Consider the following 72089-nt stretch of genomic DNA (forward strand, 5'->3'; position numbering starts at 1 on the left):
GTGAGTATGATAACTGCATTACTAATAGGCCTACATTTTGCTTCCTTGAGTACTTAAATTTATCTTTTCCACTTTGATAATGCTAAGGCTCAGTCTTCCTGGTCTCTGTTCAAATATTAATTGATTCTTTCTTCCTGCTTGCTTCAGTTTGCTTCCATGACCTTTACTGCCTGACAGAGTTCACGTGATTATCAGCCCTGTCATCTAGAATACAGGCTTTGTGAGTGCAAGGAATGTGTGTTTCTGCTATGTCCCAACTTTGCAGAGTACTTGCTACATTGTATGTGGTCAGTTAAATATGTGCTTGTTTAAAAAAGACCCTGTATTTAATCATGGATGTACACAAGTGTTTTCAATTTACCCAATGACTCAGATCATTCAGTAGCTGCTATGATTTAGGACGCAGGTTCTTTAGCATACACCAAGTGAGAGAGAGGGCAGCGGTGGTGCAGAAAGAGACTAGGAGAAATGGTAGTTGATGAAGGAAGAGATTGTGCGAATCCTCTAGGAAGGTTGAGGAGACTAGTTTTTACAAAGCAATTTGAACAACTATAATGAATAAATGCAATGAAACCAATATAAAATACTTCTCATCAATTTAAAAAGACACATTTACAAAATCAAGGAAAACTGTGTTTTCTTAACATGGAAAGTAGATATCTTAGGTTAATATCCCATTTCGTCCTCATGGAGAGATGTCATGAATATGGCTGCGAAGACGCATGGCTCCTCAGTATTGTTCTGAAAGCTGAGAACAGTGTAGTAAAGGCAGACACCCTGACACACCACTGCCGGGGGCTTTGTAGAGGAATCCTCATTCCCGTCAGTCAGCTCCAGCTTAATCTAGGGGTCAGGTTTTCATATTTGCTCCTACCTTCATCTTGTAGGTGCCCAAGTTCCCTAACTCCTTTGTCTGGTGGGCTTATGCGTGCTCAGAGCTGCGGTGAAAGCTTCTGGGGCCTTCAGTCTGTTTCCAGAACCTCTGAATGATCCTTTTCCCTCTTTCCATTCTTCAGTCTGTTTCCAGAACCTCAGAATGATCGTTTTCCCTCTTTCCATTCTTCCCTATTTTTCAAAGGTTCTTGTAAAGGTAATGTACAGCAGGGTCATGAGTAAGGTACATTTCTTTTTGAGCAGTGTTAGCCCTCCCTCAGTTCCCCTGCTTTCCTGCCCTCGACTCCCCTCTGCCCCTCCTCTATTTTGACTTCCCATTCTCTCTTATTCCCTTCCCTACCTTCCTCCCTCCTACCTTTTCTGCCTTAGGTCACCATCTAGTTTAGTTCCACCTTTTGAGGGTAAAAAGAAAAAAACAAAACTCTTGCCTATAGGAATCAGTTGGGCAAATCAGGGCTAAGCAGTTGTTTTTGATTGTATATTCTTTAGTGAATATGAATGGAAGATGGAAAAATGGCCTACTGACTACAAGCAAGGAAGGGGATGAGAAAAACAGAAAACAAGTGTGAAGACCTACCCTGCCTCACCGCCAGGACTGTATCATAGTACAAAAAGGTTTTAACAAGCATTCAGGGAATATTAGCTACTCTTGAGAAATTCATCATTCCACTACCATTTCTAGTGATTATTATCTCTCTGTCACTCAACTTTGAGTATAATTAAATTTTTAAATGTATCTAGTTTGAGCTTAGAGCTAGCTACCTTTTGCTTACTGTTGGACACAGTGATTCACTGTTAACACATAGGCTGCTAATCTCTTACATATGATTGGAAGACACAATGTTAGCTAAGAAACAGTATCTGTGTACTACAAGTTTAAGAAGGAAAGCGGTATGTGAATCTGTAGGAGTACAGCATTTTTAGGCCTAGAGAAGTGACTGTCTAGTGCTAGGGAGACAGCAGGCCTAGGGAAATGATCAGTTCTCCAGGTTAGCTGGAGGAGAACTTGCACACAGAACACCAGATGTGACGTTGAGGAGGGGTCGCTGGCAAGGCCTTGAACGACCAGATGCCCATGAACATCAGGGTGCTTGAATTTATTTTACAGGAAATTGAGAAACCAAATTGAAAATCAAAAATTTGACAAGAATGTTATATAAAGCATGTAACATAAGCACCTTGCCAAATGTCCTTAGCTTTCTTGTCTTTCCAGTTACTAACCCCTTTGAAAATGTTCTAGGTCAAATTTGTCCCAGGATGTTTCAAATCAACAGATCATTTGTGTAAGGTTAAAATTCCACTGGACCATATTGGGGGAAAATACACATACAGCTCCAAAAACAACGGTTGCCCTTTCTCATTAAACAGTTCCGTACCTTGCTGACTTTCATGAGATTCCAAAACTCTCAAATTTCAAAGGGAAAAACAAGACCTATTATCAGGTTTTCATGTTAAAAGTTATTTAATTTAATGAAATAATGAAAAAACAAATAGTTGAGTTAAAGAAAAAAGAAAATAGGCCATCATTGAAATAGTCTCAGTATTCTTTTTTAAATCTGATTTTGATAATGAATCTAATGAATAAACAATAACGCTGCCAGGACGAGTAGAGGGAAGTCTAAGCACCAGTGGCTCACGCCTAGAATCATAGCTAACTCAGGAGGCTGAGATCTAAGCATCATGATTCAAAGCCAGCCTGGGCAGACAAATCCTTGAGACTCTTTTCTCCAATTCACCAGCAAAAAGTCAAAGTGGAGCACTGACTCAATTGCAGGCCTTGAGTGAAAAGGCTCAGTGAAATGTGAAATCCTGAGTTCAAGCCCAAGCACCAACACACACACAGCTGATGATCACAGCAGTGATGATCGTTCACATCACAGAAAGCTGACACCAAGACTCATTATGGCTCCTTCAAATGGTGCTGTTGTGAATTGATAGAACATCATAACCTAATCTTGTTCTCAAGGCAGACCTAACATGCAACCACTTAAGCCTCTAGGCCAATGGTTTTTGGTAGTAAATACAGGGAACAATGGAGTGTATAAGGAACAACACTATGAGAAATACCTATTTCCCCTCCCATGAGTAGCCGGAAAAAAACAAGCAATGGTAAAGGAGAAAGTATATACATTAGATTACAACAGTGAACAAATTCAATGTATAGACGATGCTCATCTCCATCAAGTTACCAGACACTGTTACCAGACAGGTAACGGTGATCAGAGCATCCAGGGATCTCTACACAGGGAAGAGGCCTCTGACCGGCCCCTGCGTCCCAAGGTCTCCATGCTACACACAGGAATTGGAGAGCACATTGAGGTTCATTACTAAAACGAAGGAAGGACAAAGGGACACGACCCAGATATGGCAGAGGCACATTTGATTCCAGGTGCAATGAGTGCTTTAACATCATGAGTATTTACAGTGGAAAGTAGGATGCAGGCTGACTCAAATTCACCTTAGGATAACTACCCTCCTTTGCTGTCACAGCGGGCACAATTAATCACTCTAGTTATGCTTTTATCAATTGGGCCCAGAGACTTTAAAACCAATTTGCCTGTTAAACTTGGGTCATTAATGTCTTGGCAACCCTTCAAAGAAAAGATGGATTTTTCCCCACGCTCCCATCAAGACAGATACTCAGCCTCGTGATAAGTAAAACCTGTAAACACATTTTGTGCCAACAGGAGTCATTTTCCCAAGTGTTTGTTTTCCCAGGATGAGTGTCTGTCTTTAAGATATCCTGGCTCAGTTTATGAGCACACTAATTATTTGGGGCAAGCAAACAAGGTCAGAGGCAAAGAGTTGCTCTTTTTCCTTTCCTTTTTTTCTTTTTTTTAATACTAAATCTGAAGCAATGTGGGAATGTAAGGCCGAAAGCAAACAGTGTTTCTGTATCTCTAATAGAATTATTCCCTAACACAGTGTTTGTTTCTTCCCAAGCCCACTTTCCTTGATTTACCCTGCCTCATAGACCTTGTTTGATCCGGATTCAAACAAAGAGGGTTTTTTTGTAGGGAAGGGAAAATTACGAGCAATTTTTCCATTTAAATTCTAATTTAAATTCTAGTTGATGATATGAAGGAAGTGTTATTTTTAATGAGATAACATTGAGTTCGTTTGTTAGAAAATTTTCTAACTCCTTTGAGACATGCATAGAAGAATTTGGATAAAATAATATCATATCTTATGTTTGCCTTAAACAATAGGAAGAACAAGAGAAGTATCAGTTGAGGATTGAGCAACAGTGTCTTTTGGATTGTTATCAGATCACACTCTAATTTTTTATTTGTTTGAAAATTTCCATTAAAAAATAATGCAGGCTACCACTAGAGAAAACCCAGAATATACAGGAATAAAATAAAACCTTTCTTCCAATCCTTCAGAGATGCTACTAAGCCAAATGCTAAACTTGCATTACACAGTCTTTGAATCTCTTTTTCAAGGCAAACATTGCCATATAGAAACATTTAAAATAATATCACTAAAAAAAAACCCAGTACATCATTAGCTATGTTATAGAAAAGCATTTCCTTGTATCATCAAATTTAAAACAGAAATTTTAGAAGGTGCTCAATAATTTTCTAGAGTAAAATGAAAATTTAACAATTATTTAGATGGATTATTTCTAATGATTAAGCTGATTTGATTATGTTTCATAAGTCTTTACCTATATGCTTGATTGTTTCCTTCAGATGAATTCCTCAGGGTATAATTACTGCCCAACTGGAATTATTTAAGGTTCTTGATACATATTCTCAAATTATTTTCATGAAAAATAACATCAATTTATATTCCAATAAATTGACAATTAAAATATAGATCTCTCCCTTCCTTGATAAAATCGATAGGCAATGTTTTGAATAACTGTATTCTCCCATTCTGCAGGTTGATTCCAGTAATTGTTTCTTTTGATGTGTAGATTGATGCTATCTCTCCTTCATCCATTCTTGCCCTTATTTGCTGGGCTACTGGTGTCCTACTCAGAAAGTAATTACCTATGCTTGGATCTTCCAGAGTTTTCCTGTAGTACTTTCAAGGTTTCAGGGCTTACATTAAAGGTGGAAGAGAGAAAGACGGGAATATAGGGATGAAGGGAGTCAAAGGGTGTTACTTTTAGCTAAATCTGTGTATGGACAAGTGAATATATCATAATAAAATTATAGAATAAATCAACTTTACAATGCCTAGTTTTCCTGCACAATACCTGTTATTCTTCTTCTTTATTTAGCAATTAAAATTTTGGATTTTTTTTTGTCAAGTCTGGGATTTGAACTCAGGGCCTGGATGTTGTCCCTGAACTTGTTTGTGCTCAAAGCTAGTGCTCTATCACTTGAACCACAAAGCCACTTTCAACTTTTTCTGAGTAGTTTATTGGAGACAAAAAATCTCATGGACTTTTCTGCTCAGGCTGGCTTCAAACCATGAGCCTCCGATCTCGGCCTCCAGGGTAGCTAGGATTACAGGCGTGAGCCGCTGGTATCGGGCTTGATTTTTTTATATGAGCCTTCATCAAAGATTATCTGTACCATACTAAAAATAGAATCTTAAACTGAGCACCAGTGACTCACACCTGTAATTCTAGCTACTCAAGAGGCTGAGATCTGAGGATTGGGGTTCAAAACCAGTCTGGGCAGGAAAGTCCTGGTGAGCCATTTATCTGCAATTAACCACTTAAAAACCAGAAGTGGAGCTGTGGCTCAAAGTGGTAGAGAGCTAGTCTGGAGCAAAAGAGCTCAGAGACAGGGCCTGGGCCCTGACTTCATGCCCTATGTATGACAAAAACAAAAAGAAAGTTTCAAACCAGTTGTTACTGGCATAGGAAAGTACTTGATTACTTGATATCTCTTACAGAATTCACTTATTCGATTTATATTTATTTAATTGAGTTTTTATTTAATTTAAGTTTTCTTTAAAAGTGCCCTGACCTCTTGGGGTCCCTCAATATCCTGGGAAATGAAGGAGATAAGAGCTCCTTCTTCAAAGAGGTGCGGTGGCAGTGACTGAACCATGCTTCTATGTCTTGGACATATAGGGACTCATTAAACACTGATTTTGACAATAGTGTGGCCATCTGAGTTCTCAGGAGCCAACGCTCCCGCCAGCCAGCTGCTCACACGCTGGTCATTGCTGGCTTCTGTCCCATTGTCTCTCAGACTTGGGGTGTCTCAGACTTGGGGGCGTTGGATTTCATATTGGCGGCTTCTCTGCAGCCCAGGGAACTGACTGCGGGGCGCTTGGGGAGCCGGGTTCTCTCAGGGAGGCAGAAGCTCTTTGTTAGTAACAGCCATCCAAAGGCTTCTTCAGTGGAGCCAGGATACAAAGGAGGAGGCTGCAATGCTTGGTAAGAAATGTATGCATTATCCTGCCCATGTAATTGTAACCCCTCTGTACAGTATGTTCTCAAATAAAATAAAATAATATAAAAAAAAAAAGAAATATCATTAGCAGCGAGGACCCAAAATACTCCCACAGGGGCAAATCCAAGTCCGGTTTTTCTAGCAATTCCCAATGAGAGGATGAAAGCACTCCATGGTTCTTTGCTGCCAGGATATTGAGAAAGAAGAGAATCCTGGAAGACCCCCTGTCACCAGATTGTGCAACTCTGTGTGGGAGGGGGGTAAAAATGGGGCCTATGTGCTTGTCCACCACCCTGTGTGTCACAAGTATTCCTGAGGAATGGGGAGGGGCGGGAGGGGACTGACCCCAGGGACCTTGCTCCTGACATGTCTTCTTAAACTTTGGGAGGATGGCAGGGTAACTCCCTGTGGACTGCAAGGCGTCTCTGGGCGCCTTGGGACCTGGAGAAAATCTTGGCTACATCAGTCAGTCAGTCTCCAGGGGGCCGAGTGCCTAAATGAGTGTCTGCCCCCTGATCTCAGCCCCGCTGGTTCGTGATTTGCAAGGCAAATCGAATACAGACGCTGATGTTCTTGGACTGAAGTTCTGAAGCCTTCAGGATGCACTGTCACACCTTGTCACATACCCGCGCTCACCCTGTCCCCCAGCATCTGACACAGTACAATTCCCAGCACCCAGAAGGAAGGGGAGATGTGGACGAGGGGTTGCGAAACACTTGCTACTCTCCAAAGGCCCGACAGGCTCCCCGGATGCTGGGATCTTCCTGGGCTTTTATTCTCAAGTTTTCTCTTCCTCACTTAACTTGCCCTGGAACTGTACCATCACCACAGGATCTGTGAATACAGAAGTACACTGCAACTAGCAAGTGAACAATGCAGTGTCTGCCACTGATGGTCAAAGATAAATAACAGGAATAAAGAGGACAGAGACAGGAAGTTCAAATGGTAGTAATGATAGGGGCAAAGGCCTCAAAAAAAACTCACCACCTCCCCCTCCTCCTCCTCCTCCTCCTCCCCCTCCTCCCCTTCCTCCTCCTCCTCCCCCCCTCCTCCCCTTCCTCCCCCTCCTCCTCCTCCCCTCCCCCTTCCCCCTCCTTCTCCTCTTCCTCCTCCTCCTCCCCCTCCTCCTCCTCCCCTCCCCCTCCCCCCTTCTTCTCTTCCTCCTCCTCCTCCTCCTCCTCCCTCTCCCCCTCCTCCCCCCTCTTTATTCTTTTAATTGAACTCAAGTCTTAGTGCTTGTCTGGCTTGCTTGCTCATGGCTCTACCACGCGAACCCTGCTTCCAGCTCAGCTTTTTGCTGGTTCATTGGAAATAGAATCACCAGGAATTTTCTACCCAGACTTTGAGCAGCAGTCCTCAGGGGCTCATCCTGCGTAGCTAGGATTGCAGGCAAGAGTCACCGGTGCCTGGCAGACCATCATTTTTGTAATTCCAGTGCGACTAGTTGAATAAGAAGGAACTTAACTGTTCTCTCACCAGTAAGAATGCTTCTCCCATCTGAATTGCTCCAAGACTTCAGGAAACCCAAAAGATGGGTGAGGAGTAAGCAGACTTTAGAACTGTGGAAGAGGAAACGAAGGCGGCGTCATCTCTTTCTTGTGGGAAACTCAGTTCATAGATCCTGAGAACATGAGAGTTCTGTTAACAAAAATCAAGTGAGTAAATTTTGTAATCCCCTATCTGTCTCTCTCATTTCACTTTTTGTTTCTTTTATATATACAGTTTTGTCATGAACTCTGGTTTGATTTGGCTCACAAAGTAATTGATAGTTCTCTTACTGGCTTTGTGGCTGTTGCTCTCTGTTTCTCTCTGTCTCTGTCTGTCTCTGTCTGTCTCTGTCTCTGTCTTTCTCTCTGTCTCTCTCTGTCTCTCTCTCTGTCTCTCTCTGTCTCTGTCTGTCTGTCTCTCTCTCTCTCCAAAGTTGGTACCTATTTCTCATTGTGACAGAAGAGGGACCCTGACTTTCCTTTTTAAAATTATTATTAATAAGTTCTTTTATTGTGAAAATACCGTGCAGAGGGGTTACAATTACATGAGCAAGGTAAACTGACTTTCCTTAAAGGCATTGACTAGGGTTTATGAGACATTGAGAATACTAATTTCACAGTACGCTTTATTGGAAGTACCCTTGGATGTTTTAAAGGGGCAAGTGGGGGGGGGGGAGGGGGCAGACTCGTGGACTGCTTGATTGGCAGCTGACAGACCCTCCTCTCTGCACAGGCTGCCTTGAAAGGGGCGTTGTCAACCAAGCAGCTCTTTTAGCAACCAACCAGACTGGCATCACGCAGCCTGGCTGCTCTATACCCTGACCCTGGACAACTCTTCCCAGTCCTGGTGAGGAAAGTCCAGGCCAGCTGGAGGACGCCTTCAACCATGACTACTACTACAGCCATGAGTGCTGCTTCAGAAGCGCAGCACAAGTCACGCCATTCCAGATGACTTTTGCCAGCCCTGGAGACTTGGCTTTGGGCAGGGCAGGGCTGGGTGGACCGGACGGAGGCCCTGCCATGCTGCAGCCATCCTCACTCAGGGCGGGGGCCAGCACCTCCACAGGGACTCAGCGTCAGCCCTGCGAGACGTTAGGCCTCAGTAACAACTTCTTCCCAATGGCCTTTTAATGCCTACTGCTGGTCTTCGTTGTGAGTAGGGCCGGGTGAGCTAGTAACGGAGCAAAATTGGCAGCCGAGCAAGGAGGTGGCTGAATGGTTTGAGAGAGCAGCTGGGAGCGGAGCTAGTGAGGAGCAGGGACTCTGGAAGGTAAGGGGCTTTGAAGACCAAGACAAGACACTGCCAAGAGTAGACCCCACGAGCCCTGACCACTGGAGAACTCCAGAGCACTGCCAAGGATAAGAGCTGAGGGTCGTCAGACCCAAGCTCAAAGACCAGGACACTGGCTGCCGCGAACAAGACACCTGCCACTCAAGCCCAGAGCCGTAAGCCTCCGAGGCAGCATGAAGAGTCTCCGGCTGTGACTGCTTGCTGCCATTAGCTAGCCTTCCGGACTTCGTGCTGTAAACGTCTGGGTTGGAAAGCCTGCCTGTCAGCCTCTGGCATTCAAGGCTCAGGGCTTCTAACACTGAACACTGTACCCTGCTTATTTGTTACTTCCATACAAATCCACAACCAGACCTTCAGCCAGCCAGTTGTGATGCCATAGTTAAACAGTAGATTGTTGGCAGCAAATTGTGAGTCCACTCACCTGCTTTATCGCTAAGGGGATGCCCGAAACCTTGGTCAACACGGAAGCCTATGGACTTTGTCCATCACAAAGATGCATATCTGTGACACAGCTGAATTTAAAAGTCAGGCATAGGAAGATATTCACAGTAGCAACTAATAAAAATAAGCTAACAATTAAAATAGAATTGTAATCATATAAGTTGCTTTTACTTTTTCACTTAAAAGAAGTACTCCCTAGCTTCCTTTTGGCATGTGCAAATGACAGACTCTTGGGTGGTTCTTAAGCCAAGAAAGTGCTACTTGAACACAAGCACTGTGACACATGGCAGTCAATCTAGAGGGTTCCTTACGACCAGTTCACAAACAGTCCATGTGGCGTGGATGTGCAAGGTGAGAGGCCGATTCAGATTCTGGGCAGGAAAAAGCAGGAATGTGTGAGATTTCACCATGCCCCTTAGAATAGTGTGCAATTTAAAACATATGAGTTGTTCAACACTGGAAATTTCTATTCAATATTTTCAGACCACAGTTCACCACCCGTATCTGAAACCACAGAAGGTAAGTGTGTGGGTGTGCAGGACCCTCCCTACCAAGTCATTCATTCCAACCCAGCTGTTCCCACTTCCTAGAAGAAACACCGGACTTGACTTGAAAATTTATGCAATTATGTCTATAAAAAATAAGAAAGAACACAATGATTGGTTTACTCTATGTGACATTATAAACAACTAACTTTGAAAAAGAAGATACTTTAATAAAAGATACCTAAATTCCAGATGCTGGTGGCTCACGCCTGTAATCCTAGCTACTTAAGAGGCTGAGATCTGAGGATTGAGGCTCAAAACCAGTCCGAAAAGGAAAGTCCCTGATACTCTTATCTCATTTAATCAATCAAGCATCAGGAAGTAGAGGTATGAATCAAATGGTAGACCATGAGCCTTGAGTATAAAAGCTAAGGAACAGTGCCAGGGAGGGGGGAGGAAAGGAAGGAGGAGAGAAAGGGAAAGAAAAGAAAGAAAAAGAAGGAAAGAAAGAAAGAAAAGGAAGGAAGGAAGGAAAGAAGGAAAGAAGGAAGGAATCACTCATAACACTTGATGAATAGGGATGGTCTATGTTTTATAAAATAGATGATTTACAGACAAGAATCTGCCATTGCATGTGTCTGGTTTAAACATAGGGTTTTTAAATTAGTTATTAGGGAGAGGATTTTATTGTTTCAGCATAGTAAAAGAGTTGGCTTCTACTTCCAATGGAAACATCCACCATTGGTCTATGAAGCTTCAAAGCCAGACCCTGACTTCCCCTTCTCTGACTCTGAAGATCCCGGTGGTGTTTTCCTTCCGTGGGAGGCTGTTTCGTCTCTGTGGAAACTCTGGATCCACCATCTTGGCTACATCTGCCTGTCGAACTGCGATCCGCAGGTCTCAGCCTCCTGAGCAGCCAGGATTACAGGCATGAGCCACACCTCCCGGCTTTCACCTTGCACCTAGAAACATTTTCTGAAGGCTCATAACCCAACTGTTAGCTTCAGCCTTTGCTTCTGCAGCTCCTCCATGTCTCTTGGTCTTCATAGAGTTAGTTCGGGCCTGGCTCTGGATTAGGTTTTGGCTCAAGCGATTGTTGCAGCTGGCCTGATGGTCCATCCAGAGAACTAAAAACTTCCTCCAGATCATCGATGAGGTGTTTCGGTTGCCATCAGCCACGTGCTCGCCAGAGTCACACCTTTCATTTCGTTTCAGAACGTTTCCTCTGCACTCACAGCTGGGCTGACTGGCAAAAAGAGGTCTAGTTCTCCAGCCTACCTCAGCTTTCTACATCGCACTAAACTTAATCACTTATTTGATAAATTTCAAGTGAGACACGTGATTTTCCTTTGACTGGAACACTTGAGAGGACATTGCAGGATGACTGTGTGGCCTGATTTTGGTATGGTGACACGCTGGGGAATGGCTGACTGGGCAGAGGTCAGAGGGCACGCAGCATCCTCCAGCGAGTTCTCAATCTTGCATGCGCATGGCTCGAGGCATCCCTTAACAGCAGCTGATCACTGATCACAGATCATCGGCAATGATACAGCGATGATGAACAAGTGTTACTCTGGTGAGACTGTGATTCAGAGACACAAAGTGAACACATGTTATTGGAAAAATTACCAATACTCCCAACGCCTGATGTGGGCTTACCACTAAAGTTTAATTTATGAAGAACATAGTATCTGCACAGTAAAATCCAGTGAGGCATAATAAAACAGTCTGCCTGCCATGTAAGTTAGCTGGAGATGTTAAAATACACAGCATGATGTGCAAATACTGTCATTATAGGAAGGATTTGGGTATCTATAGACTTTGGTTTCCCTGTGGTCCTGAAACAAATGATACATAGATCCCAAGAGATTACTGTATATTTCCTAAGGCAATGGCTGCTGAGTGCCCTTAGAAGTAGCTTAGGGTCCATTCGTGCATGGCATGTATGATTCAAGTCCAGTAGTATTTGCTTTAAAACTTAGAGTTGCTCAAATTGGTGGCTCACCACTGATCTGATGATCAAGATTTGAATCCAGCTCAGGCTTCCAGGAAAGTTCATGAGACTCTCACTTCCAATTAGCTAGCAAAAAACTCAAAGTGGAGCTGGGGCTCAAGTAGTAGAATGCTAACCTTGATCAATATAACTCACAGGCAATGCCCAGGTCCTGTGTTCAGGACCCAGTCCTGGCACCAAAAACAACAAAAAAAAATCAGTTTATTTTTTAATCTATCCGAGGTAGGCAAGCTTTGAGTCATATGATCTTATTAGATAATTGGTTATAGACATGGAAAAATGAACATCTGAAACAAGTTTGAGTGGGGAGAGTCTGGAGGGAGGGGGAAATGAATGAAAAAGGGGACAGGAGACAAATGCAGTCAGGGCACTCAGTGTCTGATAAAAAGAAGTGAGAAACGCATCTGCGAGGCGGGAACATCCCGGATGGGGAGACGGGCGGGAGGAGTGACCGAGCAAGAAGCACTGGACACCTCGATGGACATAAACTTCGATGGTCATACTGTACTGCAGCCCCTTGCGTAAACTTTTGAAGAAGAGAACTTCTTAAAAATGCAATTTGTTTATAGAAAAGCAGTTAATCAATGCCAGCAACCAAATGCAGGCCCTTAACATTTTATCCAAAAATGTGATTCATATCATTTAGACGCCCCCACAAATGACCACTCTGGACACTTGAAATCATTTACTCAAGGCATTTTTATATAGGCTTGCAATTACAGCACAGGCATTAATAACAGAATGTATGAAAGCAAAGAACAGAAAGCCAGTGTTGGGCCTTATAACAAAAGCTCTTCAAAAAAGTTACAGATAGGATTCCTGAACATTTGAGGAGAAACTAAAACCACTATTGAACATTATAATACCAAACGGCATGTCATTTGGTTTGCAACAAGCAGTTATTATATTAATTAAATGTCTATATCCTGTGAGCTAAGACTTACTTAATGCATTTTACATTCAAGTTGAAATAATTCAGCACCATTTTAGTTTTAAGGATAAATGAAATTCTTTGTGTTTGAAAGTGGTCCAGGACTTTGCATAGCTGGAAATGAAATATAATTTGTTGAATATATTGATGGTGTATATAAATTTAAAAAATAAAAAATATATAAAGGGGCACTTTTTATCAGCTTAAAATTCTATTAGTATCAAATAGGTTATTTTTAAAACAAAGTATTTCCTGACGACGAATTTAATGTTTTTGTGCAGTCTGCTAAAGATAAATTTTCCCTGCTAGGAAAACTCGGGAACCATGTTTCCTCTAAACCCTGAACATTGAGAATGTTTATAAATGTGAGATCATGTGAGATTTCAAAGAGAAACTGTTTGTACAAATAATGTTAGGTGAATCATTAGATACTGTTAATAACATTATTATATAAAAATATAAGGATTTTCAGCCAGGCACCAGTGGCTCACGCCTGTAATCCTAGCTACTCAGGAAGCTGAGATCTAGGCTTGTGGTTCAAAGCCAGCCTAGTCAGGAAGGTCTGTGAGACTCTTATCTCCTCCAATTAACCACCAGAAAACTGGAAATGGCTCTACTAATCTTCAGCAAAAGAGCTCAGGGATAGCGCCCAGAACCTGAATTCAAGCCCCACGACTGAAAAAGAAAAGAAAGAACAAGAATAGGCCAGTTGTGTATTCATCTGTTTCGGTGGTAGCTAGACTGAGTACAAGCCTTAAAGCCCATGTATGAGCCAACTGCAGACCGTGTTAGGGCAGGCAGTAGGCTTGCTAAATGATTCCCATTTCATTCACAGCCTTTATCAATGCAAAAACAAGTCCCTTCTCAGCACTCAATGGTTGTCATTTCGACTCTTCCCTTAATAAAATTATTTAGAATGTGCTAAGACTGAATTGTGTTCTTCATTGTTCAACAACCTTTACCAGTGAATCATCTGTTACAGTAATAGTGACGTCTAACACTGTGTCTCAAAACAACTGAGATCTCTTCACTACTATGAAGTATTTAGGGATGTTCTCTGAAGGCGAATAAACAAGAATATTTTGCTTCTTAATTGAAAAAAAAATTCTCAAAAGAATCCAAATAGGAGATGCTATATTTAAAAGACAGACATTTCGGGGATTTGAAGCATGTTTTTAATGATTAGAAATACATGTATGCATATCATGTTCAACTTGGCGTTTTTTTGGTGCCTGTACTGGCTGGGGCTTGAACTCGGGGCCTTGTGCGGTGTGCTGGTTTTGTGTCTAAGACTGGTATTCTACCCCTTGAGCCACACCTCCATCCCTGGCATTTTACTACTTAATTGGATATTAGAATCTATTTGAGTTTTTCTACTTGAGCTGGCTTTGAATTGAGAGTCTCAGATCTTGGGCTCCTGAGTAGCTAGCATTACAAGTATAAGCTGCTGACATGCGGCATAATGCTAAACTTTTAATTTATTTTTGAAAAATAAAATACGGTTATGTGAAATGAAAGAGCTTAAAATGGAAATTTTATAGACACTTTCTGTTGTTAAAAGTGAGTAAGGTAAACCAAATGGAAAAGTAGGGTCATTCTTGTTGTATATACTGAGGTTAGAGATGTTCTTTCTTATGTCCCAATTCCTGATGTGAGAGAATGACTTACACTAATTAGGATTTCAACTGATGATAGGTGCACAGATTAAAGGCCTCACTGAAATGATTGGAAATGTGGTTTTCCATATTTTTCCATGATACTGGCTGGTTTTTAGGAGCAAATATCCTAGTGACACAATAGGGCTTAAGTCTGTAGATGGCTTAATAGTAATACTGATAGTTTTTGATGTTTTTTTAAGCAACTATATTCAAATATCTGTATTCGAAAAGAAGATTATAATTTCAAAGAATCTCTTTCCAATCTTAAACTAAAAAGTAATTGAGGGCAAAGAAAAGCAACCCCATAGCTCAGACATCAGACAGAACCGAAGTTCTGTCTACACTCATTGCTGAGTGTGTACCTGGGCAGGCCAGGACTGAGCTCTACTCTGCCTGCCCCTGCTAGCTGCCCATCTCGCCTCTCAGACCAGCTGTGGACCCAGTGAGCACAGTATGGTATAGGTCATCGGTGTTGACGTCATCACCCTGATGTAAAAGACATCGCACAGCTTACTTTCACAACTCTAGTGTATTCTTGGAATTTGAATATTGGTCAATGTAGGAAAGTTTCTGCTTAAGCACCACGAACTTAAAAAGTTTAAATCGGATTTCTTTCCGCACCTTTTGAATGTCAGAAAAATGACGGCGTCTTCAAATTCCTTTGCCACCTTGAATTTCACAGTTTAAAATAGGATCACAGCTGACTCCTTGTGGAGCAGTCCTCAGGTCTGCAGGATTTCTTTCTTTCCCTCACTCACCAACTCCTCAAGTTCATCTGGCTTTGTGCTTTGCTATTTCACACTCAAAAACACGTACAGCCAGAGTCCACAACCTGCATAACCCAGGACGGCACCCCAACGTGATGGCAAAGGATGTCATCTAATCTAACTTAAAAGTTTTCAGCCTTCCTTTTTCAACAGCTGAAGATTGAAAATGGAGAATGGGTGAAAATCTAGTGAGTTTTTCATGATTTCTTTAAAGACTTCGACAGGTTTGAGAGACTGTATAATTGTTGTGTGAAGGAGGATTTGGTTTTGGCTTGGACTAAACTAGGCTTAAGAGCAGGCTGTCTCTGGATGTAACATGTCTGTCCTCTGGCTTTCCAGCTACACAGTTGTCCTATGTCTGTCCATCTCCAGAATGGTAACTTACAGGATCCCACTATAAATACTTCTGCACATGAAAAAGTCTACAAATGAGTAGAGAAATATCAGTAAGTATCAGATAGAAACTGGGCGGCTGGGTCCTTTGATTCAGTCCAAACCAAAAGTGAACTCAAGTCAGAATGAAACTGTGTACTGGACAGAAAGAAAGATATCTAATTTTAAAATGTAAACATAGTTTTATATAGGGATGTAACTATTTCAATACATCTAAAGGCATTTCTCTGCTATATAGAAATATCTCTTCATACCAATGGTAATGTGTTTCTTCCATTCTCAGCACCAAATCTGTCCCTGGTGAAACATTAACACAGCAGGAGCCTCACTTCTAAATTAATCTACACTACAACACACATGAGCCCATGATTACACATATGAGCACATTATTATGCTTCACGTAATGTTTCAGCACTTTAGGGACTATTCAAAATAATGTTGGCTCAATCTTTAAGATATTATTTTTCCCTTTGGTAGTATTAGTTTCAAAAGAAGCAGAAGAAATTTAGATTTCTTGGAGAGAGTTGAGTATACACTTGCAGAATCAAAACACTGAGTTATTCACAAAGTAATGTAAATAAGTGTTTAAAACTTCTTGAATAATGCTTATTTAAATATTCAAAATCCAGTTATTTTGTCGTAAAACAGTCCAAATAAAAATTCCTTTGTTGTTTTCTGTCCTCTTTTCCAAAATAATGTAAATCCTACTGAAACTAATCTATTTTTTTCCACTTCAGAACACAGGAACCGAATTATCCACTGGGAGTTTGGCTTGCTTTTTTTTTAATACCTAGATTAAGAAAACAAAACAAAACAAGTTATTAACCTGATAATATTATAATTGGGTACAAAAAATACAATTAAAGTCTATCTTTAGAATACTGCATGTAGTAATTCCCTCCTCCTCAGCAAGAGACACACCTTGTGAAATTAGCGTTAATAGGTATCAGTAGAGAGCATATGCCTGATGACTATAATCTTAATATTCATCATCAAAGAAATAGCCTCTGAAATGATCAAAAGCGAAGCAGGACGGAGGGACCACCGTGCCGCCACCACCCATCAGCTGAGTTAATTTCCTGTAAAAGACAAGTACCATCCTATCAAGCAGTGGAGCCAGGCCTGCTGCTCTGCCTAGCGGTACTTCTTCTCCAGCATGGTTTGGATGCAGAATGACACATTAAGAGGTAGAGATCGTGTCAGAGGAAATTCAATCAAGTACTGTTGTATTTAAATCTCGATCATATAAAGGAGTGACACAGATCAAGGTGCACTGTGCTCACAAACTGACATGTTGAACTGAATCCCCCTTTTACAACTACTTTAATAATGATCCTGAAACTCCATGTAAGGAAGACTAAAGCCCAAATCATAAACCACCCATTTCCAGATAGCAAATTCTGTGAATAGAAGAGAACTTAACCACAGAACTAAAAAGGGCTTCCGAGTCACACAACCCACGTGTATTGTTCACCATGGAGATACATGAACAGAACACACCTACTTACTGGGTGGTTTCTACACACCAATCAAATGCTCTCAAATACCTGACTGGCATGACAAACAACCAGGGACCCAGGAGTAATGTGCCATTAGAGGTTTTTGTTAAGCTTGGAACTTATCCATAGCCATCCGTCTGACCACCTGGCTTTAAGCAAGTTACATCTTCTGTTCAAAACCTTTTCAAGATACCCCTGGCCTCCAAGACAAAGTTCAAACTCTTCAGCTTGCACTTCAAAACTCCCTTGACCTAGTTCCCACTGTGTGAGCCCAAAGGGCCTTTCCATCCTTTTTATCCAGCTCTTAGTTCCATGAAGCTTATGCTTAGCCAAAGTAGAAGACTTCCCTTGGCAAACAGGCCCTGTATCTCCTCCTGACCTGACCCCTCATCTCTCCCCTTGTGGTCCTCAGCCCTCAAGGCCAGGGAAATGGTGTCCTGAATCCCAGTTGGAAGGAGGATCTCCTTCTGAGCTCCGATCCCTAAGGTGAAAGTCAAAATACAAGGGCAAGCGATTCGGAAGGCGACAGGTTTTTCTCAAGAGAGGAGCTCGGCACATTTCATGCTACTGTACCAGCGAAAGCATAACCTTCTATTTTATTATGCATCACTAACTTAATTGTGCTTCATCCTATTTCCCTTTGGTCGATCTTCCTTTTGGGGGATGCGGGGAGGTTCTGGGGCTTGAACTCAAAACTTCATGCTTTCTCTTGTTTCTTTTTTTTTCCACTCAAGTCTGGGGCTTTATCACTTGGGCCATACTGTCACGTCCAGCTTTTTACTGGTTAACTGGTGACAAGAATGTCATGAACTTTCCTGCCCAATCTGGCTTCAGACCTTGACCCTAAGATCTCAGCCTACTGCGTATCTAGAGATACAGCTATGAGCCACCAGCATCCATCAACGCTGCTTATTAAAAATTCCATCCTGACTATGCATCCCAGGCGGTGATAAGTAGGGAATTAAGGAGAATCGATTCTGTAGTCACACAATACTTCTGCTGTCCTAGACCAACTAATGTCCAGAATGATCCAGTTGAATGACTCTTGCTATTTACAGCTAAGACATGCTTGAGGTAAAAAGATTCACCTCTCAAGATCTATTCTTCCTGGGAGGGAAGCAGTTATACTTGAGAGTCATCAAACTTTTTCTAGACCTTCTGGTCTCACTGCATTTTCATTTATCTTCATGGAACTTTTCATCTAGCATTGCGACTACGTTGCTGTGTGGATTTCTCACTTCCTTTGCTCAGTAGTTTCTGTGTGAAGTGGGACAGGCCTGGATCTGGCCATCAGGGAATGGGACAGAGGCCTGCTCAGAATGACTGCATTTGTTTAGTACTACCATCTCAGGGCTTTAGCTCTCTTGAGTGCTTTGACCATGGTTATATATCACTGGCTCTGCTCCTCTATGCAAATGAGGAACAGGGCCTCCTCCAAGGTCAACAAAGCCCAAGCCACAGTGTGTGGCACTGTGGATGGAGCATGGGCTGGCCAGCCTTCATTTTCTCCTCATCAGGATGCAAGACTTAGGGCCAAATCTATACCATCAGATTTAGGTGGACTTGGGAAAGTCTACCAATTACAGGCTCATGAATTGCAAACTGCTATTCCAGTTTCTGTATGAAGGGGTGTGTGTGTGTGTGTGTGTGTGTGTGTGTGTGTGTGTGTGTGTGTGCGTGTGTGTGTGTACCCATGCACCAATACTGGGACTTGAACTCAAAATCCGGCATTCTATCACATGCAAACTGCTATTCCAGTTTCTGTATGAAGGGGTGTGTGTGTGTGTGTGTGTGTGTGTGTGTGTGTGTGTGTGTGTGTGTGTGTGTGTGTGTGTGTGTGTGTGTGTGTGTGTGTGTGTGTGTGTGTGTGTGTGTGTGTGTGTGTGTGTGCGTGTGTGTGTGTACCCATGCACCAATACTGGGACTTGAACTCAAAATCCGGCATTCTATCACATATGTCCAACTTTTTGCTGGTTAAATGGAGATGTCTTCAGGATCTTTCTCGCCCAGGTTGGCTTTGATTGATCCTCAGATCTTAGCCTCCTGAGTAGCTTGGGTTACAGGTGTGTCACTGACACCTGCCTCAGATCTTTCTACTGACTTCTTTTTAATAACTCTTAAAGCTCCATCTGGATGACCGAGAAGCACAGTGCCTCTGACATCCATACAGAGCTGATACGTGTCACTGTCATTCAACGGTCTTATATTAGGAAGCTATCACAGGCTTCTGGTACCAAGGCAACAGGGAATAGGCAATACTTAAATGAGTAGGGCAGAACAGATGGACAATTCCATCACAGAACCTCCTGACTGATATTTATCTGCTGCAGAAGTTTCCACATATATCCTCCTTCAGTAGGGTATTCCCTTAGTACCTGTTGTGGGGAAATGGAGTATGTAAAATCAGCCCAGGGAGAAAGGTCTGATAGCTTCAGTTGAATACTTTAACTCAGTGGTTGCCCGAATGTGCTGTGAAGAACTCTAGGAATTTCTTCAGTGATTCTTCAGGGAATGTGGGAAACCCCACTTCTAAAGCTCCCACAAACTGGTCTCTGCTAGCCACTGGAACAAGACACAGCAGCCCTCCGCACCAGTGTTGGCCTTTCTCAGTACCCTGTGACCTTTGGATACATCTTATCTTGAAAACTAAGCTTTAGGACGATTACAACCTTAATTCACCCTCCTTCCAAAGCACTGGAAAAAATAAAAGATAAACTCAAATGTTACGGTAGAGCTTATCTACATAGGGATTTTTCTCTGTTGATTATCTGTTCTTGTAGATTCCTTCCTTAGATAGGGAGTAGACACAGCAGAGAAGAAGCGGGAGAATGCAGTCAGGAACGCAATGTGTATCCTACAAAATTCTTCACACTGTTTAACGGCATAAACTGCTTTGTTAAACGGCAACTCTTGTAAAACTATTTTAAAATAGTTTTGTATCAAAAGGGGTAGGATGGAGTCAGGAGAGAAGGGTAGATGAATGAAGAATAGAGAACAGAAAAGCCGGGCACCAGTGGCTCACACCTGTAATCCTAGTCATTCAGGAGGCTGAGACCTGATGTGGTGGTTCAAAGCCTCTTATCACCAATTAATCACAGAAAAAAGCCAGAAGTGGTACTGTGGCTCCAGTGCTAGTAGTGCTAGCAAAAGGAGCCCAGGGACAGTGTCCAGGCCCAGAGTTCAAGCCCAGGACTGGCAAAAGAAAAAAAAAAAAAGATTCACGTTGAGTAAAATGCCTGGCAACAAAGTAAGACTCTGGAAAGAAAATGACTCACGGTGAAATGGTGCAGCCTGAGGCGTAGGCATGGTGTCCTGTGTAGCGAATGTCGCAGCGGACGACGTTGTTACTGTAGTCGGATTCAGGCACCAAATAGCTGGGGTTGACACTGACCTAGACACCAACAGCCAGGCGTTAAGGACTTCATCATCATTAAATACTGCTTTTTATTTGTTTGTATTCCATAGCGCCACCCCAAGGAAACTGCTGACAAAGTATTTCACTAGACCAAGCAGGAAGTTTACGTTAATCAAGCTGACTCCATCCTGGAGACATCACACAAGGAAAATGAACAATTCCCCAAACGAATTCCTCCTTTCTTCTCTTTCTTCCTTCTTTTCTTTCTTTCTTGCTTGTTTCTCTCTCTCCCTCCTTCTCGCTCCTCCCTCCCTCCTCCCCGCCCTGCCTCCCTCCCTTCCCTTTTTTTTGTCTTGTGTGTACTCCAGTACTGAGGCTTAGACTCAGGGCCTCAGCTGTTGCTCCGCTTTTTCACTCAAAGCCAGCACTCTACCACTTGAGCCACGGCTCTACCTTTTTAGTGGCTAACTGAACATAAAAATCTCATGGACTTTCCTACTTACCTGGGCTAGGCTGGCTTTCAACTACAATCCTCAGATCTCAGCCTCCTGAGTCACTAGCATTACAGGCCTGAGCTTTCAGCACCGGGCCCTACAGATTTTTTTTTAATGAGAAATATTTCATTTATTTAATTTTCTTAGAAACTATCTGAAAGTAACGTATGCAAAGTTACTTCCAAGGCCAAAATGCTTTAAACATTTAAAATCCCAGGAGCAGGCCTGATTTACGTTTAAATAAACTACCTATTTTAAAGGTTACCTTTAGGATGTAGTTTCCGGGTTGCACATCTGTGATATCAATCCACTGGCAATCTATATCTGCTGCATAGGTATCATAGCAACCAGGGCTCAATCCCTAAAACAGATAACACAGAGCATACATAAGTGATCGCATGGGATAGTTCTGACTATGCTATATGATATGCTATTATTTGCTAAGTAAATTTTAAGTACCTACAAGAGTTTGACATAAAACTATACTTCTAGTCCATCTCTCTTAAGTAAACATTACTCAGCCTCACAGTTTCTCCAAGTAAAACAGATACAGGATTACAGTAAGTGTAGCTTACACACACCTCAGTTTTTAAAAGTGATTAGTAACCAGTGATACATGACTAAACAGACTCCCATCAAAATTCTAGAAAGATCATGGGCTGGGAAGGTGGCTCAGTGGTAGAGCGCTTGCCTTGCATGCATGAGGCCCTGGGTTCGATTCTTCAGCACCACATAAGCAAAAAGAAAAAAGCCGGAAGTGGCGCTGTGGCTCAAGTGGTAGTGTGCTAGCCTTGAGCTGAGCTGAGGGACAGCGTTGAGGCCCAGAGTTCAAGCCCCACAACCAACCAAAAAATAGATAAATAAAGGAATAAAGATCATTTAGTAATTGTCTGGTGGTTATCTGGAGATAAGAGTATGGACTTTCTGGCCCAGGCTGGCTTTGGACTCTATCCTCCGATCTCAGCCTCCCAAGTAGCTAGGATTGTGGGTGTAAGCCATCAATACCTGGCTTAAGTTATGCATTATAACAGTAGCATGTAGAAAAACAAAGACTATATCAACTAGAAATTATAGGCTTCCTAAGTCTATATTGTTATTTTTTAAGTAGCTTACATTAGTTTTAGAGAGGAGGATTTCAGTACTAAGTATTAGGTACCATAGTTTATTTTAAGCTTGTTATATAGAGAAATTTAATTCTCACCACTACATGAGGCAGGTGCCACCAGAGTCTCCAGCTTATACATAAGGAAATGGAGGCACACGAATGTCAAGGAACTCATTCAAGTATGTCACAATGAAACCCTCTTGCACAGCTAATGGATGATAGGAAATACTACTAACTTGTCACGAGTGTACAGCTAGTGAGCTCTCTTTTGGGTTTCTTTTCTTTTTTGACTGTACTAGAAATCAAATTCAGGCCCTTACTTTTGCTAGGCAGCCACTCTCCACATTAGCCACACGTGCAGTCCTTTATTGTGATGGTTGTTTTTGAGATAGTCCCTGCTTCCTCTTCACGGGCCTGAAACCAGTAATCACCTGACCCAGTCAGCAAAGGATCCCAGACTCGGAGGTCACGTCCTCATCCGCTGAGGTCGCTAGAGTCTGAGGTCACGTCTTCATCCGCTGAGGTCACTTCCTAAGCCACCCAGCCACGCCTCCCCTGCGCAGTGAGTGGTTCCCTTGGCTTCCACGTCGATGAGGTCCCGCCTCTCGCCTTGCCCATATAATGCCACTCACCACAGTCCCCTCCTCTTTTTCTCATCTTCTCTCTCCGCACACCTTCATCTTGCTTTCCCTCTCATAAACTCTTTTCTGCCTGAACCATGTGGCGGTCCCCTCTCGGTGTACCTTCCACTACTTGAGCTGGTTTTCAGTTTAAAGGCTTCACAGCAAAGAGTCTATGTTCTTAGCTACCAAACTGCATCTCATGTCATAATCATTGAAACACCATCTTCAGTGAAGGAGACAGAAATATGCCCAGGCTAGCAAATGCCACACCATTCACAGGCTAAGACAGTCACTTCAATAGTAAATGAATGTCTGCTACAGGCTGAGAAAAGAAAAGTACCAGAAAGATAAAGCCCATCCTCTCAAGACAGTTACAGCCTTGAGAATTTCCTCATTGAAGTCTGCTAGGGTATCTTTATTTTTAAGTTGCTCTTCATAAAAAGTTGTAATTGCTATATTTTTATTCTTATAGTGGTCTAGAATAAATTTAGAAAATAACATGCTGTAATAACTTAACTCCACAGTCATTTAATTTCAGCACTCAATAGTATCCACTTTATCACCCAAGTACAGGCCAAGTCATCTCTATACGCTTTGGTAATGCTGGCTGGACTGTAACTGGATTTGGAAAGAATAAGACAGAATTGGGCTGTCATGTCCTATGGACTGTGACTGCACAGATGGTCCAAACTGAAACCTACCACGGGACCACAGCCACAAGAGCGTATTCTACCGTGATTACCTGTTTCTGACCTTGGTCCATACATGCTATGGGATGAGCAGCAAATACATCATCAAGAACGTTCAGTCTGATCCCAGCACAAAATTCTGATTCTTGTGGGCCATGTGTTCTTGGTAAATTTTGGTTGCTGCTATTACTTCTGCTACTACTATACTTGCGAGATTGTAAATACTTAATTGGATGAGATGTCCACTGAAGCCAGGTTTAAATATGCTCCTTTCAAGTCTGTTTTTAAGTGCACAGAAATGAGCCAGAGGTTTGTGCCTATCACCACAGCTACTCAGGAGGCCGAGGTGGAAGGATCACCTGAGCTCGACCAGCCCAGGAAACATAATGAGGTCTTGTCCAAATAAGTAAATAAGAAGGAAATGGAAGAGGAGGAGAGAGGGGGAGGGAAAAAGAAAGGGGGGATAGGGGAGAAATAGAGGGAGGACAGGGAAGAAAGAGAAGAGAGAAAGAAGGAAGGGAGGAAGGAAGGAAGGAAAGGAGGAAGTGAGGGAGGGAGGGAAGGAGGGAGGGAGGAAGGAAGGAAGGAAGGAAGGAAGGAAGGAAGGAAGGAAGGAAGGAAGGAAGGAAGGACTAGGAGTAATCCACTGGCAGGATTCAAATATAAGTTTTGATTATTTGAACCGGACAATAAAAAGTAGAGTCACTAATGCTATAGTGTTATAAAGCAAGCAGACATTTCACAGATTCAAAGTCAAAATATAAAAACAGAACCTTAGCTCAGACTCAGTGAGTTATTCGGTTTTAACAAAACCTGTTTACTTCATGAAATGAATGAGGTAATGTAACAATAATTTCAGCATTACAAATGGACTATATAAATTTAAAGTCTAAGAGTTACATGAGTATAAATTTAAAGGAGGCATGCCTACTTTTATGACTGAATGCTTTTAAGCAGTGTTCTAATAAAACTAATCTAAGTCAACATTACTGGTTATTGACACTGACCTAACTTTTTAAAAAATGCTTATAATAGTTAAGCAGGGCATATGCAGAGGACAATTAACAAGAAAACTAGGGTAGGTAAAGAATCAAGTCCCACCAGGAAGAGAGCAAGTGGAATGCTAAAATCACATACCACCCAGATCAAATATTGCAGCCCAGAAAGAAATGTTCCGGATGTTTGTTTAAGCGTGGCGAGCAGACTGGAGGTCTGCCATCCTGTGGCTGTGGACCTCAGGGATCATGAAAGATAGGAACCCCATGTAGGCCCACGTACCATGGGTGGATCGCCTCTCCTTTGACTTGAAGAGTAAGTACGGGCCCTCACATGTCAGATTTAACCTTTCCTCCTCCCAACTGCTATTATGGTCTAAACTCAAGGAAAAAAAAATGGCCAGTAACATTTAGGTCACCAAGAGCTTCCTACCACAGCCTTGGAGTTGGCTTCCCGGGACGCCAGCTGTGGAGCCTCGTGCCCTGGACGGTGTGCACTCACTGCTCTTGGCCAACATCTGGGTGGGAGTAAAATTACAATATCCCTCTACAAATTAGGGTTTCAAATGGAAATAAAGATATGGCTTTGAACTGACACACATTTTCCAATTATGAGACACACAAACTGCTTGGCTCAGCACTATTTTTTAAAAAACCCCATCCAGTCGACATCTGACATCAATTACACTGTAGGCTTAAATATATGTGTGTAACAAAAAAAGAAACGTGTCCTGTTCTTCTTAATCAGAGACAAGGTTCACAGTGATTTTAAGAAACCATTTCCCCTCCTATTGCTAACTCCAACTGCTATTCTGATTCAAGTATGATAGGAAGAAAATGGAATGGTTTTGCGGGTGAGAAAACCAAGGTATGATGTCAACAGTTCCACACAGCCAATTAAAGAATACAGACTGAATGCAGATGTTGTAAAGTACCCACGAATTTCAGAGTGGATTTCTGCTTTTCCCGGTGGAATATAGCAGGGACCACACAGCCTTCTGTGATCAGGAACTACATGCCTAGCTGAAAACACTCAATATTTTGCATCATCGAGTTGTCATTTCCCAGTTCGTTTCCATCTTGACATATTAGCCTCAAAATGAGGAGATTTATTTAAAAAGAAAGAAAGACAGAAGAAAGAAAAGGAGGGAAGGAGGAAGGGAGGGAGGGGAAGAGTCTCTCAAAGCCTATGCATTCCTGAATTACAGTACTAATTTACCTGTGTGTGTGCGGTACATGCAAATCGCCTATGGTAACCATAGTCACAGGAGGTATCCTCAAGGCAGAAACTGGCTTTGTGGCCTTCAGCCACTCTCCTCTGTGTGTTGGCATCCAGCAGGTCGTAGTGGCTGAATTCATCCATGCTGTGATAGTGTCTAATATCCCATAGGATAAAGAGATTGTGGTGAGTTGCACATATAGAAAGCACAAGGATATTCCATTCTCGATCACCTTAAAATTGAACCCAAGACTGGGAGCTCACACCGGGCTTTTCCACTCATGGCTGATGTGGCACAACTGGAGCCACACCTCCACTTCCAGCTTTTTACTCACTAATTGTAGATAAGGGACTCATGGTTTTGTCTACACAGGCTGACTCCTGGTCTGAGCAGGAGATGAGAGCTAGGATTATAGGCATGAGGCACCAGCACCTGGCTAAATTTATCTTCTTCAAGGGAGATTCAGCTTAGATTTTTTGCCCCTAGGGAAAGAAATGTTATCAAAATTGTGAGCTCTTAACTTTGCTTCTAGGCAAAAAGGATCTGCATGAGTATTTTTCTTCCCTTGGACATCCTGTTGAGCTGAATAAATGGTGCTGTGTCTGTGTGCAAGTAAAACTTGAGAGTTCTCTCCTCTGTCTCCCCCAGCTGCCACTTCTCATGCTTCATTCAAACAAAAGCAGCACCTTATTCTTGAAAGGGTCAATGAGCATTTTTTAAAAAATAAGAGTTCTCACACATTTATATTTTAATGCAAATACAAGAAAGTAGCAATGATGTATACATTACTAGCATTTAAATAGCATATGATATATCTTATCTGGAAATAAGATATTTCTTAGTCAGGTGCCAGTGGCTCATACCTGGCTACTCAGGAATCTGAGATCTGAGGATCACAACTTTGAAGTCAGCCTCAGAATACAAAGCCAAGAAATAATTATTTTCAATTAACTAGCAGAAAGCCAGAAATACAGGTTAGGGGGCAAGTGGTAGAGAGCATCAGCCTTGAGCAGAAAAGCCAAGCAAGAGCACAAGGCCCTGAGTTCAAGCCCTTACTGGCAACACACACACACACACACACACACACACACACACACACACACACACACACACACACACACACACACACACACACACACACACACACACACCACACAAAGAAAGAAAGAAAAGAAAGTGAATCTCTCTTATCTGCATGAGTGTCTCATACCCCTTTTTCTCCTTTCATTCAATGGAAAGTGCTAGGCTATTCTTCTCCAATGAGAAAAATGAGAAAAGACAGACATTTAGGAACATTTAAGGCCATACATCAGGATTTCCAGATAATAAACACCTGGACAAGTTACAAGGCAAATAATAGCATTACTTGTGTAACTTAAACTTTAAATATTTTCAAATTGAAAATCATCACATTTAGAATAGATCAGGCAAGCACTCTAGGTTTGATATAGGCCTTTAAAAATATGGAAATGTACAAGGTCATGAAGTGTACCAGATACTATTCTTTGTGAAAAATGGCACACAGTCTTTATTAAATGCTATTTAATGAAAACTGTAGATGATCTTGGCTATAGTAGATATTTTGTGAAATTCTATCCATAGTAGATTAAATTTTACTGAAGTCAATTGTTGTGTCCTCTCCATAGCTTGAAAGAACTAAGTTTCTAATTCAAAAGACAATGAGGTCTCCTCTTTGTGACCTAGGTCTCTAATCTAATCTACACCATGGAGTGTATACTTCCACAGCTTAGTTGTGTGCACTGAGGATAGATAGATAGATAGATAGATAGATAGATAGATAGATAGATATAGATAGAGCCAGGGTTGGTGGCTCACACTTGTAATTCTAACTACTTAGGAGGTTAAGATCATAGCCAGATCAGGAAGAAAAAGTTTGGGGGACACCTATCTACAATTAACTAGAAAAAAAGCCAGAAGTGGAGCTGTGGCTCCAGTGGTAGAGTAGCAGCCTTGAGTGACAAAGTCAAGAGAGAGCCAAGCCCTGAGTTTAAGCTCCAGGACCAAAGCAAGGAAACAAATAAAAGAAGGAATATGACATATAAAAAGACAATGTGATTCAATAGTGGATAGATTATATTAAAAACTGATTCCTTTGATTGTGCCAAATTGAATAAAGTCTACATGCTGTGAATGGTGAATTCCTCTGTTGGGGTAAGAAATAAGCCTCATTGTCAGACAATGAATCCTGCGAGCTTATGAAAGATTGGCCTGTGGGCCGCTCAGGACTTACTGGTGACAACTGTGCCATTCCCAGGAGTATCTCGGGCGGCTGGGTAGGAAGTCAGATGTCCCTTGGTTTTTTACTCTTTGGGGAAATCTTAGCAGCACCCTGTGATCATAATCTCTCACGTCTCCCCTGTAGGCTGAGCTAGGGGTGGGGGAAAAGAAATATTTTTTTATTTTTAAAACTCAATCATCTTTAAATGGCTGTACAAAGAGGTTTGGGCTCAACCCGTCAGTCCTGTGCACCTTGCATGGTCCTCTCCTCGGTCTGTCCCAGCGCCGCTGGTCCCCTCCGGGCCCACAGGCCCGCTTCCCACAGATGTGCACTGTATACTATGAATATATTCACCCACCCTCCCTCTCCCCTCTCATCTGCCCGCTCCCTCCTCCCTTTATCTCCTACTCCTAGCAGATAGGACCTGTTTCTGCTTCCTGGTGTTTTGTTGTTGTTGTTGTTGTTAACATGTTCATTATTCAAAGGGATTCACCTCAATCTGTCATAATTTAGTCAGTCTGGTCTTGCCTGTCAGTCTGTATGTGCACAACTTAGACCCAACTCCAGAATATCAATTAAAGACACACCTGTGAACACAACCCGTCCATGGCAATGTCCCCACCCCGCCCCCTTCCCATGCCACCCAGGCTATTGCCATCGTGAGGGGCTGGGTCCTAGAAGAGCCCTGGAGAAGTCAGCACTCAGTGAACATGCCAATCAATGAGCGCAGAAGCCTGTGGAACGCGAATGCAAAAACACGGTGAGATCCACACCAAAAACCTACACGCAAGCAGTAAACCGTCTCTAGAGTGAGTCCTGGTTGGACCCTGTGAATATCCGAGACAAGCAGAACCAATGCGCCCTAAGGGTGAAGAACTTCGAATTTAGCCAAACACTGATAAACTGGGAAATGCGCACGAGCAGACGCGGGTGGAGAGCTTCGCAGTTCACCATCTCCAGCTCCGAGTCCCTGCTGTGCTGATGTCGAATGGTGTGAGCGGTGCCAGGGCTCAGGATGGAGAATGGACTTCGTTTCTCTCTCGTTCCCCCTCCAGTCTGGCTGACGGCACGGGGCTCAGCGCTGAGCAGACGGGCAAAGGAGCCCGGCCCTGCCTGGCGGGACCCTGAGGCCTCCGGGCTGGGACAGGGCCTGGCTCCCTTCGCTGACTGCCACCCCCCCCCGCGGGGTCCCATGGAGACGTCTCTGTCCCTCGGCGGGCCCCCGGGGCGCGGCTCGGGGGAACCCACTCCGAACGAGCCGGGGGTCTTGTCCTGGCTGAAGGAAGACACACCAAGGCGGCTGGCCGCGGCCAGGGCGCACGCTCGCCCCCCGCCCGCCCGCCCCGTCTGCGCGGCGGCTCCGGCTTCGTATTCGGGGCGGGGGTCGGGGGGAGACTCGGGCTCCGGGTCTGCGCAGGGCGGCGCCGGACCCCGATCTGCGCTGCCGTCTGGGGGGGGGGCTGTCTCCAGACGCGCGCGCCCTGGGGCCCCGGCCCGCGTCCCGGCCCCGTCTCCCCCCCAGGAGCGGGGCGGCCCGGGACCCCCACTCCCCCGCGCCCCGGCACCCCGCCCCGTACCTGGCCAGGCAGTTCTCCTCGGCGGCGCAGCGCAGGTTGTACATGGCCATCTTCTGCACGTACGTCGAGGCCTGGATGTAGTAGGGGTCGGGCACCAGGTCCGGGAGACCTGAGGACGGGAAGGACCGGCGGGCTCGGGCGCCGTCCCTGCCGGCCCCGGCCCCGGCCCCGGCCCCGGCCCCGCGCGGGGGAGGCCCGGCGCGCGCGCGGCTTACCGTACTGGAAGTAGCCGGTGCCGTAGCCCGGGCGGTGGCGGCTGCCGGGCCGCGGGCGCTCGTAGGTGTCGTAGTAGTTGTAGTAGGGGTTGTCGTCCGAGTACTTGTACGGGTTGTACGGGTCGTCGCCCACCATGCGGTCCACGTGGCTGGGCGGCCGCGGGCTGCCGGCGGGCGGGCGCGGCTCCGCGGCGCCGCGGGCTCCGGAGGGCGCGCGGCCGGCCTGCAGCCCGGGGCGGGCGGCGGCGGGCGCGGCGGCGGCGGGCGCGGCGGCCGTGCGGTTGTCGCGCAGCAGCAGGACGGGCGTGCGCGGCGGCGGCGCGGCGGCGGCGCCCGGCTCCCGGCGGCGCTGCGGCCGGTACTGCGAGCCGAGGCTCAGCAGGCTGAACACCTGCCCGTTGTTCTCCCACCGGATCGTCTGGCGCCAGGCGCCCGGCGCGGCGGGCGGCGCGCAGCGGAGCAGCGGGCAGAGCTGCAGCGGCCCCAGCAGGAGCACCGTCCAGGCCCAGCGCATCGCGGCGGCCGACGCGCGGGCCTCCGTCGGGGCGGACGCGGCTGGGGCTGGGGGATCAGAGCCGGGCGCGGTCCCCTGCCCCCGGGCCGGGCCGCGGGGTGGACGGCCGCCCGCTGCCCACCGTCCCCGCGGCGCGCGCGCGGCCCTCGGGTGGCTCAGCCCCGGACGGCGCCCGGGGCCCGGGAGCGATCGGTCGCCGGAGGCCGGAGCAGCGAGTGGAAACCCGCGGGCGGGCGGCGGAGAGGCACGAGCCGTCCCGGGCCGGCGCCGTCCGAGCGCAGAATGCGACTGGAAACGTGCGCGGCGGCGGACAGCTCCCGGCGGGCCCCGCCCTCCCCCGCGCCCTCCCCGCCCCGCGCCCCCCCCGGCGCCCTCCCCGGCCCCCCCTCGGCGGGCCCCGCCCTCCCCGCACCCCCCCCCCGCATCCTCCCCCCCCACCCCCGACACGTTGCACGGGAGGGCGCGGGAGGGCGGGACGGCGGCATCCCGAGCGCGGGGCGTAATCTGGGGCGAACATGCAGGAATTTCAAAGGAGTCAGACGGGGCGAGGCGGCCAGGCCGCGGCCGCGCCAAAGTACGCACGGGAAAAGTGCCATGAGGTCACCGGCCCGGGGCGGGACGGGACCGGGGAGGGGGCCGGGGAGGGGGGCGGGGGGACTGGGCGGGGGAGGGGGTGGGGACAGAGAGAGGGGACGGGGGCGAGAGAAGGGGAGAGGAGGGGGAACAAGAGGGGGGACAGGGAGGGGGCGGGGGAGGGAGTCTGGGAGGGGAGGGGGAGCAAGAGGGGGGACGGGGGAGGACAGGGAGGGGGGACGGGGGAGGGTAGACTGGGAGGGGAGGGAGACTGGGAGAGGAGGGGGAGCAAGAGTGGGCACGGGGGGGGGCGGGGAAGGGGGGAGGGGGACTAAGGCCCGGCCCCACAGGAGCCCACGGCCCGGGGCCCAGGCCTCGGGTCCCCATGGGTGCGCAGGGCCGGCGCGCTCGTGGGGCTGGGTGCGTGGAGGTACTGCTTCCCGGCAGTGCCGGCCTGATGACCGAGGGCGACTTCCCGGGAGGCAGGCTTCCTAGTGTGTCAGGGTTACACGCGTGTCCACACGGAAAGGAAAGAGGGAAACGAGGGAGGGAGGGAGGGGGGAAGAAAAGAAAGAACCGCTGGCCTGGTTTGTGCCCCGGGTGAAAGGGATTGCCTTTATCACAGGGTTCTCCAGGGAGCTGGCCGGAAGAGCTCACTGGAACAGTCAAGCAAATAGTGTGTCTGACTTTCCCCTTTTCTCATCTGCTTCTAACAGTCTTCATTGTTCAAGATTGAAATCCAGTATAAAGTAGGTGAGGGTGTTTGATTCGTCTTCCAGTCTAAACAAAGGAGTTGAAAAAGAACAGCCCTGGGGTTCAGCAGAGAGGGGGTGGGCGGAAGAGGGGAAGGATGAAGCGTTGTTGCTATTCACCTAGCACTGGCAGGAGAACCTCAGAGAAAAACTGTGATGAGCAGCTGGATTCAAAGGACTCCTCCGAGTTACAGTTTAAGGTCTTTTGTTGTTCGCATCATTGGGTAGTTTTAGGCCTACTGTAATATTCACCCCTTTGTTAGTATTTCCCTAGCTAATCCTCACATTTGGAGGTGCTGTGGACATGTTGCTTTGATGCCTTTATTTCTCTTCTCTTTCTATTGAGAACAAGTAAGCCTTCAGGAGCCCATGGCTCACTCCTAGCTTACTCAGGAGGCTGAGATCTGAGGATCAGGGTTCAAAGCCAGCCAGGGCAGGAAAGCCCGTGAAACTCTCATTGCCAATTAACTGGCAAAAATGCTGGAAGTGGAGTTGTGGCTCAAGTTGTACAGCAGTAGCCTTGAACTAAAACGTTCAGGGACAGTGTCAAGGCCTTATGTTCAAGCCCCAGGACACACATATACACACACACCCCAAAACCTAAACTGGTGGCTCATGACAATAATGATGTAATCCTAGCTACTCAAGAAGCAGAGATGTTGAGATCTGAGAATTGAAGTTTGAAGTCAGCCCTGAGTAGACATCATGAGAGTCTTATGTCTGAGTGGCCTTGAATGTAAAACTAAGGGAGAGTGCCCAGGCTTCGAATTCAAGCACCTGTGCCAGCTAAAAGAACAAGTGTATGTTGCTGGAAACAACTTCCCACCCATTAGCAAGGCAGGGTCTCCTGAGCACCAGACTTCCCACGCGGCCGTCCCGGGAGCCTTGTTTGACGAATGAACGCTTCCCGGAATGTGAATCGTGAGGAGAACACATGCTCACAAATATTTTTCCTCCTACAACTAGAGAAAGTGACCAGTCCAGCAGATGTCCCCGAGCTGTTCCAGGCCAGTACATTCCAAAACCTTGTTCTTCGGTTTTTCCTTCCGTTCTCCCAACGTTACTCCATTGTGGTTTAACCTAGTCACAGTCAATTTCTGTTGTTTGCCACCTCCAACCTTTGCGGGACACTGAGGGGATGGGGCTGCTTTTCCCAGCTAATCAAACTGCAGGACTGGAGTCTAGGGTGGTGAGTCTGCCTCTCTTTAAGTCAACTTAGATTTACACTGTCTGTGATCACACAGCATCCTTGGCACAAAGGGATATTACGAGGGAGCTTGCCAATGGGTTGACACATCGATTGCTTATACAATGAAGATCAAAACCCACGTGTCAACTCGCCAATGGGAAGTCAGCAGCCAATCCCTTTCAGAACAAGAGTCAGAGATGCCCAGAGCTGTTGTTTCCCACCCTGTCTGCAGTGCTGCAGATTCGCTGCTCAGTTTCTTCAGATGTACGGGGCAGCCGAAGATGACACAGGTGCATGTAACTTGAATGGACAGATGGAATGAGAGGAGGAACGGGAAGGAAAGAGTATAATTACCTCTCTTCTGGAAAAGGCTCTGCACACGCCCTTGAGCAGTTTATTCTTCGGGAAGCCAAAGCCCCAAACTGCTATTACTCAACCGCAGGTTTCTGAGGGGAGACTTGGCGCGTGAGGCCAAACTGCGGGAGTGGCTCAGCCACGGCAGCCCTCGGTAGGAGAGCAGAAGTTTTACACTGGATGTCAGGGAGAACGCTCTGGTTTCCAGTCCTGATGCTTTCATAAGCACAACCCCGTCTTTCTAGAGCTCAGGAGCTCTGTAGCATTGAACATTAACCCATCATTTCAGAGGCATTCTTCATAGTTTTTGCGATTATCCAAGTTATTTCTGTGATTTCAATTGATTCACCGTGTTTCACCACGTGTCTAGTAGTACTTAATTCCTTTACTTGAACTTTAAACCATTGGACACATTGTTTTCCATCAGGTGAAATTCTTATTTTCTTCTAAACACACACAGACAGATACATATGCTTGCACATGCACGCACACACACACACACACACACACACACATACACATTCACATATGTACACCGCTTAGGGGGAAACCTATAAGCCATCATCATACAGCCAAAGGAAAAGCTGAGTTCATTTTTTCCCTTTCGTTTCCTCTAAACTCTCTGGCTGAAGACCTACCCGGCTGGAAAGGAAACATGTGGCCGCCACATTGGGACAACAGAAAGTGCTGGCAACCCACAGGAGAGGTGCGTAGCCATTATTGTCTGCTCAGTGGCAAAACTACTACTAACACAATTAAAGGAACCAATTTCTTCCCAGTCAACCCTGAAATGAATCAAGATCAGAGTAGGTGTTTTTGAGATGCCCCAGCTATTTAATTTTGGTGAGATTCGCAGCTGATTCCACTTTGAATGACAAGGCCTCCTTTTGCCACAGATGAATCCACCTATCAGGAAGCTTTGGAGTTTTGTTGTTGTTGTTGTTGGTTTTGATTTTGAGCCAGGATCTTGCTCTGCACTCCCTGCCTGGCCTTCCATTCAGGATCTCTTGCTTCAGTCTCCCAAATAATGGGATTATGCCGGCTACACTCTAGGAGGTTTTGTTTGCATGCTTCCTTTCAGTACTGTGTCTACACTCACGACCTCATGCTTGCTAGACGGGCAATACTGTTTAATCTAGGTGCCAGTCTTTTCTATATTTATTTTTCAAATAGGGTCTTGTGTTTTGTACCCAGGGCTGGCTTTAGACAGAGATCCTCTTATTTCCTTCCACCTAGCTGAGATTACAGGTATGAATTCACCATACCCAACTTATGATTGACATGGGGTCTTGCTAACTTTTTTTTTTCCAGGCGTAAGGCTTGAACTCTGGGCTTGTGCACTGTCCCTGAGCTCTTCAGCTCAAGGCTAACACTCTACCACTTGAGCCACAGCGCCACTTCCTCTTGCTAACTTTTTGAAGAGGCTAACGTCCAAATATGATCCTCCTGAACTTTACCTCCATAGTGGCTGTGACTAATGTATGAGCCACCAGGCTCGGCTGCATGGAGTTTTAAACCATCATAGCAAATATAATAAAGGAAGTGGAAAGTCAGAGAACAGGGAAAATGATTAAGTAAGCAGGATGATATCCAACGCAAGGGGAACCAGTTGGGTTTTGAGTAAAGACATTGAACACATTCATAAAAGTAGTTCAAAAGAATAAGTGAAATAGAGATCAAATTTAAAAAACAACTTGGAGTAGAGTGGAGGAGAGGAATGAGTTAGCCTTGCCATTAGCTCTGTGTGTGTGTGTGTGTGTGTGTGTGTTGTGTCTGTATGTTGTGTGTGTGTATGTGTGTATGTGTGTGTGTGTGTGTTTCTGTTCCTCCCCTGCCCTCTCTCACAGCCCACCTCCAGGAATTCACCTAAATAGAAAAGGGGACAGTTGTTACACACTTGTCTGTGTGTCAAGACTGAGCTGAAAAGAAAATTTGTAAACAAACTGGGTAGAAGGATCCCAGAAATAACGAGTTTGAAGTATCCTGTTTCTGGTGACCTATTGCCTTGGCTATCTTAGGAATAGAAAATCAGAAGTAACTTCAGCAAATGGGAAAGCATTTTATTGCAGTGTCTTTGATGCATATTTACATGTAGTGAAGTACAGCATGAGTGGGGAGCTGATGTCTCATCCCTGCCTGTGCTCCTCACTACTCAGTGAACTGACACCTAGAAGATTGTGGTTTGACACCAGCCTGGGCTGTCTCATGGAAAATGCGCGTGAGATTTCATTCTAGAATAACCAACAAAAAATGGCTGGGGAAGGGATTAAGTGGTAGAGCACCAGCCTAACAAAGCATCAGAAAAATGGACAATTTAATTGCTGTCACTTAATGATGCCTGTCTTCTCCCTAATTTCCATTTCTTGCCTTTTACTATGCTCCTGGCACACAAGGGCTTCAAGGTTTTATTCTTTGTATCCTCACAACAACTTTGTGAAGTGGTTTTAACACTTCCATTTTATGGATAAAAAGCTTGTAATAGTCTTTCTCTCTCTATCTGTGTGGATTAAGCATTATTTTAGTAATAAAGTGACACAATGGAATGGGTACCAGTAACTCACACCTGTAATCCTAGCTACTCACACCTGTAATTCTAGCTACTCAGGAGGCTGAGATCTGGGAACTGCAGTTCGAAGCCAGCCTAGGCTAGAAAGTCTGTGGAACTTCTTATCTCCAACTAATCAGCAAAAAGTTAGAAGTTAAACTGTGTCTCGAGTGGTAGAGCACTAGTCTTGAGCACAAAAGCTCAGGGAAAGCGCCCAGGCCCAGGACTGGCATCCCTATCCCCCACAAAGTGGCACCACTGGATCTTAAACCAAGTTCTATGCTGGAATAAAATACCACAGTAAACTCTCAGCATATGCAATAGAAAGATGACGTGTTATTTTTTCATTTTTTTTTAATTGTCGGGAGAAGTCAACTATGTGATTTACTACAGGTTGCAATCCTGACCAGGCCAATTAGGTGATTGTAAACTAGCAGAAAAGGTTCCCCTTGTGCATTTAATCTGTGAATAAATGGCTCCGGGATAAAGATGACATACATACTAGCTGGGAAGATGACAGATAGGAAAAGGAGCATGAGCGATTGAGACAGTGCTTGGATAGCTACTATTTATAGCAGTGAGCTCTTGGATTTCTATGGCAAAAAGGAATATAATACGGAGTTTTGTGAGGGTGAAGTATTTGGAAGTATACAGCATGGAATCTAGCTTATATGAGGCACTTTGTAGGTGGTCATGATTACTTTTTCTTTGGCTGTTGTAATACCAATGTAGACAAAGACCATTTGTATACAGGCCATGAGAAAGGGTTTTCTATAAACAGAAAAAAGGGCTTTCTTTCTTTTGTAAAGTATCTGTTTTGTTACTTTGGTCAGGCAGAGCATTTAAAAATAAACAGTAACTTAAAAAATAACACAAAATGCACAATTTTCAAGTGCGCAGCTTCATAAATTTTAACAAATACATTTACCATTGTACCAATACTATAATCCAGACATTTCCACAATTCCACAAACTTGCCTTCAGCAATTCTTCCTCTGAATTTCTTTTTCCTAGGTTAGTTTTCTCTACTGGAGGACCTCATATAAATTAGAATTATATACCAGATCCAGTTTTGTGTCTGTTCTTTGGGATGTCTGTAAAATTCATCTGTGTCATTTCTCAGTCAGTGGTTCATTTGTTTTCCTTTCTGAGTAGTTTTCCATGCTGTGAGCATACAATAATATTCAACTGTTCATTTGTTCCTTTGCTTATTTGTTTCATCCCAAGATTGATGCTATTATGAATAAGGCTACTTTGAACATTTGTCTTTAAAATATTTCGTATGTAAGCATTCATTCCTTTTTGGTAAATGCTCAAGGTGAAGTCCTTACATGTTTAGTTTTGTTAAAAAAAACCCTCCTAAATCTTTTTATAAGTACGTATATAATTTCACAGTTACACTCACTGTGTATACAATTCAGTTCCACTCTTGGCCACTTCCCACCCTTATCTTTTCTTTCTCTTTTAAATGTCCAGCCATTATGTATGAAGTGGTTTCACATTGTCATATTCATTTGGTGCAAATTAATAAGTTATAATTTAGTGGCTAGAGTATATGCAGTTGAGTGTGTGTGCCAGTACCAGAGCTTGAACTCAGGACCTTGTAACTCTTGCTTGACTTGCTTGCCCATAGCTGGTGCTCTACTTACTCTCTCATACTTCTTCTAGTCTAGCATTTTGCTAGTTAATTGGAGATGGAGTCTTTCAGACTTTTCTGCCTGGGCTGGCTTTGAACTGTGTTCCTTTGGATTTCACGTTTTTGGATAGCTAGGATTATAGGTGTAAGCCCCTATCACCTGGCTTGTGTATTTTTTCATGTGCTCTTCTATATGTGCTACAGAGTTGTGAACTATCTGTCCATTTTTTTTACTAATTTGAATTTCTTTGTATTTTCACTGAATTATAAATGTTTTCTTAATACAATCTGCTTAAAAGACTGACATGAGACATATATACATCAAATACAATGCTCCCATCTTTGGGCTTTTAGGATTATCCCTTCCTTCCTTCCTTCCTTCCTTCCTTCCTTCCTTCCTTCCTCTTTCCCTCCCTCCCTTTCTCTCTCTCTCTTTCTTTTCTCTGTGTATGTGTGTGTGTGTGCACACGTGTATGTCCACATGCATGCACATACGTGCACTGGTTCTGGGGCTTAAACTCAGGGTCAGGGCACTGTTTTGACCTTTTATGCTCAAAGCTACATTCTACTACTTGAGACACAGCTCTGCTGTTTACTTTTTTGCTGGTTAATTGGAGATAAGAGTCTCCCAGACTTTACTGCCTTGGCTGGCTTTGAACTGTCTCAGCCACCTGAGTAGCCTTATAATTTTAGCATCATTGCTTTTCCTTTTTTTTTCTTTTTGCCAATCGTGAGGCTTGAACTCAGGGCCTGGGAGCTGTCTCTGAGCTGTTTTGCACAAAGCTAGCTCTCTACCACTTGAGCCACACCTCAACTTCTGACTTATTTTTGTAGTTAATTGAAGATAAGAGTCTCATGGGCTTTCCTGCCTAGGCCAGCTTCAAACCACGACTCTCAGATCTCAACATTTGGAGTAGCTAGGATGATAGGCATTAGTCACCAGCACCTGGTACCATTGAATTAAAACAAATAATATTGGGGCTGGGAAGTTGGCTCAGTGGTAGAGTGCTTGCCTCACATGCATGAGGCCCTGGATTCGATTCCTCAGCACCACATAAGCAGAAAAAAACAGAAGTGGCGCTGTGGCTCAAGTGGTAGAGCTCTAGCCTTGAGCTGAAGAGCTGAGCAACAGCGCCCAGGCCCAAAGTTCAGGTCCCATGACCGGCCAAAAAAATAAAATAATTTTATTATAATAACGGTAACAATGACAGCAGCAACACAAATTAATAAATACCAAGACTTTGCCCATGCCAACAGGAGTTCTTGTTTACTAAATACTGAAAACCACTCCAGGAAGTAGAGCAGATCATTCCGGAAGTAGCCTGTGGCATGGCATAATCTTTGCAGAGGTCACCCTTGTCCTCAGCCTCCTGGGGTGAAGGTGAGAGGTATCATGCCCGCCCTCTCAGAAGCCATGCACAACTCCAACCTCTGACCCAGTGCACGTCATAAGCCCGATCTCTGGCTTTGTGTTCCCTCCTTGTCTCCTCTCCTCTTGCTCTTAGTTGAGTATCTTCATCTCTAACCATCATAGCTGGGTAGTTTCTGTCATTTGAAAACCATTGACTTGACTTTGGTAAAATGGAAGAGCAGATTCACCCTCCAGGTGAGCTCCAGTAGAGGTAGATAAGAACATTTTCTTTTTCTTTTCTTTTTTTTTGGGGGGGGTGGTCCGGTCGTGGGGCCTGAACTCTTCCCTCAGCTCTTCAGCTCAAGGCTAGCGCTCTACCACTTGAGCCACAGCGCCACTTCCGGCTTTTTTCTTTTTGCTTATGTGGTGCTGAGGAATTGAACCCAGGGCTTCATGCATGCAAGGCAAGTGCTCTACCACTGAGCCACCTTCCCAGCTCCAGGAACATTTTCACATCTGGCATTCTCCCCAGATCTAAAGAGAGCAGACTCTCGCAGAACACAACTGTGTTCATCGAAGCTTTATTCACCAGAGGTAAGATTTAGAACCAACATAGATGCCCCTCAGTCAATGAATGGATCAAGAAAATGTCACACACACACACACACACACACACACACACACACGAATTCTATGCTTCCACCAGAAAGAATGACACCACCCATTTATAAGGAAATGGAAAGACTTGGAAAACATCATATTAAATTAAATAAGACAGACCCAAAGAAATATAGTTCTCATGGTTTCCTTCATCTGCAATAATTAGTATATGTCTAAGATAATCCTAGAAGATGAGCAGAATAGCTAAATAGCTATGTACATATGACCAGATAAGATGACACTAAGGGAAATGAAACCTAAGACATGGACACAAGAGGTTTTTCTTTGTTGTTGTTATTTTTAATGCTCTATATGATTTCTTGCTTCTTTTGTATTTTTTCCTCTATATTTTATCCTGTTTTCACTATATTTGATTTTGGTTCCCTGGGTATTGTATATACATTTATCTGAACTAGGGAAGGGAAGGGGAAAAACAAAATGGTGAGACAAAGGACAAAGGGGAAACCAATGCAACAGCGATACTCACAAGGCAATATGTTGGGAATGATCTGTACAACTGGGGGGACTAGGGGGAGGGAAGTTGGGAGAAAAATGAGGGAGCGGGTAACAAGTTGGACAGGAAAGGTACTCACTACCTTATTTATGGAACTGTAACCCCTCTGCACATCACCTTGACAATTAAAAAAAGATAAAAAGAAACTACCCAAATATTGCATTTTTAAATGGTGTCTTTTGAAGAACCTTTTAATAACATCTAGCTTGTTGATTTACTTTCTCTTATTGTTAGTGTGTTTTAAACCTTAAGAAATTTCACTTTAGCTGAAAGACACAAAGGTTGGCTCCCATGTTTGTCTTCTAGGTGCTTTCTTATCTTAACTCTGTCTTTAGAGCTGTGTTCCATTTTGAAACTCTTCTGTTCATGACAGGAGGTAGGAGAGAGGGTCACATTTTTCCTGCATGGATATCTGGTTGATTCAACACTATGTATTGAAAAGGTTACTCTTTCCCTAGGGTGTTCCTTTGCACCTTGGTCTAAAATAAATTTACTTTATATGTGCAGGAAGCCAAAACAATAGTTTTATATATGAAAGAATTCTTCACATGCTCCTAGAAAAAAGAAATAATTTTAAAATAAAGTGTTATAAAATAACCATATATATATACAAGTATGTAAATATACATGTACTCTAAAAAATATAAAAGACCAGAAATTTTTTTCATTGTTCTCTGTCTTTGTAGCTTTAACTCCTGAAACTGGACCTTCATCCTTAGATCACTCCACGCATTACTCCATCCTCTACTCACCACATCTCCAACTGTGGCCCATAACAGACGTTTATATTTATAGGTCATTTCCACTTTTCCTGATCTCCATTCCAACTCCCCTTCTCCAGTTACAAACCGTTTGTCTCCAGTCATGGCCTCCTACTAGCCCCCATATCCATTCACGCCCACCACTCAGATATTCCACAAAGGGCCGCTTTAACCCCAAGACCAGGTCAGCGTCTCTTTCACACATACTGAGGGCACGGCAGTGCTTTGCCAACTGGCTCATATGCAGTTATTAGCTCGATGCCTGTCTCCCCAATTGAATGTGGCCTCCAGGAGTCTACAAACTGCATTAGTAATATGTTCACCCACACTGTTTCTATCCACCCGTAGGCATTACAACTTCCTTTACATATTGTGTGTGTGGATTAAGTACAATACTACTTTTAACACATGTTAATAAGCGCTAATCATAAAAAAGTATTTGTTCCCACCCTGCCGGGTTTCTACAAGCATGTGTTCTGCTGTAAGGATCCGTGTGCCAAATGAATAGTCACGTCGGCTGTCTCAGCCTGGGATCCTGATTTGGGAGAGAAACAGGCCTAATTGAACCAGAATGGCAGAGTGTCTGAGCCAGTGAGGTCTCAAGCTGAGCACTGGAGGCTTCGTCTTGTTGAAATGACAGGGCCTTGGCAGCAATGAACGTGAACTCTTGCCCAATGGTTGACCACACCAAGCTGGCTTTCCTCAGGTCTCACATTCCATGTGCCAAATCACATGCTCCACAAGTTAGAGAAGGTAAGAGTTCTATACTACATAAATAGCTTAAGGGTTATACCACTTAAATTTCATTTGCAACTGAGTTAACTTTTTAAACTGAGTAGTGTTTCACACCTCTTTAGGACCCGAGGTACTGTGTGAGTTGCGTTAAGAATTGTGGTTGGGTATACCAAACTATATGGTGATTGTGAGCACCATGCGTCTTGATCAGTGTCACCCCTTTTATTCTTCTCCCCAATTCATGCAGAACTCCTAAACTTGCTGTGGCTCTTCTGCGAGATAGCAGAGCCTAGAAAACAGGGACACCTGCAATCCAAATGGTGATATTTTCATATGTCAGGTGCTAAGTGATCACTTAGTGATCTTTCAAGCTAACCTCAGAGGAAATCCACAAATGACTACAGCAGACCTTGTTTATGTTCACAGTTGTGCACACAGTCACATAGGCTTCACTTTTTTTTTTTTTTAGGTCAGTTGTGGGGCATGAACTCTGGGCCTGGGCGCTGTCCCTGCGCTCTTTCAGCTCAATGCTAGTGCTCTACCGCTCGAGCCACAGCATCTCTTCCGGTTTTCTAGTGGTTTTATTGGAGATAAGAGTCTCATGAACTTTCCTGCCCAGGCTGGCTTTGAACTGTGATCCTCAGATCTCAGCCTCAGGAGTAGCTAGGATTATAGGCGTGAGCCAGTGGCTCCTAGCTAAGGCTTCATTTTCTAAGTGTACTTGTTATATGGGAATTCAGTCATTAGAAACAGAGAAGCCTCATTTTGAGAGGTTGACTTTGGAGTCTTTATTGGAGAGCTGGCGACTGCAGGTGGACTCCTGTCCCAAAGACCTGCAGCCCAGAATGGAGCTTGAACACATCTTTTGAAGACAAAAACCACGTTTAGGGAGGAGATCCAAATCTAAAGAAGCAGACCTTATAGGGAAATTCACAGGTACAAGCAAAACTTTCCCTCTAAGGAAGTAGCTAAGGGTTCATCTAAACGCTCCATGTAGGAGGAATACTCCTCAAACTCTCCATATAAGCAGATTCTCAGAGGCCAGAGAATTCAACCAGAGGCAAACGTTTTTTCTAGAGTTCTCATGTGGCTACACAGCAGGACACCTGCACTTGCATGAATGGCTGATCTCACCTCTAGGTTTTTCAGAGCTGGGTGGAAAGCTCCTGCCACCCAGCAAGGCTCCAGGATGAGAGAACAAGGCCGTGCTACTTACAGCCAGTATTCTTACTTCAACCTCATTAAAAGATGAAAAAGAAAATCCCCCCAGTGCGCTATAAGGACAAGGAATAAACCGAAAATGACTGTTGTGTTTATTGACATTTTTATCATGCTATAACTCTTCACTAATAATGTCAGGAAGCAAGTGATTGGCGAAGGTGACCTTGAAACCATTCATTTCTATATCAGTAGTAGCCTATAACATTAATTACTTTGGGACACACACACTCTATCCTGGCGACATGAAGGGGACTTTAAATAAAGCACTGCTACACTATCTTATGCTATGTTTCAGCATCCTTTTTCAGAAAGGCATATTTTAGATGATGACACCATAACTTGATTTCTGAGGGCAGGCCGTACCTAAAGAGACTTTATTTTTTAAAGAAGACTGTTGCATGTTGCACATGAGCTCTTTTGATATTTTTCTTGGAGACTGTGCTTTCTGACTACTGCCTTACTAGTGGGGTAATGTTCCATTGTTTATTGAATTGACATCCTGGTGGTTTTGTCTGGAGCTCAAGTTCTCTTAAGATGACATGTTGTAGATTTGAGATTTGGGGGCCAGGCGCTTGGACTTGAACTCAGAGCCTCGAGCTTGTTATGATGGTGCGATACTGCCAAGTCACATAGACAGCCCTATTTTTCACAGTTATTTTTAAGATAGAGTCTCACTTCCTGCCTGTGGGTATGCCTGAGCCCACAATCTACCTCCCTTCCAAGTAAAGACTAGGTCTAAGCAAGCCACCTTGTTCTCACAGCCATCCTGGGGCCTAGGCAGGAGATGGAGGGCTCTCCCAACTCCAAGGCCTGGAGGTGAGACCAGCCATCCTTTGAACTACAGATGCGCCGTGTTGTTTGGCCTCAGAAAGGATAGACTAATGCATCCTGCTGCTTAGCCCCAGGGAAGCCCTGCTCCTGGTGCCTCAGTTTTCACTGAGGCTTTGTCACCAGCCACGCATGTGGTGTTTGTCTTTAAAAGCCTGATATAATCTCTGCTCTGGGAGGCTGGTCTTGGAGACAGTCGTCCACCAGGCAGATGCTGGCCCTCCAACAAAGACTCCCAATTTAACCTCTCAACATGTGGCTTCTCTGTTTTCTCATGACTGGATTTACATCTGGGATACCTTACCATACTTTGGGCTTGCCAGCATCTCTGGGATTATAGCTGTGCACAACCGCAACCAGTTTCCCTTCATGGAGACAGTCTGATGAACCTTTTCCTGTGGAGGTTGTCCTGGTACCTCGATCTACTCAGCCTCAGTCCTCTATGTAGGTTGTGGCAGCAGGCACTTGCCATTATACTTCAATCTGGGTTGGGGTGGGAGGGGTTGTCTCTAGAACTTCCCAGTCTCAGCTGGCCTCAAATCTCTGTCCTTCTATTTTCAGCCTCTGGGGTAGCTAGGATTACAAGTGTGATTCTCCAATGCTCCACTCGCATTTTGGTCTTAAAATAATCTCTACAACTAAATAGAACTCAGTGGATTATTGTCAAAATGGTTTTGAGGGAGGAAAGGGTCCAAACACATTTTTTGGACTAATACCCATGGCTTTAGAATTAACACCAACACTTGTAAGTTTTGAGAAGAGAACATGTATTCGCAGACCAGGGTTTATCAGCATTGTATAAAGCTAAAAGTTCTCTAGTGATATTGAATTGTGACCTTGAGTTCTCTCTTCTTAGAACTCTTGATTTCTTGAATTTTTCAAAGCGATGTCTTGTCATAATCCTGGGGCAGGAGGAAGGCCATGATAGGTTGTTTACACTTGCTTTTACAAATTTAAGATCTCTGCTCCTTTTTCACAATCTTCATGTCCCCAAAACATGGCTTCCCCTGGGAGACCGGAGATCAACGCTTTTTTGGATTTACTGGTTCAGGCTAGTGGTGACTAGGAATTTCAAAGGAGCCACACAGACAGTGTAGGAAGGCACCCAAGAAATGGAATGCTAGTATGGCTAGTGAATGACTTAGCACTACGTTAGTAGACCTCCTTGAAGACAAAAACAAAAAAAAGTTCCCTGTAGGTTTAGTGGAGTCAAAACCACAAGATAGTTTCCTTTGCATAGTTGACTTCCTTGGATTCTAGAATAAAGACTTCTTTGGAATGTCTATGTGGCAATCTTAACTGGGAGTGGGCAAAAGCTTAGCTTCCACCTTCCTACAGAAAACCACTACCATGAGTCACCCTCTAGGGGGCAGAAGCGTGACTCAGGCTCAGAATTACCTGGACCAAGTTCCTGATCATAAGAAACGATTAAGCAATCTTAGGCCTGAGAAAACCTTAAGTAGCCTTGCCCGTTTTATAGCATTCCAGAATCTTCATGAGTTCTGGAGGATAACCAAGGTGGACAGGAGATAGATAGCTGTCCTGTGGGAGTGAAATGGAGGTCAGCCCCCAGAACTGGGAAGACTTGAAGAATAAATCATGAGGCCAGGGTAACCCAGACTGTTGGAACGGGCTTCCAGGGGCCTGTGTTAAATAAGCCCCTATATTTGATTCCCATAGAAATTTTTAGCTGCTTAATAATGTTTTGTAGTATCCAGGATGAGTGGAAAAATTATCTAGGCCACTGCTGAGTCCCCAAACCATCAATGACTGGGCTTGTGCAATACTGTCTGTGCTGGGTTGGTGTATCTGCTCACACAATAGAGAGAACTGGGTGAAATTACTCTTTTGTTTTCCTGCTGTGAAATGGGATCCAGTGGGTGGAATTAGAGTGTATTGTACAGGAATTCTGCCGTCTTGGTTTTCTGAGCCACTCGGGCATAGGCAAAGTGCCCTTTCCAGGCCTCTGGTGGGAAATCTACTTGGCTCAGGTGAAGAAGAAAAGAAAAGTTGGCATGCGATGAGTGGGGGATGTGTTGTCAACACGTAAGACCAACTAAAATCAGAACACATGGTAGACCAGGCATCAGTGGCTCACGCCTATAATCGAGCTACTCAGGAGGCTGAGATCTGAGGACTGAGGGTCAAAGCCAGCTCAGGCAGGAAAGTCCATGAGACTCTAATCTCCAATTAACCAGCAAAAGGCTGGAGTTGGAGCTGTGGCTCAAGTGGTAGAGCACCAGCTTGAGTGAAAACGCTAAAGGACAGCTCCCAGGGTCTGAGTTCAAGCCCCAGTGCTGGCCAACATAAACTTGGAGGAGGGACACGACAGTGGCACTAACAATATCAATTCACAAATATCTGTAGCGTTTTTCATCTCTGGTTTCATTCCCCCCCATGGAGAAAAGATTTGTCTGTCTGGATTTCATTTCTATGTACAATTTGAAGGATGGGATAGTTCCTGTGAGCAAAACACAGCCCATGACAGAGGGGCTGTGGGCAGTGGGGAGAATCCCAGCAGGCAGCCACAGCCGTCGGTGAGGGCCTGGCTCAGCCACAGGACACGGCTGCAAGCGGAAGGAAAGGTGACAGTGACAAGAGAGTTGAGTGTTTTAAAGGACTGAGCATGCTGAGGAGATGGAGAACAAGAAAACGACGCAAAAGAAGAAAAAGAACGTTCATTCATGTGGCTTATATCAATAATACACTGCTTTCTTTGAGGCATTTTTTTCCCTTACCAAAAGACCTAGTAAAGATTCCATGTGTTTTATTTACTCTGTGAGCACAGGCCATTTGTGGACTGGGACTCGATCCTATTTAGATTCTAGTTTCATAATATATTGCATGGGAATATTGTTCTCTGTTAGTCTGAATTACTTCCTTTACCTCTTCCTCTACTTTGTGTTTTGATAATGCACGATCCTAAGTAGCAATAAATCTAACAAATATTTTAGAAATGTATTTTTAAGTGAATAAAAAATAAAGTTCTAGCGGGGTATGACAGGCTTTCTGCCCAGTACAGTAATTGTTACTTGTGGAATCTTCATAGAATGGCCAAAGCATTTGCCTCTGTAACTATAACTTTGGAATGAGTATCTGGGTGAAACATTTGTCTGCTGGGAAGCTAGCTGGTGAGCAGCTCAAGCCCATGTGCTCAATAGGATTTATTGGTAGATTCACCCCACCCATCCAAGAAACACAGAGCGGGTTTTGTTCAAATTGGACACATTAAACTTAAAAATTCACATTAAACATTACTGCTTTCTCCCTTTTCTTCTAAGTAGATTTTGAGTCTGGGAATACACATTCATTGGATTACAGATTTGACTCTGTAAGCCCAAACCTGCATTCAAGTCATCTTAAGTGCGGTTGGCTCATACCTGTAATCCTAGCTACTTAGGAGGCTGAGATCTGAGGATCATGGTTCAAAACCAGCCTGGGCAGGAAAAATCCATGAAGCCCATCTCCATTTAATCAGCAAGAAGCAGAAAGTGGCTCAAGTGATAGAGCACCAGTCTTGAGTCAAATAGCCAAAAAACAAACAAACAAACAAAAACCCAAGAGCAGAAGGCCATAGGTTCAAGCCCTCATATCTACACAAAAGATGGAAGAAGAGGAATAGGAGGAAGAGCAGGAAGAGAAAGAGGAGGAGGAGGAAAAAAGATGGAGGAGAAAGAAGAAATTTTATAGTTATTTAAAAATACACCTGTCCTGGAAACAACCAAACAACCACACAACTTGGAAAACCTGAGACAAGAGGAGCGTAGAAGGCCAGACCTCCAGCAACCCAGCAGCAGGAGACAGTCCAGAGCCGAGCCCCGAGCCGAGCCCCCAGCCAAGCCCCAAGCCGAGCCCCGGCGCCCCGGACCTGGGCTTCAGCATTCTTTCAATTGAATTTCCTTGTTGTCCTTTCTGAGGTGGTCATGTGGGGACCCAACAATTTGTAGAAATACAATATAAAGAATTTGCAAATGGGATATCGTCGGTGCCACAGTTCATTAAAAACTTCATTTGTGAAGGTGCTGGCTCATTTCTCAAGGGGTAGGTTTGGACAAGCTCAAATAGGAAGGAAAACAATTAAATACTTTAATGAATTTTCCACTAGTGCACATGTATTGGGTTAAAAAGTGAATCTGACAGCCTTAGTTTCTTCCCCCTTTTACTCTAATCTACCAGACACATGTGTGCTCAATCCATGTGCTTTTCAACTCACACTGTTACCATTAATAATTAAAAAGCGCCAAGTTTTCCCTCCTCCTTCATTAGACACACGCTGACTACCTGCCGTGGTGGTTGGGGTCTCAGGTGGCATTTCGAGGTGTGCTGGCCCAGGACTTCAGGAACCCAGCTTCTCCCCGCTCACTCACTCTAAGCCGCGGTAAGCTTCCTGACCTCAGAAAGCCACTGCCTCTAACCAAAGTATAACTGGTTACTTCATCACGTTGCACAAATAAAAGATAAGCAAATGTTTAATTTTTAACCGTATTTATTATTTATTTGTGTGTGTGTGTGTGTGTGTGTGTGTGTGTGTGTGTGTGTGTGTATGTGTGTACTGAGACTTGAATTTTTTTGTGCCAGTATTGGACTTGGATAATGTCCTTTTCTCCAGGGGGGCGCTTTACCATGTGAGCCACAGCTCCACTCCCAACTTTTGGGTGATAAATCGGAGATAAGAGTCTCACAATCTTTCCTGCCTGGGATACTTTGTATCTTAATCCTCAGATCTCTACCTCCTAAATTGCTAGGATTACAAGCATAGTTCCCTAGCACCCCGCCTAATAACTATATTTTAAAAGAAGCAAACAGACAAAAACAAAACAACAAACTACTCAAGCAGAGAGCATTCTTTTGTTCCACCAACAACCGCTAAAATCAGGCTCACAATATAAATCGCCGCCACACCACATTTCTCATCAATCCAGGAACGAATGAGTGTATTTCTCTTGGCCTTTTATTTTGGAACTTTGGAGAAGATGTAACTTCCTCCTGAACCATCCTAACCTGTAGCGATGGAGAGCTCCAATCTCTAACTCTTCGGCTCCCTTGGAGCCAGGGTTCGAGCCGGGTCATAAAACTCAATGTTCAGCCGGGCGCTGGTGGCTCACACCTGTAATCCTAGCTACTCAGGAGGCTGAGATCTGAGGATCGCAGTTCAAAGCCAGCCCGGGCAGGAAAGACCGTGAGACTCCTATCTCCAATAAACCACCAGAAAACCGGAAGTGGCGCTGTAGCTCAAGTGGTAGAGCACTAGCCTTGAGCTGAAGAGCTGAGGGACAGTGCCCAGGCCCAGAGTTCAAGCCCCACGACCGACAAAAAAAAAAAACAAAAAAACCTCAATGCTCATGTTGGAAATGAAATTAGGACCATGGGAACAATGGTGGGGTTGGGAGAGAGGGGGAAATGATGGAAGGGGACTGACAGTGATGAAGATCATTATACTCCTAAACTGACATGTTGACTTGTTACTCTTTTGTACAACTACTTAAAGATAAAAAACAATGAAAAGGAAAAGACAGACTAACTGGGTCACCCAGACTCACTTCAGGCAGAGTCTTCTGGTTTTCTGATATACACAAACATGGTCGAATTGGGATTTGGGTGACAGAAATGTGCCAGGTGCATTCAGTATCTTTGTGGATTTAGGACATAGAACAGAGCCAGGCAATGTGGAATGGCTCTGGAGCTCTTCCAGCCCTGGTCTACAGCAAACACGGGTGCTACGGGAGCCGTGGTCTCCTAGCCGGCACCCAAGTCCTAACCCCGCCCACTGTGGCCAAGTCAGTGGAGTCCTTTGGCAGTTATTTCTGGAAGCTAAGCTAGACTCCATTTCTCCATCACTTTCAGTGATCTCATTAGGACCTGATTAACTGACTTGAATTCCTTTCTGTGTAAGAGAGAGTGTTTTCAGATATTTGTCACTGAATGCAGATAACAATGTTGGAATCAACACTTTGGCATTTTGCCTCTTTATGTGAAAAGGAAGTAATGGCATCACTGCAGGCTTGCTTGTTTTTAAAGTGGGAACTGGGGTTTGAACTCACGGACTGGTGCTTAGCTTAGCTGGGGCTCTACCACTTGAGCCATACTACCAGCCTGGATTTTTGCTGGCTATTTCTGGAGATAGACTCTTTGCCTGGGCTGCCTTTGAAATGCGGTCCTCTGAACCTCAGCCTCCTCAGCAGCTGGGATTGCAGGTGTGACCCAGCTGTCTGCAGCTGGTGGTGAAATGGTTACCACCTGGATTCACCTGGAAGAAGCATCCCTGGCAGATAGAGCCTCAGCAGAAAGGGCTCTGGTGCAGCCCTAGGACGAGATGGCAGAATAAATTGGCGGCTGTGCCAGACACCAAAGAGATTTAAAAAGAAACGAGAAGTCCAGGGCTTTAAATTATCCATGCAATGTGGTTAGAGAAGCAGCGAAACTTTAGCCTGAGAAGAATCATCTTTCTTGTGTGTGCGGGGCTGATGTAGCCAAAAATCAATCATGGAGTCTGGACCCTTGGCTTGGTAAATTACAGCATAGGCTGAAACCAGAGATCTGCCAGAATTCTTATATGAAAATGTGTTGCTTTGGAAAGACCGAGACTCAGACTTGGAGAAGTAACCCTTGGGAGGATTCAGGGTTTTATTTAATGTAGAACTAAATCCCCTGGCCTGCCCCTGTCAGCAGATGGGGGCTCTCTAACAGCAGCATCTCTTTGGACATTAAAAACTAGGCTGTGGGAGTGATGGTCCAGCCTGTCAGCCCGAAGAAACGTTAGGGACACCCTGTCTCACAAAGCAAACTAGAGCCAGCAGTTGGTAACTCACACCTATAATCCTAGCTACTCAGGAGGCTGAGATCTGAGGATGGCAGTTCGAAGCCAGCCCAGGCAGGAAAGTCTCTGAGACTCTTATCTCCCATGAACCACCAATAGGCAGAAATGGAGATGGCTCAAATGGAAGAGAACTAACCTTCAAGCAGTTGAGCTAAGGGTCAGCACCAGGCCATGAGTTTAAATTTAGACAAAAGTAGAAGACCTTATCTGAAAAATAAAGGCAAAAAAAAAAATACCAGGAGAGGGGTGGGTGGTCTGGGGCAGAAGTTCCTTTATGCCACAAATCTCCCCAAACCTCACAGCAATCTCTGCTGATCCAGGAATATTACGCGGCATGCTCATTTGCCTTGTGTGCTATCCTCTTAGTGCATTTTCTCCAAAGCCATTGGTAGAATCTGAACCCAATGCCAGACAGGTACAGTGATAAAGCTATACGTGGAAAAAAGGTGTGTTGCCCTTCAAAAAAGGAGTGAAGAAAAAGTGTTTATCTCACGGGATCTTAGATAACCCTCCCCAGCCGCTGCTTGAGGAACACTGTCATGGAAGAATGGAATGGTTCCCAAACCTGTGGCTTCCACTCTGATTTGAGTTCTCCTTCAGTGGACATCTTCCCTCAACCAGCAGCCCAGCAACCGTGTATGCACCGGCCCGGAGCTTGAACTTAGGGCCTGGGCACTCTCCTTGAGCCTCTGTGTACTCAAGGCTAGCTCTCTACCACTTCCGGCTTTTTCTGTGTATGTGACACCAAGGAATCGAACTCAGGGCTTCATGCATGCTAGGCAAGCACTCTACCACTGAGCCACCTTCCCAGCCCAGATGACCATACTTCTACTCTACACCACTGGAACTGTGGAACTCAAAACGCTGACTCAGGTCTTAGTGCTACGTCAAAGCCCAGCATGGTTTGAGAATCAGCAGGAGGAGGAGTCCAAGAGAAATATCAAAACACAAATGCCAGAAGAAGGGGAAAGAATTCTGGGGAGCCAACACAGTTGCTGTGAGGTCACTCGGAAAGCCATTGTCCCAGTTATGCCATTTTCCATCTGAAGGCCTGGAAATGTAGTCCAAGGAGGCAGTGATTGCTACTGAAGATTTTCCCTGACAACGTAAGAGCCTCTACTGAGTAAAGCCTGTAAAGCCCAGAGCCATACAACCTGTCTAGAGCCCTGGAGACGGAACTTGATACAGAGCTGCTTGATTACAAAGTCTCTGCATGTGAAAAGCAAGCGAGGAAAACACGTCTGTGTACAAGAAAGGGATTTGTCCTCACTAACAATTCTCTTTGGCACCTGCCCACCAGATGCCAGCTAGCTTGGGCATCTTAGCAAGTTCTGGGACCTTCTATGCCCATCTGTCCATACATATATAAACACATGGCGCCGTTTATCCTAAACACACAAGAAGAGATTGTTGCACCATATTTTGTTTTTTGTTTTTTCCCCTACAGTCACCTAGCTATCTTATCAATCATTGCAAATTCCTCTGGGAGACTGCTCTTATCTCTACTAATTCCTCGTGTTCGTTTTCTGTTTGAACTCTATTGTAGAACTAGCTGTACTAACAGATCTTCAAGTTCTCTTCAATCTTTCCTGATTGCAAGCATTGCTTCAATAAAAAACACTTGTTTGTATAATATGAACATGCAGGAGAGATTCCTAAAAATAAAAAATTTAAATTAAAACATCTGGGCATTTTAAATTTGCGAGGTATATTCGGATTGCTTTCCAAAAGGGTCCATTCCGTGAGCGCTTGCAGCAACAGAGCAGGAAAGCGCCTGCTTCTAAACCCTCCTGGGCTGGGACCTAGCTTGATGTTTTCATGTTTATTGACCAGATAAGTAGGATTTTATCGTGGTGAATTTTGAGTATCAGTTCTTCAATGTAAAGACAATTGTGTTTCCATTCCTAAGTGTTCCTGTCGTCTGGATTTGTTAGTCCTTTCAAGCTGGCGGATGGTGGTTACCGGTTAATGAAAAGACTCACAGGCTGCGCATTAATGGAAAGGCTCGTGCGGTACATAGTACTGGGGAAGGCTGGGGAGCAGGTGGGGTGAAGGGGATGCGTCCTGAGGGCTGGATTCTGCTCGCCTTTGCTGACAGCCTTTATGGGGGGGCCTCTACCAGGGCCCGTGGAAGGCCGGCCCCGGATGGCCCGTCCATGCCGGGCTGACGGGGGGGGCAGGGGAGAGGATGGCCCGTCCATGCCGGGCTGACGGGGGGGCAGGGGAGAGGATGGCCCGTCCATGCCGGGCTGACGGGGGGGGTGAGGACGGCCCGTCCATGCTGCTCTGACCCGGGACAGTCGCTCCCCGCAGCCGGATGGTCGGGTGGCCCAGGCCGGGGACCCGCGGGCGTCCGTCCCCCCCTCTTGGACCCCTGGGATGCGCAGGGGCCCCGGGGCCGCTCTCCACCCGCGGGCCGCCCAGGGGCAGGGACCCGGCGGGACCCGGACGCCAGCGGGGTCCCAGGATGTGGGCAGCATCTGGGGGACATCGGCCCCGTCCTCCGCGCGGCCACCCCGGCTCCAGCCGCCCCGACGGCCCCCGACCCGACCACCCCGGCTCCCCCGCCCCGACGGGGCCCGGCCCGGCCACCCCGGCTCCAGCCGCCCCGACGGCCCCCGGCCCGGTCACCCCGGCTCCAGCCGCCCCCACGGGGCCCCGAGGGCCGGCGGGTCTGGCACAGAAGCTGTGGGACACTCACCGGAGCCTGGCGAGCCTGTGTGATGGAAACCCGACGGGCTGCGCAGGCAGGATCCGGAGGGCGTCCCGGACCGGCCTGGTCATCGGCCTGGTCATCGGCCTGGTCATCGGCCGGGGTCCAGAGCAAGCCGGGCCGCGGCCGCTTGGTGACACTGTGTGACGCTGCGAGGGCGCGCGGTGGCAGAGCGCAGCCTTGCGCGGAAGAGCCGAGGGGCCGCGCCCAGGCCCGGAGCCCAGGCCCACGACGGACCGACCGACCGACCGCCAGACCGACCGACAGACCAACCCTTCACTAAGAAGGTCTCAGGGACGAGCCGGGCTGGGTCCGAGAATCGGGCCAGACCAGCCCCTGCTGTCAGTCCCAGCGCCCTAACCCCCTCACCCGGGAAAAGGCAGAAGCCGCACCAGCCCCGCCTGGGTGGAAAAGACAAGACCGCGAGGCCCGGGGCTGGCACACAGAAAACACCGAGGCGGACAGGGGCCTGACGAGGCTTAGAGAACGGGGTGAAAGCCAGACGAAGCCCGGCCAAGCGTGCTTTCCCAGGCTCGGTCTGTATTGGGGATAGTGTACCCCCAAGTCTTCACGTGGAGAGGTGGAGACAATACCCAGGGACCGTGTGACATTACGCAGACAAGGGCACAGAGCGGACGCTAACAACGGCCCTGGTTATCAATGATGTGGCATGAATTGCCAGTGTGTATTTCTTTCCTTTGAATGGGAAGCAACTCAGTCTGTGAACAAAGCTGGTTCCAGGGACTGTAACGTACATTAAACTGTGCTCTGGATTGTAAAGATGTCTTCATATTTGCAGAAGAGAAAGCTGGGGATTTGTGGGTGGTGTTGCAGTATCAAGACATTACCTCATGATTGGAAATATCACCCCAATTTAAAGACACAGGGTGCCCTTAAAGCAAGTCCTTTGGCTGCAATCTGTCACATTTTTTATTATTTCTGAAATACTAGTGCTGGGAAAGGCATGTTCAGGTTAAAATGAAGAATCATGATGATTTTGTTTTGGAAAGAATCAATTCATCAATATGTTTTTTTTGTCTATGGCTATAAAAAATTGAAAATAAAGCAAAATAAGGTAGTAAATCTCTTGGTATGTATTTTTCCTCTTGGATGATGAGGTGCTCATTCAGGTCCTTTTGGAAAAGATTATTTTGTGCTCTGGTCAAAGTGGCCTACTTTCTTTTTGTGTTGAAAGGCTTTGAAAATTAGAAGTTATTTGTATTTTCTCAGGGAGTGTCCAGTTCAGGAAGAAAGAAAATTATATGTCTGAAGAACATGGTTGGCCAATTTATTGTTTATGTCTGCTAGGCCTGGAAGGAAATACATAGAATTTGAATTTCTTCTTTTCATTCTGAGAAATTCAGTGTTCCACTTTGTTTTATGATGGTGCAATCCTCCCTCCCCCCTTTTACTTGGCAGTATTGAAATATGAATTCTCTGAGTCTGGTTTACAATCTAAACCAAACCACAGTATGTAAGAAATGGGGGGGGGATTTGGATTGCACCATCAAATATATTTATGAATTTAACCTCACCCAAAAGATTGCATAAATCCATGGTGGTTACTCTCAAGTGTTGGATTTAGGAAACTGTCTACAAAAGTAAATAATTCCTTCATAAATATTTTGCATTAAAGTGCTGGTTCTTTTATTCTTCTATAGGAAAATTGGTATCTAAACCATCTGAGACCTTGGGGACTGTCATCAAAAGGAATGTGTGCATACAGTTATTTTTAGATTCTTATGTGATCACACAAAGTGAAATTGGTTTGTAAAGTGTGGAGTTAAGGAGAATTCTTTAAATAAATAAAGCCTGGTTGGCTGAGTTACCTTATTCATTTGTGCTAAGCACCCTCTTCTGGTCACGGTGAGTACTGTTTATTAGTTATTTCAGGATTCTGCTGTACAATGAAACCTACATACCTGCGCATATTCTGATGCTAGACTTCAGGTAACAGGCAAACATCTGAAGATAAATGGTGCTTAGTCTGGACTCTTGGGAGCCAGTGGCTCACAATTGTGATCCTAATTACATAGGAGGCTAAGGTCTGAGGACTGTGGTTCAAAGCTAGCTCAGGCAGTCAAATCCAAGAGAATCTTATTTCCTAGCAAAAAACCAGAAGTGGAAGCATGGCTCTAGTGGTAGAACACTAGTTTTGAGTGAAAAAGGTAAGGTATAACTTGAGGATTTGAATTCAAGATCTAGTACTGACACATACATACAATTTTTTTTTTGCTTCTTTTACATCAACAGTATTGCATTAGCCTTGTAATATGTGGTTAATTTTTTCTTCCTGGTTTTGCCAGGAAGTGATACATGGAGCCAGAAGTTTCCTGGAACCTGAGCAGACCTGGACCCGAGTACACCTCCTCCCCCCAGGAAATGAGAGGCCCCATAGGACTGAATGTGACACCTGAAATACACTAGAAGCTATTTAATTTCATCTTATTTTACCTTACATTTGGGGTATCAGAATAAGAATCCCCCAAACCTGAAAATCATTACTGGTTTATTGCTGAAAATTTCGATTTTGCAATACTTGGTTAAAAGCTGCTTGAATTAGGGACCCTTGTGCCAAATGGTGTCACTAGGAAATCACAATTGCAGATCACTCTAGAATTAGAAAGTGACTGTAAATGTCCTCTAGCCTAATTTCTAGTCTGGAACATAGTTGAACTTTTTATCTGTTCTGAGATGTGGTAAATGTGTTCAACTCGAGAAACAACAAAACAAAACAAACAAACATCCATATCAAAAGAAATCAGTCTGGCTTAACTGTTGGTTATAAAATCAGTGGTTCCCCACTGGGTGCCGGTGGCTCACGCCTGTCATCCTAGCTACTCAGGAGGCTGAGATCGGAGGATCACAGTTCAAAGCCAGCCCAGGCAGGAAAAGCCGTGAGACTCTTATCTCCAATAAACCACCAGAAAACTGGAACTGACACTGTGCCTCAAGTGGTAGAGTGCTCACCTTGAGCTGAAGAGATGAGGGACAGTGCCCAGACCCAGAGTTCAAGCCCCACAACAGACCAAAAAATAAGATAAAATAGAATAAAATCAGGGGTTCCCCAAGACCAGTATTCACAGCTGTAATGCAAACCCATCTAAGCACGGTAATAAAGGCAGTGAGAGCTGGAGATGGGGAGGAGTGGGAGAAAGCTTGTTCTCAGACGCTCTGCTCTCTGTGCCCTGAGCAGACCAGGTCTCCACGGAGTCTTGCACTGGCTCTGTCTGCAGCCAGCAAGGCAACAGGCTAACTTACTAGTGTATGCATAGTCACACCCCAGAGGGACGGCGCCTCCCGCTAACCTGCACTTTTCACTCTACTAGTCTAGAGTTTCCCCTTTACCTTCTTTGTGTAGGGGCTGGGTCAACACCAAAAGCAAATTCTGTTTCTCCTTTATCTTCTTTGTGTAGGAGCTGCTAGGTCAACACCAAAAGCAAATTCTTTTTTCTTAGTGATTGGTCTCATAGCTGACGGATGATTTACACAAATCAAGAGATCTAGAAATGCTCTGAATATGAAAATACATGGTTCCTACAATGACTAGGTTTCTTATCAGAAAGCAAAATGCGGCACTATTTAAGGTTGCAGATCTTGATTTTTCCAAACAAGAAAACAGCCTAAATTCTGTGCAGGATTTTTAAGTGTCTGTTGCTCTTGTCAAGCTTTTTGGAAAATGTCCGATAAAATTCACTTGAAAAAGGAAATCAAAACAGAACTTAGAAAATGGCAAAACCTCCCATGCCTCTGGATTGGAAAGATTAACATTGTGAAAATGGCAATACTTCCCAAGGCTATCTACAAATTCAACGCAATACCTATCAAAATTCCAACCTCATTCTTCAAGGAAATAGAAGAGGCAATCCAAAAATTCATATGGAACAATAAAAGACCCCGAATAGCAAAAACGCTCCTCAACGGAAAGAACGCTGCTGGAGGAATATCAATATCAAATTTCAAACTCTACTATAAAGCCATAGTAATCAAAACAGCTTGGTACTGGCACAAGAACAGACCTCAGGACCAATGGAATAGAATTGAAAACCCAGAAATGAACCTACAGACCTATAGCCATCTAATCTTCGATAAGGGAGCTAAAAAAATAGAATGGAAGAAAGACAGCCTCTTCAGTAAATGGTGCTGGCAAAATTGGTTAGCTACTTGAAGAAAACTAAAACTAGATCCTTATATATCACCCTGAACCAGAATCAACTCCAAATGGATCAAAGACCTTGAACTCAAAGCAGACACTCTGAAAACATTACAGGATGGAATAGGAGAAACCCTGGATCTCCTTGGTGCAGGCCGAAATTTTCTGACTAGAGACCCGGAAACACAACAAATCAAAGAAAGGTTGGACAAATGGGATTGCATGAAGTTGCAGAGCTTCTGCGTAGCAAAGGACATAGCTAGCAAGATCAATAGAAAGCCCACGGATTGGGAAGTGAAGACTAGCCATACAACGGACAAGGGTCTCATATCTAAAATATTCCTGGAACTCAAAAAATTAAATCCCCCAACAACAAATCCTCAAAGAAACAACTGCCCAATAAATAAGTGGGCTAAAGACTTAAAGAGAAGCTTCTCTGAAGAAGAAAGAAGGATGGCCAATAGACACATGAAGAAATGCTCAACCTCCCTAGCCATAAAAGAAATGCAAATCAAAACAACATTAAGATACCACACTTCACCCCAGTCAGAATGGCAAAAATCAAGAACTCTAATAACAACAGATGCTGGAGGGGATGTGGACAGAAGGGAACCTTACTTCATTGTTGGTGGGAGTGTAAACTTGTTCAACCACTTTGGAAAGCAGTATGGAGGTTCCTCAAAAGACTCCACATAGAGCTCCCCTATGACCCAGCAATCCCACTTTTGGGCATTTACCCAAATGTTTACAAACAAGACCACACTAAAGCTACCAGCACAACTATGTTTATTGCAGCACTATTTACTATAGCTAAGATATGGAACCAACCCAGATGCCCCTCAGTAGATGAATGGATCAAGAAAATGTGGTATATATACACAATGGAATTCTATGCCTCCATCAGAAAGAATGACATTGCCCCATTTGGTAGGAAATGGAAAGACTTGGAAAAAATTATATTAAGTGAAGTAAGCCAAGCCCAAAGAAACATAGGTCCCATGGTTTCCCTCATTTGCAATAGTTAGTATATGTATGAGTCAAGCAGAAAAGGTCAGATAAGATGATGTTAGGAAAATGAACCCTTAGATATTTATTTAAATGTTTTTTTTTGTTTCATGCATTTGTTTCTAACGCATTTATATGATTATTTCCAATTTTTATATGATTCCAATTATACACAATTCTAGAAAATGCAAACAAATCTACATTACCTGAGGTTATTAGTGGTTACTCACAAAGGTTACAAAGCAAGCTTATTAGCAAGGTTGTCAGGTTTGGGTGAAGTGGTCAGGAAGGAGAGATTCCAAGACGTAAGGGGGATTTTTAGAGGTGCGGGATGTGTTCACTATGATGATTATGATAATGGTTTTGTGTGTGTGTGTGTGTATGTGTGTGTGTGTGTGTGTGCATGTATGCATATTTGAAACAAAGCTTGCCTCTTGCCTCTGGTTTGCTCAAACACCCATACTGCACCCCCAGGGATGAAGGGAAAGAAAACTTCCCTTCTTGCTATTCACGTATTAAAGATATTGTATTTGTATACTTCCTCTTCATTAAGAACAGCTAATTCAGCTGGGTGCTGATGGCTCACACCTGTAATCTTAGCTACTCAGGAGGCTGAGATCTGGAGGATAACTGGTCAAAGCCAGCCTGGGCAGGAAAAGTCTGTGAGAAGAAATGGTGGGACAAAGGGTGAACAAATGCATCGGTGATACTCACTGGACCTTATGTTGAAAATGAACTATACAACTTTGAGGGGATGGGTGTGGAAGGGAAAAGAGAAAATGAGGGAAGAGGTGACACTGTCCAAAAAGAAATGTACTCATTCCCTGTCTTCTGTAACTGTGACCCCTCTGTGCATCACCTTTACAATAAAAATAAATAAATGAATAAAGTGTGTGAGACTCTTATCTCCAGTTAACCACCAGAAAAAAATGCCCCGTGGCTGAAAGTGGTGGAGCACTAGCCTTGTGTGAAAAAGCTCAGGGACAGTGCCCCGAGTTCAAGGCCCATGATGTTAGTTTTCTAGCTTCTAGATTCTCCAAGTTAAGTTTCATTTGAGGAAGACTAGATTTGCCACTATCTTACGGAATAGTAGGCACAATTGAGTTCACAGAGTCAATACCTGATGGTACTTGGCACGGAAGACCCAGACACTGTGTGTGACCAGAAGAAGCAGCATCGCCATTCTGAAGAAACTGGAGTCAGGAAGGACAAGAGGGTCTGATATGTACCTTCATGATGACATTCCCCTTCCCCGTCCCAGGAGGGTCTACCACTGGGGCCACAGGAAGTACCGCCCACTTGCTAGGCCTGTGCCAGGCTTGGCACCGGAAAGGACCAACTTGCACCACCCAGGGCCCACTGGAGCGCCTCAGCCTTTCCTTTTCCCAAACCGTAAACTTGTTCATCTGTGTGACTGAAGGGAAAGAAAGTGTGGGGTGTTTCCGCAGTGACTCTGCTCTCAAGACACCAGTGTGCTCCAGTGAGGAAATGCCACAGTTATTTCGGGAATCCCTTCACTTTTGGAAGTCTGCATTATTTGCAAGGCTGACCTCAGGACTTTAAAAATCCATAAATAAACACCACATTCTTGTTAAATATGGTGGATGTTATTGGTCTTTGAAAAACAGAAAGGCAGTCATTCTTAAGCTGTACTCATTGCCCACAGTTATTCAGAGAGGACCCAGCACCCAGACCAGTGTCCCAAAAGTGGCCCCGTCCCTGTCCTTGTGGGCATTGCCTCTCACCGGTGGTGCAGACCCATCGACGGAGTAATTCTCTGGGCAGGTAGAGGTCTTGTGGGAACACTAACGAGGAACAAGAGCCCTGTGCTTGGAGCCTTGACTGGGTTCTTGGAGGAAGTAACATCTGATTAAAGCCCAACAAAGGAGGAACTAGTCAGCAAAACCGTAGGACTGATAGGAAACAGGTTGAGTGCACTTCAGGAATGAGCAAGTAGCAAAGCTAGAAGCAGCTATGTGTACAATGAACTAAAGGAGTGGACCCTGGGAGAATGAATGTATGAATATTTGAAGGTATCTTTTGCGCTTTGTTTAACATCCATTGACAATTAGGTTTTAGTCACAAATATCGGTTCTTCCTGTGAGACCTAGACATAGTAGTCACTCTAGAGGAATATAAAGAATATATTTGAAATACTCTTCTTTTAAACATCTACTGTGATGCCTTTTTGGTTGCAGGGCCAATTTCTCAATGTAACGTCAACAGAATCATTTAGGTCAACAGATTCATGGTTTCCTTTTCTTGGCTCCTGAGCCATGCATTGGTATGAACAGCCTGTATCGGAGGAAGTCATGAAAAGCTGCACTGAGGGAGAAGGGAATGACTGACCAACACAGTTATTTGCAACAAAATTAGGTGGAATAATGTGAATCACCTCAATGAATATTTCCAGTCTTACGGTATTTGCAGTTCGCCAGTTGACTAGTGCAGTTACCTGGGTCTTTGCAAGCATTCCATTTCTCTATTCTATTGCTCAACACAGTAGTTGAGCAATGAGGAGAGAAGTGTGAAGCACTAGCAGTGGAAGATGCAATCCCATGGGCTTACTTTGAGCCACAGCCATTAAAAAGCCTTTGGAAAATGTAGAGCTGTGAGGACAACGAAGAAGAAATTCTCTTCACCGTAGCAAGAGGGAAAATGGAAAATTACAAATAAATATTTCTCTAGCCACGCTCTGTTGCTTTTGATAAAAGCCAGTAACCACTCAAGTCTTCTAAGGTAGTCCCGAAAGTTCCCAGGAAATGCTCGTTGTGCTTACAGCCAGATCTTTGTGCCATCTGTGATCTTACTGCTGCTTACGGTGGCAGGGATAATGAACAAAGCAGAAATATAGCCTAAGGTGCCCTCGCGGCTCTGCTTCCTATTGCTGAGCCAAATGGCAATGACTTGCTCAGGCCATGATACCCAGACCAAAAGTTCTGCTGCTATCACAATGAATACAAACGGAAGCTTTGAGCACTGACATAACAATGCTCTGTGATCTCAAAAGTGTTACCTATTTTTGCTTTAATTCTTTTTCCTTTCATTACGGATTCCTTTTTGTCTCTGAGCTTAAATGTGAGGTAATAGGGACGAAAATAAAGTGCAACAGAAACGGGACCATAATCAGAATCATGTTTACCCCTTGCTTCTCTGCACTCAAATACAACATTGCATCCAGAGTTTTGGGCACAGGGGGCTCACACCGATCATTCTAGCTACTCAGGAGGCTGAGATCTGAACATCAAGGTTCAAAGCCAGCCAGAGCAGACACATTCATGGGACTCTTATCTGTAATTATGCAGCAAACAAAACAAAACAAAACTGGAAGTGGAAGTATCCCTGAAGAATGACAGCCTTGAGTAAAAAAACTAAGGTAGGAGGGCAAGCCCTGAGTTCCAGCCCCATTATTATACATAAAAAAGAAACAAAACAAAACAGAACATTGCATCTAGAGGATTCCTTCTGCTCAGGGATTATTTCCTGCTAAAATATCTGTTCAGGCTGTTTTGCACATAGAAACTTAGTGGACTCAGAATGACATTTCTCTAGATTCCTGAGTATCTTAGGGTACCATTGGTTAGGCCCAGCTGGGGACCCTCCTACAAATAAGCTGGGAAAATGCTGAAGTACTCGAGTATAGTGAAGAGTATCAAACGAAATAGAATTGAACTACCAGGGAGAAAAATGTTTATCATGGGGTCACTATTGAATTTTCCCCCCCCAAATCTATGTTCTGTGGGTGTAAAATGACTTCCTTAGAAAGGGGAGAGAGAAACTAAATGTCTATAAGTTGTTCCTAAAAGACAATGTATACTTTAAAAAAATCACTTATAAGCTGAGAGCTGGTAGCTACCAAATTATTTTACTACTCCTGCGTAGTAATTCTAGCTACTCAGGAGGCTGAAATCTGAGGATCACTATTTGAAACCAGCCTGGCCAGGAAAGGCTGTGATACTCTTATCTCCAACTAGTCACCCAAACATTTCGAGTGAAGAATTCCTCCCATTTGGAAGCAGGAAGTTAGATAGCTGGACAGGGAACACCCATTTCTTTTCTTTGCTTGTTGGTCCAAATCAAAGAAAAGGACACTTTCCAGAAGTCTTGTAATACTTTGCGACTCAGATTATGGACTGTAGATCATAGAATCACCCACCAGTAAACTGATTAAAATGCAGTGTCCCAGGCCCTGCCCACATTACTCACTCAGATGCTGCATTTTAACAAGACACGTGATTCCACAGTGATGTATGAAAAGCCCTGCTCTAATAGATGGTTTCCTATGAAACCAGAACATGGTGGCCGGGATGCAGGGAAGGTAATCTTTCTTTCTCATCTTTTCTCCAGAAATAGCATAGGGCAATTAATGTAAAAAAAAAAAAACAAAAGTCTGTGAAGTAGGTAATTCCCTGAGGCAGTCATGGTATTTTTCTGGTGACAGAGTGGTACCCAATGAAGTTCTCCCTGTTGCTCACTGTTGCTTATTGTGGCTGTGTTTGTGTGGCCTATAAACACTGCCCAGAGAATGAAGCTCTGGCCTCAAGAGCAATATTTTTAACAGCAGGTTGAGACTTTACCCATGTGATTTTGGAAAAGATTCTTGTTTTTATAATCTTGAGGTTAAGAGCACTGTCTGACCCAGGGGAATTCAAAAGGAAAACTTTAAAGCTAGCATAATTGAAGGGAAGGTGAAGGTTGTAAAATAACAGGTCTCTTTTTAGGTCTAGTTAGTATGAAGTATTTTTATTCACTAGCACAGCTAATAAAATTTACTCTCTTGTACATTTTTTTTCCCCCGCAGCTATGTGTTAGTTTTCTGGCTTTATGGAAAACATTTACTAAGAAGGTTGTGCAAAACGATAAAATAACTTGGCTTAGAGGATTTTAGATGAGTTTAAAAAATGACAAGTGTACTGTTGAAAAGATTGAGCCATTAAATACTAAGTCTTAGCTTGGTACTGGTGGCTTACACCTGTAATATTGGTTACTCAGGAGGTTGAGATCTGAGTGTTGAGGTTTGAAGCAATACCAAGCAGAAAAGTCTGTGTGACTCTCATCTCCAATTAACCAGAAAAAAATTTTCAGAGATCTGGCTGACATTGTAGGGTGCCAGCCTTGAGCAAAAGGAGGCCAAATGAGATCTTAAGGCCTTGAGCTAAAGCCCTAGGGCTGACATACCCACCCCCCCAAAAAAAAAAACAATTGGTAAGTATTTCATAAAATAAAATGTGACAAGCTTCCTAATCATACAGAGAACTAAAACACAATGATAACATGTCATCAGTACAATAGGATACAGGGAAAATCTTGGGACAAGGGTCTTGTGAAACCCAATTTAAACCAATGTCAGTTTGACTTCCTCATGATTATATGATGAGCTTATAGTGTTATGTGCAAATAAAACCTGTGTACTTTGAAGCCTCTTAATGAGTGTTTGGTCCCACTGCTTATCCAAGGGCATGTCTAGAATCCACAATAGACTATATCTCACCTTTCCCCAACCAAATCCTTATTTTGTTTCAAATAAACCCATCTCACTGTTACCAATCTGATGTAATAACTATTGCAACTCAGAGAAACCGACACATTGGCAAGGGGAAAGCAGACATCTCCTCAGCACAGAGATTGCTGTTTGCCACCGGAAATGCCAGAGAAACACTCCCTGGCGATCATGTTCATGACCACATACAGGAGAGCAGAAACTCGGGGACAGGGGACTCCTTGCAGCGCTTGGCATGCTTTGGGTGCACACAGTTCTCTTGGAATTGGCTGGAAATCCCTTCAGAAACCTTCTGGCAGACTATCGAGCTCACTAAAACAACTGTGACTTTCAATAAGGCTCCATCCCATGGGTGCCAAAGCAAACCTGTGAAAATTGTCCACTTTCAGGCAACTTGGCCATAAACCTTAGGAGGGCTGGAGTCACTATTTAAAGGGTGCTATAAGAGCCAAGAGAAATGTATCCCTGATTGATTCCAATACTGGTTCTTGCAAACGGCAAAGCCATAACGCGCCAAATTTGCACTTCATACCTGGAGCCTGGATTAGGCTCAGTCTAACGGAGCCAGCCCACCAACCAGGCAGGGGGCCCTCTGCGCTTGCACACTCACTCACCGGAGACAGCAGACGTTTGGTGAAATTTGATTCTAAATGCCAAGGTTGGCTTGTAAACTGGTGATTTAAAAGAATTCCTTCGTTGTGTTTCTTCCTTTTCGTGTTAACGAAAAGGAAGACACTGTTCTCAAGAAAACAGAAAAGGCAAATTTTATTAAGAAACTAGAAACCTTAAGTGTCTATTTTTTATTTTCATTTGTAGTATTCGTCTCTCGGATTCTCATGATGTCCCCTCGGCTGAGTGGTCAATAAGAATGTCCAGCTTGACATTGGCTCGGGGACCTGGTAATGAGGAGCAAAGGTGCACGGAACAATTTTGTCTATCTGAGTCACTGCGTTTCCTTCAGCACGAATGTGTCATCTGTTTTGTCCTGTCTCGTCCTGAGCAATAGAAGCTGTCCTGGCCACAGATGGACGGGAAGAGCCCGGCTCTTCAGCTCAGCAGGCGGGAATGGCTCGTAGGTAGGCTTAGATTTTCCGGAAGAATTACCAAAAAATGGATAATAAAAGTTACTGATGGGTAGACTTCCAGAATGGGAACCTAGTGAGTCATTGTGAAAAAGGAGATTTTTAAAAATTTTTTTACTGGTTTATTTTTCCTTTTTGCATTTTTTCTCTTTTTATTGCTTTATTTTTTCTCTTTTTTTAGAGTACATGTGGATGATGGATGGAGAGACAGACAGACAGACAGATGGATAGATAAAATTTGAGAAAACAAATAACAATCAAGGACAAAGTGAGGAAAATCTATTTTTATTAGGTCTGGACAAACAATTTCCTCCCTCCAGACTTCAGTTCCTGTATTTGAAAATAAGGTGAGGGCTGGGAAGGTGGCTCAGTGGTAGGGTGCTTGCCTAGCACACATGAGACCCTGGGCTTAATCCCTCAGTACTGCATCAACAGGAAAAGCCCGAAGTGGCGCTCATGCCTGTAATCCTAGCTACTCAGGAGGCTGAGAGCTGAGGATTGCAGTTGGAAGCCAACCCCGGGCAGGAAAGTCCATGAGACACTTATCTCCGATGAACTATTCAGAAAAGGCTGGAAGTGGCACTGTGGCTCAAGTGGTAGAGCAACTACCCTAGAGCAAAAGAAGCTCAGGAACAGTACCCAGGCCCCGAGTTCAAACCTCAGTACTGGCAGCAAACAAATAAATAAGGTGAAAGAGAAGGAAAAATAATGATTATTTCTTAACGCAGTAACTCTACAATGACAGCATTATAATTTCTAGCCAGGTCCTGGTGGCTCGTGCTTGGAATCCTAGCTCCTCAGAAGGTAAATCCTGGAGGTCTGAAGAGGTTTGAAGAAAAGTGCACAGAACTCTACCTCCAATTAACCAGCCAAATGTCAGACTAGAGGTATGGCTTCAGTGGTAGAGTACCAGCCAAGAACAACAACAACCAATCAAATGAATGTATGAGACCTTAAATTCAAACCCCAGTCCCAGCAACAAAAAAAAAAAAAAAAAAAGAAAGAAAGGGGCTGGGAAGGTGGCTCAGTAGTAGAGTGCTTACCTTGTATGCATGAGGCCCTGGGTTCGATTCCTCAGCACCACATAAGCAAAAAGAAAAAAGCCAGAAGTAGCGCTGTGGCTCAAGTGGTAGAACACTAGCCTTGAGGTGAAGAGCTGAGGGACAGCGCCCAGGCCCCACGACCGGACCCCACCCCCCAAAAAAAGAAAGAAATTGTATTCTGAGTCTCATGTTGAAGTGATACTATATTATGAATAAGAACAGTGTGACATCTAAATAGTATCTTGCGAGCCAACAACTAACGATGTTTCCTGGCCAACCAGTGGGAAGAGGGGCGTGGAGAGGGGAGGTAGGAAGCAGCAGGTGTGTTGGACTGGGAGTGGTGGAAGGCAGCACAGGGCAGCCTGATTATCCAGCACCCAGGGGATGTAACCAGGGTGCGTACAAGGCTGGAAGGTGGTGAAGACCAGGTTCGCTCATCCAGGCTACCACCCCGTGAAAGGCTCTGCTAGTCTGCTTCCTCTAGTTCCCGGCTCACTCAGGTGCAGTGCTTTCCACTCACCAGACAGCCTTGTCTTCCCATTTTCCGGTCACTGAGCTCTGCTCTTGTGCATCAGAGCCTCCCTGGCTCACCCGCCAGCCCCTAGCTTCATTCTCGCCGATGCCCATCCCATTACAGCTCATGGCAAAGCCTGGGCCTTGAGCCTCGTAAAATCTTAGACCAGGTGCATCTTTTCTTCGAGGTTCAATTGCCCTTTTAACTTGTAACTTGCTGTCTTCAGTTAAGAAGTTGAATTCTCCTTCCCAAGATGCACCTGAAAACAGAAACGAGTGGGCTGCTACAGCCATGAACACTCTCATTTAAGCCAGCTTTAGAAGTCTTTGAGCAATAAACGAGGAAGTATTTATGAATACTAGTAAGTAGTTATTGTTCCTACGCCATAAAGCTTTGGACAGGACAAATTTCCAAAGAGAGGCAAAATTATTTCAGAGTATTTCTATTAAGGAGGAAACGTTCATTGCTATTCTTCCTTAACGTTTTGTAACATTGGCCATCTGGGTCATGAAATCTTTTTATAGCAAAAAAAAGAAGTACACATTCAACTTAATGGGAAAGTAGTAAGTGAGCACCGAATGCTGTGTTTGGCCGGATTTAGGAGTGCAGGGGAAAGAAGTCGAGGAGCTGGGTAGAGAACTACCAGGATGGCTTTGAAAGTCAGGCTTGTTCATACCCACACATACATATTTGATAGACTTATATACATATATATATAATATAATTTTTTTTCTTTTTGCCAGTACTAGTGTTTGAACTCAGGGCTTCACTTTCTTACTTGGGTTTTTTTTTTCTTCTCAAAGCTAGAAGGCTATTATTTGAGCCATAGCTCCACTTCTGGCTTTTTGGTGGTTAATTGGGGATAAGAGTCTCACAGACTTTCCTGTGGGGCCTGGCTTAAAATCCCAGTCCTCAGATCTCAGCCTCCTGGGTAGCCGGGATAGCAGGATGAGCCACCAGCACCAGGCTGCAAACTGAATTTAAATCTAAGACACAGAAACAAATAAGTCAATTTAAAAAAAAAGAAAAGGAAAATTGCCTGTTCCTGAGGAAAGCTGAGTAGTATAGGTGCCATTCTGAAGCTCAGTTTTGCTCCCAGATTTCTTTGTTTGAAAAAAATGCTCAAATGCATAAAATTATATTGCATTTATTACTTCTTTTCAAATAAGTTTATTTTTCTACCTCAGGGACAGGCAGATCTTCTGCACTTTCTGGTTTGGACAATTTAGAAAGGGTCACCACTGGTGGTCCAATGGTGTCTGGGTTGCTTTTTCCAGAACCATCTTGACCATGAAAAGATCCAACCCCCCAGTGCTGGCAATGGCTTGACCAGGAGGCCTCCCAGGGCATAAAACCTGGAGTGATATGAACTTGGATATTCCATGGGTGATGGCTCACCAGAGGTCAGGATACATAGATAGAGAAAAGGTTTATTTATGATATTAAAATTTCATGAGGGCAATATGATCACACACACACACACACACACTCACACACACACACTCACACACACTCACACACACACACACACACACCTAAAAGCCGTGGAGGAGTGTAGGGCAGGAAGGAGTCTTAGGCGTCAAATGCACAGCTTCCTGACACACACAAGTTGGGCTTCTTTCTCCTTTCTTCTCCTCTCTCCAAGGAGGCTTTTTTGCAATGTTTTAAATTTTAAACTTTTCAGATTCAATGAACAATATAAACCTGAGTTTATGTTGTTTTTCTTTTTTAATAACAAAAGACATTTTAGAAAACCAATCCTCTAAGGTCAGAGTTTTCTGCACCGCAATCTCGCAGCACAGTTCCTCAAGGGAGGGGCACCAGAGAGGCAAACTTGCCAGCCAGAGTTTGCAATCCATAACAAGTTCTTTCGTATCCAAGACTCCCAATTTCCTCATCTATCAGGAAGAGACACTAGGCCCAGCTGCTGCCAAGCTGTTGGCTGGCACAAGGCTGCAGCTCTCCGAGGTGAGCTGACTGGCACTCATGGCCTCTGAGTTAGCAAACAATCCCTGTGTAACACACAACAAGACACCAGCCGGACTGTTTTATCACACTTCATACTTTGCATTTCATGGGTTGCAATTCCTTCCAAAAGTGAGTTATCCGCTCCCTTTGGAGTAAGGTTCAGTCTTTATCTCAAGACAGGAGGATGGTGAGAAACATTTCTCCTACTCCATAGAAATCACCATGATTTATTTGCTTAATGAAAAAGCCAAGGGCCTGTGTGGGCACAACAGCCGTGGTTTACAAGCGGGGGCTCATAAGCCAGGGTAGCTTTTGGCAGGGTTACGCCTTAAGGGGTCACCTCTGGATTATGCTATCACCCCACATCGACATAGGTCTGACGGAATATCATATCATTTGATGTAATTTGCAAGTCTTTTAGTGAGAAAAGTCTCAGTCGAAAGCAAACCAGACAGTTCTGTTTCACCAAGGGTTTGGGTGACTCTGATCTGAGCTTGAGCTGAGCATTTGGCCTGGGACAAACTGAAAACATGGTTATCTTAAAGCTCACACCGGTCTCCAACGCCCATCCAACAGATGTGAGCAGTTTAGCTGTCGCCGTAAATCAAGACCTCCCCCCAGTGTTATAAATAGAGATGGGTAAATATTTTGGATTCATCAGCCTCCAAGTATTCTTCAGATGTTTGGGTTCAACCAAATAGAGCACATTGTGCAGAACACATTCCTTCTTGCGTTTTTAGAACTGTATGTGATTTATGGGAAATAGAATCCATATGTTTCTGCTTCATTTACACTTCAATAATCAAAAGGTTGTGTGTTGTCCGAGCTGTTTGATATCGGAGACGCTTTCTTAATTTGCCTGCTTTCCCTCCAGCCCTCAAATATAAGCTTTCGTCTATTTAAAGGACCAAAAATAATGTCAGACATCAGCGGCTCATGCCTGTAATCCTAGATACTCGGGAAGCTGAACGCTGAAAGCTGAGGATTACGGTTCAAAGCCAGTCCAGGCAGGAAAGTCCATGAGACTCTTTTCTCCCATTAGCCACCAAAACACTGGAAGCAGAGTTGTGGCTTATGTAGTGGAGAGCCAGCCTTGAGCAAAAGAGCTAATGGACAGTGCTCAGGCCTGGAGTTCAAGCTCCTGTACTGACACAAAAGAAAGAAAGAAGGAAGGAAGGAAAGAAGGAAGGGAGGAAGAAAGGAAGGAAGGGAAGGAGAGAGAAAGGAGGGAGGGAAGGAGGAAGGAGAGAAAGAAAAAAGAAAGAAGAAAGCAAGAGAGAAAAAGACAAAAAGAGAAAAAAGAAAGCAAGAGAGAAAAAGACAAAAAGAGAAAGAGAAAGAGAAAAAGAGAGGGAGGGAGAGAGGAAGGGAGAGGGGGGAGGGAGGAAGGAGGGAAGGGGAGGGATGAAACAGGGGGAGAGAGGGAGAGACCTTACAAATGCCTATGTTGTCAGGATGAAGTACTTGTGAATGCCGGGAGGTTAATTTAGGCTGGAATTACAAACCCATGAATTTCAAGCGATTCCAGAATTTGAGGCAAACAAAGATCCCTTTCCAGCCAGTTTTAAAAGCAGCTCTAACAAATGCAGAAAAGAGCCTGGTGCCTGGGTCCCCACAGCAGGGAAGCAGTCTGAGTGCGGGCGGAGCCTTTCTGCTGGGGGTTTGAAGAGCTGAGCAGTCTCTCGGTGCGGGTGAAGAACTCTGCCCTATTTCAGCCTGGGCTACGATACCACGGGCAAGTTCTTTAGAAGAAAACCCTCACTTAGCTCATGACAGGGCAAGGAAAGCATGCGGTGTGTATAACAACGGAAATATGTTCACTACGCTCTTCCAAATGAGCAAAATGCACAATCTAAAAGTCAAGAGTTCTTCATTTCAGTATCCAGTCCCTACTGTCTTTCAGTCACCCTTAGCATTTTATGCAGGCATTATATTTTAACAAGGTATCTTTGCAAAGTTTCCGATAGAGGCATGCAAATGAGTAACCCTTCGGGTTTAATCAAGTGGTTTTGAAATCTCCGTTGAAGATATTTCTATTTAGTTTGACAGCATTATAGCCAGTCTGGTCTGACGTCACAACAGAATCCATAGTTCAGTGAATCACTGTGTACCACAGTGATTGTCTAGGGGCCAGGAGGCAGAACTTCGAACAAACATTACAGATTAAAATCTTTTTCCTAACTCAATTTCCTAACATTTAATAATACTTTCCTTAATCTCTCCATCTGTTGGTAATCACTGTACGCCTTTGGCTCTAGCCCTTGATGATGTGCGGCATGCACCTGTCTGCCCACACACGTGTGTGAGATGCACACACAATGAAATTAGACTATTGGTTGTTTTGAGCATGAATATTCTCCCACCTTAATCAGTTATTCTGCCTTATAACTTTCCCACTTGTAGGGCATTCCACTGTGAAGCGGTACCACAATTATCTCAACATCTCTGAGAAGTTCCGAACGTGAAAAATTTGAAACCATTTATTTCCAATGTACATTTCAATGGCGAACTTGGTTTTTTCAAACATGGTTTGTATAGTTTAGGACGTGCTAGAAGTGTGAGTGAATCCTAACTTCTGCGTGTAGTAGCACTTCCTTGCATTTTAGAGCAGTGTATTGAAGACCATTTGTGAGCCATCTAGAATATCCATACTCCTAGAAAAGATTGAGCTCTTAGATACATAATTTCAAATTCCATGGAAAATGAGACCGATAAATCAGTCAATGTTGAGGGGTTTTCTCCTTCGTAACAAACATCGTTTCTACTCTATTCTGACATCAACATGAACCTCATGACAAATTCATCTTGCTTCTATCTGCTTCTCACTTTTTCCTTCTCTTGTGTGTGTGTGTGTGTGTGTGTTTTCCAGTCCAGTAACTAGAGAACTCGGTCTATTCCCTTGTGTTGATAGGTTGCCAGGATACATCCAGGCAATGAGAGCTGGGATCCTGTTACCAGGCATTCTCAGTCCTCACACAAACTCACACAAGAAGGGCTGGGGCTCCCATCTGTTCTCCTCCATGTCCACCAGCTCTCTCCTTGGGTCTTCAGAGAGACTCAGCATGCCACAACAAAGGCCACTATCAAACGATAAAGACAAATACAAGGTAAAATGATGATTATTTTATGTGAGCATCTGGGGTTACTGAGGGTGGAGTCTGGGAGAGGGATACTACTAGTTAAAGGGTCCTCATCTTTAGCCACAAGATAAATCACTGTTGGAGAACTAATGTGACTTTAGTGACTATGATCAATAATAATGTATTTTAGACTGAAACTTGATCATGGATCACAAGTGTTCATACAACAAAAAAAGAAAAGAACTGCGCTGATTTACTTATTATTTATGTTTCAGTCCATTTAGATTTTATCTCAGTTAATTTTTTAAAAAATCAAACAACTCAATTAGTAATCCGGCCAATGTGTAACACTGGAGTAATGTTAAAAACATACATTCCTGGGCTGGGAATGTGGCTTAGTGGTAGAGTGCTTGCCTAGCATTCATGAAGCCCTGGGTTCGATTCCTTAGTACCACATAAACAGAGAAAGCTGGGAGTGGTACTGTGGCTCAAGTAGTAGAACTCCAGCTTTGAGCACAGAGAGACTCAGGGACAGAGCCTAGGCTCTGAGTTTACACTCTAGGACCAGCAAAAAAACAACAACAAACTTGGATCTTTGTTTCATTGTATATAATATAATATAATAATAACATAATAATAAACAATCATATAGAGAATAAAAGCACATTAATCTTCTTCAAGTGTGTTAGTTCCTTTGACCTTTTTTCCTGCTCACTTCTTCCTGACCTTACACTCCTCATGCAAGTCCACTGTAAAACTTAGGATCTACGTGGAGAGTTAGGGCAGAGGAGACCTTTGTCACCTGACCGCCAGCAGTGTGACTTCTCCTAAGTTAAAAGTGACAGTAAA

At 44.4% G+C, this 72089-nt stretch overlaps 1 protein-coding gene and 1 long non-coding RNA gene across 3 annotated transcripts in view; one reads left to right on the top strand and one right to left on the bottom strand.

The window, feature by feature from the left end:
* Positions 1-20491: 20491 nt before the first annotated feature.
* On the bottom strand, positions 20492-30505 carry LOC138818235 (protein-lysine 6-oxidase). Its single transcript, XM_070009258.1, has 6 exons — positions 29733-30505; positions 29518-29626; positions 27953-28090; positions 25701-25857; positions 21335-21430; positions 20492-20611 (listed from the first exon to the last, which is right to left on the bottom strand). Exons 1-6 carry the CDS (start codon positions 30244-30246, stop codon positions 20492-20494), a joined length of 1134 nt encoding a protein of 377 aa, XP_069865359.1. The 5' UTR covers positions 30247-30505.
* A 40635-nt stretch (positions 30506-71140) lies between these two features.
* Positions 71141-72089, top strand: part of LOC138818167 (uncharacterized) — a 28933-nt gene continuing 27984 nt past the window's right edge. For both annotated transcript variants that reach the window (XR_011368996.1, XR_011368997.1), the window contains exon 1: positions 71141-71267. This is a non-coding gene — a long non-coding RNA (uncharacterized lncRNA). The remainder of the gene's footprint in view (positions 71268-72089) is intronic.

This window comes from Dipodomys merriami, unplaced genomic scaffold (genome assembly GCF_024711535.1).
Source record: "Dipodomys merriami isolate MVZ:Mamm:240054 unplaced genomic scaffold, mDipMer1.0.p SCAF_72, whole genome shotgun sequence".
NCBI lineage: Eukaryota > Metazoa > Chordata > Mammalia > Rodentia > Heteromyidae > Dipodomys > Dipodomys merriami.

What these genes read in the sequence shown, in the direction of transcription:
- LOC138818235 (XM_070009258.1), bottom strand. Translation starts at nt 30,246, where the DNA reads ATGCGCTGGGCCTGGACGGTGCTCCTGCTGGGGCCGCTGCAGCTCTGC. An exon ending in CACCGGCTACTTCCAGTACG is followed by an intron (nt 29,627 to 29,732) that starts GTAAGCCGCGCG and finishes TCCCGTCCTCAG; the next exon opens with GTCTCCCGGACCTGGTGCCC. An exon ending in CCGGAAACTACATCCTAAAG is followed by an intron (nt 20,612 to 21,334) that starts GTAACCTTTAAA and finishes GTTGGTGTCTAG; the next exon opens with GTCAGTGTCAACCCCAGCTA.